Genomic DNA, 70,624 nt, shown 5'->3' with positions numbered 1-70,624 from the left:
TGCACTAGAATACAATCGGGGGCACTAGAATGCACTAGAATAGTCGGGGGCACTAGAACGCACTAGAATGTACTAGGATACAGTCAAGTTAGTGAACACCTAGACAGAAGTTGGCTGTAACTCCTGTGGGAAGTTGGGTTGTGCTGGGATATGTTATGGCCATTAAGACTTGTGGTGTGCTGTGCAGATCATTCAGGCTTTGAAATGCTGTTTTGTTTTTTTTCTGTCGTAAAGATTAGTGGATTTAAATGTTTAGTAATTTTCCCAAAAGAGACGGAAAGAGACGGAAAGTTTCATTTTTTTGTTTGTTTAGTTTTAATGTTAGTTTTGTCCATTTATGTGGAGCATGAAGAGACAGAGGCATATGGACAGTGCACACATGGACAGTGCTTACTAGTGTTACTACTGGTGATGTCTCAACCTGCTTGTAAAATAAAGGTTCAGAAACTATTCCTGTTGCCACACACACACATTTTGGAAATTCGTTGCCCCGTTCTGACCATCAGTTCAGGGGAACCCTTTCAGCAGCAGAGAGTTGGCACAGACTCCTCCCCTAGAAGGTACATTTGGGGGCAATAAGGTACATCCTCAATATCAGGAGGAACACTATAGCCTCAGGAACACAGCTAGGCTCGTAACGGTTTCCCATTCACTCATTTAGTAACAAACTGTGCTGCTGCCAAATGGTGTAATTAACATACTAACACCTTGCTAATAATGACAACGACACTATGCTGGTAATAACCAATCAAATCTGTCTTTCCTATTAGGAGACAAATCCTATGCAGGCCATTGCAGTAAGTCTTAATACACACCTGTACACCATGTTCATTTATGTCTGTCCATTTCTGTATGGTTCACATTCTGTTCTTTATAATCTTCCATGATTATGCAGTAATATTTCACAATATTAAATTTTGATATTTATTTCCTGTATTTTAGTTTCCAAAATACATATACGGAGCTAAATGTTTTAAGATTACATGCAAATATGTGTAGATCTAGTTCAGTGGACATACAGTCTTTGTATTTGCACTTTATATCTTGTAATATTTTAAGTACAGAGCAAAAACAACAAAAAATGTGTCAGTATCCAAATACTGCACAGACTGCAGTGTATATATTTGTGCTCTAGCCTGACAAAGCTACACTGAAAGTAAAGTTACTGTCTCTCCACTGCTAGATCTGAAATGTCCAAATCTGATGTACCTTATGAATACGCAAGCAATGTGCAAGGACTGTAATTTTAATCAAATAGGCCCTAATCCTTAGCTTTGTTGTACTGTTAGCACTTTAAATTGTACGTAGCTCTGGATGAGAGCGTCTGCCAAATGCCAATAATGTACTGTAATGTCATTTTACCTGTATCGGCATGGTGATGACTGGTAAAAAGGGCAGTGTTTGCTACCTGACGAAGATCTCTGTTGGATCGAGTGTCCTGTTTTTTCGTCACGTGTTCTTATGTATATAGCAGTGTGCTGACATTTTATTATGTGATTCATCCTCGGGCCAGCATCAGCAGAGATGGTGACACTTTCAGTGCCTCTCAGATACGGATAGGAAGTGGCCAAAGGCCAGTGAATGCTCAGTCCTTTCACGTGCCTCTTCAGGAATAAGCGTGAACTGCACTGTAGCGCAAGCAGAAGCATGCAGAACGTCCTGTAGGCAGAAGGCAGAGGGGATGAGTGTCTGGCCACCGAACAGAGTCTGTGTGAGCGCGTGCTGATCCGCACGCTCCTTCCTTGCTCTTGTTTTCCGGGAAGGACGCGGAGAACGCCCGGGTCTCCATCACTTTTTTCCGGCTCTTCCGTGTCATGAGGCTGGTGAAGCTGCTGAACCGCTCGGAGGGCATCCGGAACCTGCTGTGGACCTTCATCAAGTCCTTCCAGGTGAGAGTCTGTCCAGGGAGAGGAACAGCTGGGGAGAGCGTGTCCAATCAGAGGGACGATAGGGGAGAGCATGTCCAATCAGGGGGATGGTAGGGGAGAGCTTGTCCAATCAGAGAGACGGTAGGAGAGAATATGTCCAATCAGAGGGACGATAGGAGAGAACTTGTCCAATCAGAGGGACGTAGGGGAGCGAGCTTGTCCAATCAGACGGACGGTAGGGGAGCAAGCTTGTCCAATCAGAGGGACGGTAGGGGAGAGAGCTTGTCCAATCAGAGGGATGGTAGAAGAGAGCTTGTCCAATCAGAGCATGGAATGGTTTAGAATGAATGGAATGGAATGGAATTTCAGCTGATACAGCCCGGTATTAGACACGCTGGCACAGAGAGGCGATTAAAGTGTAACTTCAAAGATACACTGCAGATGAATGCATTGGAAATGGGGGTTCTTCACAATGTGATTTGAATACAAATGGTGTTGTAATTTGTCTAAATACAGCATTGCTATTCATTAAATACCACCCACATTGGGGCTCAGCGGAGTTGTACTACGTTTCACTCACAAGGTCTGATGGTGTGTCTATGTGTGTGTGTGTGTGTGTGTGTTTGTGTGTGTGTGTGCACTGCAGGCGTTGCCGTACGTGGCCCTCCTCATCGTCATGCTGTTCTTCATCTACGCTGTGATAGGGATGCAGGTAAGTGCTCCATCACACTTTGTAAAGGTGTACCTGCAGGGTAGCCAGGTGCACACAGACTCACTCTCAACCCCTGACTGACTTCCAGGTGTTTGGGAAGGTAGCTCTAGTGGACGGCACGCAGATCAACCGGAACAACAACTTCCAGACGTTCCCTCAGGCCGTCCTTCTGCTGTTCCGGTGAGAATCCTCTCCAGATTCTGACATAGATCATAGGTCAAAAAGAAAGTCACCATCAGCATGATTCTTGCTGGCTCAAAACTCCGCCATAGATGTGAGTTCAGGGTCCAGACATACATTTGTGTATTCATGTGTACAGTAATACACATTACCAGTGTCGTGCATACGTGCTAGTTTGTACTCCATAGCCAATTTTTACCCTATGTCCTATCCCATTCACCGTTAAAAAGTCAAAAACACTACAAATGACACAAAAAGCAACCAATGGTATTTAAATAAGCAATTTCTCAACTACACAGCTGGTGAAAAAATAGAATATGTGAAATGGAAAACGCATGCAGATACAGAACCAGGTACTACAAAGATGTAGGGGTGTCAGTGCAGATGTGGGGGTGTTTTCTGTGCGCAGATGTGCCACGGGGGAGGCGTGGCAGGAGATCATGCTGGCCAGCATGTCCGGGAAGCTCTGCGATCCCAAGTCAGACGTCCTGCCGGGGGAGGAGTACACCTGCGGAGCCAACTTCGCCGTGTTCTACTTCCTGAGCTTCTACATGCTCTGCGCTTTCCTGGTGAGCTCCAATTCGCCGCCACGCCCTGGGTTTGCCAGACTTCCATTCCGGGATGTGCCACAGATTTCCATTCCGGGATGTGCCACACTGTGCCAAAATAAGCACATCCTGCTATAGCCGGCATGAGGGAATGTGTGGGATAGGACCAGACTAGCTGGTGTACCATGAACCATAACGCAATGAGGACCAACAGCAATGGAAATTACAGTCAGAAATATCAGTCGCAGAAATAGGCGACTGATATATACGGAAACAAATTGAGATTTACTTGGAATAAGTGGGAATATGTGAACAGGGCATAAAAAACACTTCTGGTCACCCTACATATGAGCGAGGCATCAGTAAACCAATCAGCAGCCAGGATCTGGGCTTGCAGTTCACTGGGTACACATGAAATAGATGTTAAACACATCAGGTTTTTGGTGTGATTAAGCCAAATAATATAACCATGAAGCCGGGAGAATGTATGACTTTCTGGGGCCAGAGATGCAGACCCCAGGCTTAGTGCACTGAAACGGACCAGGGGTGAGGAGACAAACTGTGGGCTTAATTAAGGCTTAGTGCACTGAAACGGTCCAGGGGTGAGGAGACAAACTCTGGGCTTAATTGAGGCTGAAGGAAGAACGGACTGTGCTGTTTCTCTCCCACAGATCATCAACTTGTTTGTGGCGGTCATCATGGACAACTTTGACTACCTCACGCGTGATTGGTCAATCCTTGGTCCCCACCACCTGGATGAGTTTAAGAGGATCTGGGCGGAGTACGACCCCGAAGCCACGTGAGTCTGTCGGGGTCACGCAGTGGAGAGGGCACCCCTTTAACCGGTGACCCCTTGAACAGTGCCCTCAGTGGAATTTCAGAACAGAATTACAGGGCTGCTTTCCCTTCACTCCAAAGGCAAGCGGCTTATCTTTGGTGATTTACCGTACCAATGGAACAAGCACTCCCCTCTCACCATATTCCCATTTGCAAATCTAATTTTGTATGTAATCCTGGTTCTTGGTGCAGTTATTCCACATTACTGATTTCAGAATGTTTCAAAACACATTGGGCCTCATTTATCAATATTTTCTGAAATCCGTGTGCAAATGCATGTGTGATGGGAACCGAACTAACAGATTCCAGCAGATTTATCAAACGCACGTAGACACAGCTTTTTTGTGTATCCACGTGTGTATGTTGATAAATACCAAGGAATCGTACATCAGGGGCACGTTCACAAAATTAGCGATTAGCATAAATTGACTCCCCTAAAATACGCTATAAGGAGCTTGGAATTTCAGCTTTTTAAAGAGAAAAAAAGACTAAAGAAAAAATCTTCTCTGAAGCGGAAATAGAAGTTATGTTAATGGATATACAAACCAAAAGCATGTTTTATTCTGTAGTGTAAGCAGTGGATTGTCAGAGCTGGGGAAGACTAAAGCCTGCCGAGATATAGCCAAGCTGTAGTAAACATATATTGTTCATGCATCAGGTAAAAAGAAAATGGTTTGACATTAAACGAGAGGCAGAAAGGGTGGTACTTTCCTTTCCACAGCCTGCAAGGCAGCAGTTTCAGCTCCGCCAACCATAGATTATGTGTAGCTACAAATTATTACTTCGAAGGCAGCTTTTCTATAATGTATTTTCATGAAATCTATCTGTATGTATCTATGTTACTGAGCCATCATGTTCCATGATGTTTGCAGGTGTAAACTTGATCTTGAACTTGAACTCGCTGCTATTGTTCGATGTTTATTCTGTTCAAAAATGGACACGGAAAAGCTGATTGTCCCGGTGGAGAAACAAAAAGAGATGTGCCAAACTAATGTGCCAAACACACATATAAACATAGTTTGTTTATATAGGCTACATAAACTACGTATGCATATTTATATTTATGGTTTCATGGAATTTATATTCAACTCCACTTAAGCATTCATTAATCAGGATTACCAGACAGAAACATCACCCATTTTAATGTTGAATCCTTTTTTATATGATATGAATAATTACAATATTCAATTGACTCAAAAAATCAATTTTGGCACTCTAAATCAAAATAAATTATGATTAATGGAATAATAAAAGCACAAAACAAACTGTGTGTGTTTCATTTCCGCGCACAATACAAACAGCTGAGACCACACGTGAAATGCATTCCGATCCTATTAAAACACTGACATCCGAAAACTTTGATAAATCCCACGACTTCCGAAAGATTTATGGTCAATTTTGTTCGGCTCATGTTTGATAATTGAGGCCAATTGTCTCTGGCCCAAGAGTGCTGATGGCCTGGTGCAGTCCATATCACTGTTGCTATATAAATCATGGTGATATACTACATGGCAAGATGCTCAAGATAAGGGCATCAGCTTAATACGATCTGATGTAATATTTGAGATACCCTGTATCTCAAACAGGATGGAACAGGGTATGGAATCTGAATCAGAGAGTCTATCTCTATCAGATAAGTATCTCTAATCTCTATACATCAGAATGTTTCATTTTCTCATATTATTCATCTCGACTCCCACTGAGATAGTCTAATACTGAGTGCAGTGTGTCCTCCTGTCCTGTAGGGGGCGGATCAAGCACTTGGATGTGGTTACTCTGCTGCGGAGGATCCAGCCTCCACTGGGATTTGGAAAGTTCTGCCCTCACCGTTCTGCATGCAAGGTGTGTGAGGGAGGGAGACCGTCTGACCGGGAGGCTAAAACACAGCTTGATGTGTATTTAAAAACCGATATACTGGTTTGTAAGAATTCACAGTCCCTATAACGACTAGAAAACCACCTGGAACCAGTTACTATCATTGACTTATATCCATATACATTCTCCTATGTATTTCCATTTCTCTGATCTGGTATTATTGTATCTATGGCCTACCTTGCCTACGGCTTCTTGCCTACGGCTTCTACAGCTGCCCAACCCTGTTCCTAGAGGATCTACCATCCTGTAGGTTTTCATTTCAACCTAATTTGGCAGACCTCATTCTACTATTTAGCCGCTCAAAGAGATCTCGAGCTGTTGAATGAGGTGTGCTTTGTTAGGGTTGGAGTGAAAGCCTCCAGGATGATAGCTCTCTAAGAACAGGGTTCGGCAGTCCTATTGTAGAACATGTAAGGCTATATTTTTGACGTTTAGTCTAAGTAGTGGTCGGGAAATTAGAGGCATTTGACATATTGATCCAACGTTTTGAAACAATGACACTCTAGATCTTTGTGTAGATCTTTCCTGTAGATCTTTGTGAACTTTCTACTTCAAAGTGATGCTGAAAAATCTTGTGTGTGTGTGTGTGTGTGCGTCTGTGCACTCCAGCGGTTGATATCAATGAACATGCCCCTGAACAGCGACGGCACGGTCACCTTCAACGCCACCCTGTTTGCCCTGGTCAGGACCGCGCTCCATATCAAGACCGAGGGTGAGTAGGTCTCCGCATCTCCGTCACTCTTCTGTGGCCTGAAGCCGAACAGGAGCAGGACACTACATACTGGCATACATAAGGCCTGTAGTTTCAGTAAAGAGGTCGTCAGAAGTATTCGGCATGCTCTACATCGTAGCACACAGAAGTGACCACCACTCAGACCTGGGTCAATTACAGTACATAATTGTTTTGGATTCAAATACTTTTCTGTGCACGATTAATCCCGCCTAGTGGAATTGAGCCAACAAAGTGGATCAGAAGGTGGGGTCTGCACTTTTTGATATTTCCTTGGCTCCAATACACCAGCCAAGTTCAGTAAAGCATCGAGAAGTATTTGAATCCAAAACAATGATGTAAATGACCCAGGTCTGTTGACCTCATAGGGTACATAGGGTGTGAACCCCAATGCTGATATGAGTGTCCCCCTCACCTGTGCCTTCTGGGACAGGTAACTTTGAGCAATCCAATGAGGAGCTGCGGGCCATCATCAAGAAGATCTGGAAGCGCACGAGCATGAAGCTGCTGGACCAGGTCATTCCCCCGATCGGAGGTGAGCCGGCTGGGTCCTGGACAAACTTCAGGGGCACAGGGAAGCAATGCTAAAACCCCCTCTCTGGTTATGCTGTCCTAAAATGCTCAATCGAACAGGGTATGGAATCGGAAGTATAACATTAATACAAAATGATGACTGCAAAAAAACGCAAACGAGCGACACAATGAATTGAGAAAAAACTTGAAATAGTATAAAAATCAGAAAAGGGAGTGAGCTTGCTACAAGGAAAGTACCGATATCGACAGAGAAAATGACTAGTGCAGAATTTGCTGGATGTCGATTTGTTGGATGGAAGCGAGGCAAATCATTTTAAATCCAGCAAAGATCACGCCACACTGATGGCTACATTGGTGTTGATCCACATCCTCGTTGCTTTGCCAACATCACTAAACAGATGTTTCTGATTTGCCCATATAGGTTTACAACTTGAGCCTATTGTTGGTTATTTGATTGCACTCATGTCAGTATTGGTTTATTATGTCTCAGAATCTAAAGTTAGCAAAGCATATCAGAATCCAATGATGCTGACTTTGACAATGTCAGAGGACATAGTGGTGGGCAATAACTTGTTTTGATGATGTCAGAGGACAAAACGACTGTGTGGGTAAATGTCTCATTTTGATGACGGCAGAGGATGAGGTGACTGTGGGGAAGTTCTACGCCACCTTCCTCATACAGGACCACTTCCGCAAGTTCATGAAGCAGCAGGAAGAGTACTACGGCTACCGGCCCACCAAGAAGAACAAGGATGCCCCCGAGATACAGGTGGGCCTGAAGCCTCCCTCACGCGTGCTTCTGCAGTTACTCATGCTTCTACAGCCTCCATTTACCTCCACCCCCCATTTACCACCCCACCCTCTCTCTCTCTCTCCCTCTCTCTCTCTCTCTCTCTACCTCTCTCTCCCTCTCCCCCCTGCAGGCTGGTCTGCGCAGCATCGAGGAGGAGGCAGCTCCAGAGCTCCACAGGGCCATCTCTGGGGACCTGCTGCCAGAGGAGGAGCTGGAACATGAGGAGGGTGGCGAGGAGGGCATCTACAGGGTGAGGGACAAACCCACATCCCGTTAACAAAGGCTGCTGAACTGCACTCCAGTTATTCAATTATTATGAAAAGGATTTCAATACGGTTATGTGATATGTGTTATGTTCACAAGCCGACACTGCTCATTTTGGTGATATATTGAATGATTAAGCATGTGAGTAAGCATTGTACACTCATTAATGTATCATTTACTGGATGACTACCGTAGATCAGCTGACCTCTCCACAGGAGAGTTACAGTGTGCACCATTCTCTTCTCAGAGGACCGGGGGCCTGTTTGGGGACCACGTGGACCCCTTCAGTATCGAGCCCAGTAGCCCCCTGCCCACCCAGGTGACCAGCCAGCGGCCCCTGCAGTTTTCGGACAGCCGTCCCGAGGACATCGAGTCCCCCCCAGACTCTGTCTTCCTGCCCAACACAGAGTTCTTTCCCATGGTGCCCCCGAAAAGCAACACCAACAACAACAACTTGAACAACAACGCAATGCCCGGGTGAGTGCCCCAACGTTAACATAACCCTTTACACCAACAACAACAACTTACACAACAACACAATGCCCGGGTGAGTGCCCCAATGTTAATATATCTCTTTATACCAACAACAACAACTTACACAACAACACAATGCCTGGGTGAGTGCCGCAACGTTAACATAACTCTTAATACCAACAACAACAACTTACACAACAACACAATGCCCGGGTGAGTGCCCCAATGTTAATATATCTCTTTATACCAACAACAACAACGCCCGGGTGAGTGCCCCAATGTTAATATATCTCTTTATACCAACAACAACAACTTACACAACAACACAATGCCCGGGTGAGTGCCCCAATGTTAATATATCTCTTTATACCAACAACAACAACTTACACAACAACACAATGCCCGGGTGAGTGCCCCAATGTTAATATATCTCTTTATACCAACAACAACAACTTACACAACAACACAATGCCCGGGTGAGTGCCCCAATGTTAATATATCTCTTTATACCAACAACAACAACTTACACAACAACACAATGCCCGGGTGAGTGCCCCAATGTTAATATATCTCTTTATACCAACAACAACAACTTACACAACAACACAATGCCCGGGTGAGTGCCTGACTCAGGGTACCCGGCGACAAACATTTGTACCTTTTTAGACTATATTTCTGAGGCTGTGAATTGAAATATTTAGTTTTGTTGGTGTATTTAAACAATGTCTTCAGTTCTCTTGAGGTCCTGCTGTAGTTTGCACGGACTCCCATCCAGTGTATAATGTTAATTACAAATCCCCAAACTGTTATATACGTCCAGTTTCATATTTGTATATTTTGAATATACAGTACATTAAGTAATTTGGCTCTCCGATATTGTGCATGGCTTGCATAACTGGCCTGACCAGGGGAGTGAGCTGGTGGACTGGTTCTCAGTTCTGCATTCCTGGTTGCTGCAGGTTTACGTATGAAAGGGAAGGAAGCTCGGAGCTCTTCCCAGCTGACAGCAGCACCTGTTTCAGTGAGGACTTAGAGAGCTGCACAGGTGAGTGAAGCACACCTGAACGCTGAGGTCAATCTCACTGTCTTGTCACACCTGGTGCTCCATGTCATGCGCATGGACTTCCTTCTGTGGCCTGATGCATATTTAACTCAGCCAGTGCTGACATTACGTAGCCTCGAGGAAGATATGTGTGGACATGCATGTGGAAGATGCAATTCTTTTTCATTGCACTGGGCCAGTTCTGGTCCATTTATGTATTTATTTACAATACAGTGGAAGTGTCATGAGACGTTAAATTGTTCTTCAGTAGTTGTTTTTGCAGAAAGAAAGCTTCAGCTAAGCTGCACCTCATTTTTAAAGGAAAGTTGTGCATCATATTTATGGTGAACTCTATGCCCATAAATATACTCAGCAAAACACCAGAAGCAAGTATATCATCCTGGGATTTTAAGTACACTTTCTCATCTAGTGTATGCAACAAGCATACTCAACAGTAGGCAAGTGTGCTGATTTGGACATGGCCCATATGACTCTGTGCTGTGGTGTGTCTCCAGGCTACCCCCCATTGGCCCCCCGGCGTGGCTCCGCCCTCACGGACAGCAGCGATAGGCTCTTCTCAGAGGTGGTGAGGACCAACACCACCCAGGTGACTCTCAGAGATGGCTGGAGCACTCCAAGAAACACTACTCAACTGCTCAAACTCTTTCCCGCTCACTTACTGTGTTTTCTCTAACTGGACCCACGTCAAACAATTAGTGTTAGAAATACTTCAACCCCTTACTAAAATGACTGCCAATTTAAAGCAAACTTATAAGCTTTATTTAAAACAGCCTTAACATCTGGATTACCATTAGTGCTAGTACAATGAAACAGCACTTTCTGTATAGTCTCTGCTGCATAATTGTCCTTTAATCATGTTGTATGTTTCCCCTGTAGTACCCTTATGTCCCCAGCAGGCGCAGAGCTAGGAAATCATGTGACTCCCAGCAGCCAATGGGACAGGATCCTGTTCCTGCTACTGACCAGCTGATACAGGAGGTGAGCAGAGGTTGTCACAAGATGGCCGCTCTAAGTGCCACCCACACCCTGTCCACAGCCTCATCTCCTGTCAGGACAGGGATATATTACGCTTGGTCAAATCCTTTTTTCATCCGTTCCTTCGTTTGACCGGGCTGGCTCAATGCTGCACAGGGCCTTGTAGTGGCAGAGCAGAGAGGTGATGCATAACACAGGTCACACAGCCTGGCACCAGGGATGGGGGAATACCCGTTTGCTCTGAAATACCTTTGGATAGCCTATAATAACAATTGAAAACATTTCAATGACCATTTCCTGCTTTGATTCTCCAAATTTGCATTGGTAACAATGTGTCTAAGGGTGAGTTGTTTTGACTTCAGCATCACTGTAAAATATGTATTATTCTCTGTAGTACTTAAAAGTACTCTGTACAAACATGAAATTAGCATTTGAAATCACTTTTCATATACAGTATATGTTGACAGTCAAATACTAAGCATGTGTTGTTGTGTCCTTTCTCAAATTTCTCAAACGGAACATTATTCTGATACTTTTGTAGATGTTGGTGGAAGGAGGTCTGGGCAGCCTGGCGCAAAATCCTAAGTTTGTGTCGGAGACGAAGCAGGAAATGGCGGAAGCCCTCCTCATCGACGTGGTTGACATAGAGTCGGCAGCCAGAGCCCTCCTCAACGGCCGCGCGGGACGCGTGGTCCAGCGGAAGAGGCGCCCCATCCCGACACCTCCTGGCCCCACCCCGGCCCCTCCGCCCTCACAGCTCCCGGGGGCCAGAGGCAACCCATAGGCTCCGTTGTCATGTCGCTGCCTCTGTGACATCATAACTGACAAGGCTTTGTAGGTGACATCACAGGATAGTAAAGCCTGACTGGTTACCTTGGACAGGAAATGAGCCCTGATTGGCTGACTCGACCCTGTTTTAAGATGTTGACTGCAGTTGTATTTTAAGCAAACTTGAGACATAAACTCTTACGACTTCGTACCTCAGATTACAGAAAAAGACCCCCCTTACACCAGCAAAAACGTGTCTTTCCATGATCCCCTGCCCATAAGGCATAGATTTATTTAACAAAATAAAAAGGTAAATTAAGACAAGAAAACAGGTTCATGAATATCTTTATTTCATGTTTCTTCCAAGTGATATTAAAATGACACTTGCAGTCTGCTGAAGTCTCAGTTTCACTGCCACATGAACCTGGAGCTGGGGCTGGGCTTTCTGAGGGTCAGGGATGATCAGTTTGGGGCTAGCCGTCCACAGGAATCGGAGGACAGGCTGAGCACAGAGATTTTGGGTGCGGTTCTCAATGTTTGAGCACAGCACTCAACTTTTGACTGAATTTAGGCACATGGTCCCAGGGGTTGCCTGAGAGTCTTCCAGGTGATTAGGGATTTCTTTTTTTCAAAGGGAAAGGGTCTTGTGCATTCAAGTGAAAAATGCCAGTGTGCCTTTCGCCTTTTTTATTTGTACATTTTGTTATTTAAAACTACTGACAACACTATTTCCTTCATGGCCTCTCTCTTGTAACTAGAGATCTGAGACCTTTGTTTCTAAGAGGGTTTTTTAAAAAAGTGTTGGTCATTTTCTACATACTTTTTATTCTATTCTCAAACATAGTTTGACAGTCATTATGAATGTAGGTATGATGGAGTACAGTGAGATTTATTTGCCTTTCTTACACTCAGGCCACGTCTTTTTTTTTTTTTGATAGTGTGCCTGTTGTCTCGGTGGATGAATCTATTTTCTAAAAGGTGTTAAAAGTCTCCTTTTGTCTCGAATGACAAATGTGCAGGCTTGCATAAACACGGAAGGACTCTGTAGCCGAGTGATAATGAGCGAGGAGGTGTGCGGAGGCGAACGTCTGAAGCCTGTCTCCTTGGGATGCACGTGGTTGCCTTCATACCTGGAGTATGATGTTCAGGAGGGTGTGCTGTTACCGAGGTGCTGGTGGGGCTCCTCTGAAGAGCACCGCCTCCCTCCGGCAGTTCACACCGTACTGACCGAAGGACTCAGCATTTTGCACTTTCTGAAATTGTTTGGAGGTGATTTTGAGGGAAATGCTTTTCCGGGGAAGGCTTAGCCATACTGTAAAGCAGTGTCACGTCTCTCTAACAAGTCTTAAAGGAGTTATTTTAGTGTAAAGATGGTGTTAAGCAGTCTATTCTGCTTGTCGGTTTCCTGTGAGGTTTTCCTGAAGCTCCACTGCTCTTGCCTCTTAGTTGAGTGCTTTTATGCCTTTTTATGCCATTTGGAAAATTATTTTGCTCCCTCCCCTACCAATTTCCCTCTTTCCTTCCCTTTGCAGTCCAAATGTATGTTATGCATAGCTTTTACAGTATCGTAGTTATCACAAATTGCAAAAATAAAAATCTTTCAAACCAAGCAAACACAAAGTTCACTGTCTGTCTGAATAACTTGTCCATGCAGTTTGTGCCAACACAAGCAGTTGGAATAGATGGGTACAATTGGCAACCAAATTGGGAGAAAATGGAGAAGGAAAATCACAAGAAGAATCACAGCTGATCACCGCTAATCATAGCTAATCACAGCTAATCACAGCTAATTATAGCTGATCACTGCTAGTCACAGCTAATCATAGCTAATCACAGCTAATCATAGCTAATTATAGCTGATCATAGCTAACCACAGCTGATCATAGCTGATCATAGCTGATCACAGCTAATCACAGCTAATCACAGCTAATCATAGCTAATCACAGCTAATCATAGCTAATTATAGCTGATCATAGCTAACCACAGCTGATCATAGCTGATCACAGCTAATCACAGCTAATCACAGCTAATCATAGCTAATCACAGCTAATCATAGCTAATCACAGCTAATCATAGCTAATCACAGCTAATCCTAGCTAATCGGGACCCCTTACAGAAAGCATTACTTTGACTTTGTGACATTGGCACACTTAACATTGTGTGATGTGTGATGTAAAACTCAGTGAAAAAAACGATGTATTCACAATCATGTACTCTAAAATCAGATTTATGAATAAACAGCGTCAAATATAGGCCTACATCTCCCCACACCGATGCTGGTCAAAGTTCACGAACAGGATTATGAATGGCTCCCCATACATTAGGCGGGGGAAACGGAGCGGCCCTGCTCTGTAAATAGCCAGGCTGCCGCAGCCTGCCTCTTATGGAGCTGGCAGCAGCAGGGAGGAGCTGCAGGTGAGCCGCACTCCCGCATACCGACACAACGACCCAAACGTCTCGGATCACACGCAGAGCTACCGACAGGCCGCAGGACACCAGCACAGCCACGCTCACCCTCACGCCGACAACCTGAGAGACGCGCACAGCGCACTTCATCACAGCGCTCAGCAGCGCTCACAGCTCGTTCTGTATCTTAATACGAGCTCTGGAGTCATCTCAGAGCAAAGTGCTTTACCATTTTCTGGATTTTTCTGGTACTTTTTAAGATTCCGGAGTCAAATACTGGTGTTGTTTTTAATGAATGCGTGTGAGTCAGAGGTGTGTGCGTAATTATAAGTAACAGAGTTAAATCTGTTATTTCTCCTGGTGAGAGAGTACTCACAGGCTGTATACCGAACACCACAAGCAATGACCTACACTCACTGAGCACTTCATTAGGTAGACCTGTACACCAGCTCAATGCAAATATTTAATCAGCCAATCATGTGGCAGCAGCTAAATGCATAAAAGCATGCAGACACTGTCAAGAGGTTCAGCTGTTTTTTTAGACCAAATGTCAGAATGGGGACGAAATGTGATCTTAGTGACTTTGACTGTGGAATGATTGTTGGTGCCAGACAGGGTCGTTTCGATATCTCAGAAACTGCTGCTTTCCTGGGATTTTCACGCAGAACAGTCTCTAGGGTTTGCAGAGAATAGAGTGAAAAACAAAAACAGTAAGCAGCAGTACTGCAGGCAAAAACGCCTTGTTAATGAGAGAGGTCAGTGGAGCAGGGCCAGACTGGTCAAATCTGACAGTAATGTGACAGTAACGCAAATAAGCACACATTACAACAGTGGTATGCAGAAGAGCATCTATGAACACAAAACGCACCATAACTCTAAGTGGATAGGCTACAACAGCAGAAGATCAATAAGTCTAATAAATACCTAATAAAGTGCCCATTGAGTGTATATTGTATGCTCAAAAAGTAAATGTTTGTACTTTATACGGTTTTGTTTAACAAGTCATTTTACTTCCCAAAAAAAGCAATCAATGGCCATACCAGTCAGCAGAACTTTTAAATTACAAGGTCAGTCCACAAGTGCAGACCAAAGAACTAATAGTCTTTATGGAGCAATGGTCAAAGACCCCCAAATGAAACGGTACAGGAGATGACTCAGTTGTGCTGTATTTGTAGACTGAGGGTGCACCTGCGGATTGTGATTCATGTCGATTGCTCAGAGCTACTTTTAGTGCTCACAAACCTATTTGAAAACAAGTAAGAATATCAGGCAGGATTTAGGAGTTCTACAGGCTTATGTTCCCTCATATTTCCCGCAGGCATATTCTTTGTGTATTAAGATAAATAAAACAGAGTTTTAGACGTGAAATCATGCAGAGAGGAACAGATACAGAGGTCTGAAGAGGTTACAAAATGGCTGCCCTATTGGGGCGGTCCCTTTTATCCGATTGTGTGTAAGGATTTATTCATTCATTCATTATCCTAACCCGCTTATCCTGAACAGGGTCGCTGCGGCCTATCCCAGCATACATTGGGCGAAAGGCAGGAATACACCCTGGACAGGTCGCCAGTCCATCGCAGGGCACACACACCATTCACTCACACACTCATACCTATGGGCAATTTAGACTCTCCAATCAGCCTAACCTGCATGTCTTTGGACTGTGGGAGGAAACCAGAGTACCCGGAGGAAATCCACGCAAACATGGGGAGAACATGCAAACTCCACACAGAGAGGCCCCGGCCGACGGGGATTCAAACCCAGGACCATCCGTGCCACCCGTGTGTAAGGATGGGAAAGAAATACAAATCTGTTCATTTATACTATACTGAATACAAAGTTTTGTCCAAAACAAAACGTACAAAATTTGATAAACAAAAATCCTTAAGAATGAAAATGTATACATGGGCATAATCGTATCCTCATGCATAGTAACAAAGAAAGCATATTGGCATAATTTGGATGGGCACCAGGTCCTTATGCTTATGAAATTATGGCAACGGAGATTGCCATAAACTTATGTCCACAAAGCAATTAGCTAAGCGTATTGGTTTCTTTTCAAATAGGGCAGTTTGTAACAACGGTTGGAACACTGAACCAGAACAGCAAACTCTGCTGGGCAAAGAATGTATTATACCCCAAAAGACATAACAATATAGAAGTTCATGTTTCTAACTTATTTTGGTTACCCTCGTAATAGTATAACATAAAATAAGATATATAAATGAGATTCATATCCACATTCAGTAATGTGTATATTTAAAAGGTGACGCTCACTTACCTTTTCTCACTGTCGTTACAGTAATGTCAGTGGGTCTGCGATGGTCTATATCCTAGCCTAGCCAACTGCAGCAAGACATCTACGTGCATCTCATTTGGAAACCGCTCCACAAAATAAAAACTGAAGCAGTCGCTAGATGCCTAGGTTGAATGTGGCCACGTCTAGCTTAGTCTCTCACGATGATTACACTAACTTGTGGCCAAACAATGAGGGGACAATGTTTTCTGGATCCATACCTCCCTGTAACACAAAGCACCTTTAGCTAGCTTTAGCGCTAACGTTGCTACAGTCCGTATTGGTTATGACGCGTTTTCCATTATAATTAGTTACATAAAACTAGAACCATCACCGCGTGCAGATATGCCTAAACACCTCTCCACTCGACTAATAGAAAGTTTTCCCCGACTAATAGAAAGTTGTACCCGACTAATGAGCACTGCAAGCACTGGAATATCGAATGGTAGCCCATCAACTAGGCCAGGTTTCATTTGAATGTTTGCAGATAAAGGACTCTAGTTTGCTACAAAATTGGAAGCTGTAAAAAAGAAAAAAAGAAAAAAAGAAAAAAGAAAGAAAAAAAAAAAAACCTTCGAACGGTTACCATTCTGGTACCCAAGAGAGCACAAAAAGGTTTTTTTTAGGCGCATTTGAGCCTCTCTTCCGCCATGTTTGTGTTCACCACTTCCTTGTGCTGATGCATGACGTGAACAAAAATAACTTTGACACGCATCTTTTGGGAAATTAAATTATTGGGTTAAAAAAAACCTTCTCTTAACTGCAATAGCGTATAAAAAGAATTTGCCAATTTTTAGCATGCAAAATGGTTCCTCGTTTAGTTTTTTGGACATCTATTCTCAAAGGTTATTTTTGAGGTCTCTGCAGTATTAAAATGCATCAGAAATGTAAAGCATTCTTTATACATATGAACACTGAATATTCATCCTTCATGTTTGGAAGGCAAACTGCAAACAAACTCATTGCAGGAAATGAAAAAAAGAAAGGCATCAATTAGGGAAGAAAAATCAGTCTTGTAGTACAAAATCTTTATTTTCATAATTTAATTAATATTTACAAAATGATTTTTTTTAAACAACGACAACTTTACAAACAATTTTGAAGTTATGCATCAGGTACAGACAATTACACCAGTTAGTCACAGCAGTAGTAATTGGTAAAACAGTGGAAAGACTCTCGATCAGCCTACAGACCGGGCTCCTCCCCATTGGCCACCCGATTGATGACCTCAGCCCAGCGGTCCCTGAGCTCCTCTGATTCGGCCAGGAAGGTGAAGACCTGCTTTGATTGGCTGAGCTGAAAGGCACACTTGTTGTCCCCTACAGAGTGAGGCTTCACTCGATAGCCCAGCAAGGGGATGGTGATCTGAGCCTTTACATCCTGGAAGCAAAACAAGGTGAAGGACTCTGCATTCTCATTTCCCACCAATGGTGAACACATGTATAAGCTCCACACCAAGACACAAGGTCAACAGAGAATATCTGAAAAGCCTCCTGATGATTTGACATTTGTGCACTAGAAGGGGCACCGATTAGTGACAGCGAGCGAGGGAAACAGCGCCCCCTACCTGTGGCGCTGCGTACATGTACAGGATGAGGGGCTCGTCTCGGGCGATGACGAACCAGCCCCGGGTCCTGCTCGGCCGGTCCACCAGGGTCAGGAAGCTGCACATGAGACTCCTCTCCGACACCTCGCCAGCTTCTTTCTGAGCCAAGACACAAGTCAGCAAAATCCCAGCCTGAAAGAACAGCCCAGAGTGTGCCCAGAGGGCCCCGTCTCCCTCTCGTCACAGGCAGACGGGCTGTGAAAACTGTGACTGAGCAGAACTTCACAGGAGCTCTACAGCCAAATGACTCAATGCCCCACTATGAGGTCCATTCACATGTATCCAACTCAGATCCTGGTAATCCATCCAATCATATATGCAGGCTGCACAGGACCTACAGGAACATGGGCACATAGACGCCAAGCAGAAACACCCAATCCAGGCCATGCAGGCAGGCACTCAAATGCAGGTGTGCAAATACACATTTTAAAGTAATTTTACCCTTACATCATACCCCCAGCACCCCTCTCTCACATCATACCCCCAGCACCCCTCTCTCCTCTCTCACATCATACCTCCAGCACCCCTCTCTCACATCATACCTCCAGCACCCCTCTCTCCTCTCTCACATCATACCTCCAGCACCACTCTCTCCTCTCTCACATCATACCTCCAGCACCACTCTCTCCTCTCTCACATCATACCTCCAGCACCCCTCTCTCACATCATACCTCCAGCACCCCTCTCTCCTCTCTCACATCATACCTCCAGCACCCCTCTCTCACATCATACCTCCAGCACCCCTCTCTCCTCTCTCACATCATACCTCCAGCACCCCTCTCTCACGTCATACCTCCAGCACCCCTCTCTCACATCATACCTCCAGCACCCCTCTCTCCTCTCTCACATCATACCCCCAGCACCCCTCTCTCCTCTCTCACATCATACCTCCAGCACCCCTCTCTCACATCATACCCCCAGCACCCCTCTCTCCTCTCTCACATCATACCTCCAGCACCCCTCTCACATCATACCTCCAGCACCCCTCTCTCACATCATACACCCAGCACCCCTCTCTCCTCTCTCACATCATACCTCCAGTATCCCCTTCTTTCTCTCCTTCTCCTGTCCGTCCGCCTGTCCCACCAGGAGGTTGTAGCAGGCTCTGCAGACGCGGTTGACCTTGTTGTCGTCATACTGCAGCGGAGCCTTGAAATCAGAGCATTTCCAGCACACCACCTGCCAACAGAGGGAATTATGGGTAGAGTGCTTCTGTACTTTGAAATGCACATCTTTAAGTGGGAGAATGCACGAGTCAGTGGACAGAAAGCAGTGGGACACGCTGGTGTATGTAATGAGGGAGTGTGGGGCTCCGTGGCTGAGTGCTGGGCTGCGGTGCGCCCCTCCCCAGACCCCGCCCCCTCAACAGACCAGGCCCCTCCCATGATCCCGCCCCTCCCCAGACCCCGCCCCCTCAACAGACCAGGCCCCTCCTCAGATCCCGCCCCCTTCGCAGACCCCGCCCCCTCCCCAGACCCCGCCCCCCCGGGCAGGACTCACATGTCCGCAGGCGCGGCAGTGGTGTCTGCGGCGGATCAGCGCGTTGAAAGTGTCCCCGCAGCGCATGCACATGGACACCAGGCTGTCCCGGATCCACTGCGGGGCACGGGTCCCCAGCTCCTGGCTCTCCAGCACCTGCACGCGCACGCACACGCACGCACGCATACACGCACGCACATGCACACGCACATGCACACGCACATACAAATACACACACAAACACACAAGCATGCATCCGTACACGCGCACACACACAAACACACACACACACACACAAGCATGCATACAGACAGACACACATATACACCCACACACACACAAGCATACATACACATGCACACGCGTGTACACACGCAAGGCAGGCATGTGCACACACACATACGCACGTACACAGCAGGCATGCACACACAGTCTCAGTGGCAATAAACAGAACTGAAACAGAGCACTGTATTCAAGGTCTCAGAAAGTGTCTTGTGACCAAGATGGATTACAAGAGACTGCTCACAGTAAATATCAAGCGCAAACTGCCACCTTCAAAGCTAGAAGCATTTAATTTGACGTGTATATGCATTACACGTGACTCACAGACACCTGCTGCAGTTCCTGGTTCTGGCTGCTGGTGGCACTCTTGCTCTTGAAGCTCTCTGAATTCTTCTCATTCCGCTCAATGGCATTCCCACAAGCCTGGAGCAGAGACACAACACAGCAGGACACGTTCCCCACACAGCAATGAAATGTATAATGTTGAGTAAAATACAGGTGCAAGTGCGGTACAGGATGCACCATGCCCATGCAGGACGGTATTTCTGAAGGAACAAGAGGAGACCAGACAGCATTACCTTAATCCAGGCCTCCATGTCCGTCTGAGACCTGAGGGAGCACAGTCGCCCAATCACCACTTTGCTCTACTGAGACATGAGCTGACACCATGACCACTCACTACCAGACCTACAATTACCTTTCTACGCTTTACTGAACTTGTGTGGTGTATGTAAAAGCCTTGCCTTCTGGTCCTCTTGGTTGGCTCAATTGCACCGGGCAAGATCAAAACGAGCACAGAAAAGTGTTTGAATCCAGAATGCCAAATGCTCATAATGTCAAAGAATTTTGAATGCCATGAAAACATATAGCAAACTTATCCATGCAGGATTGTAGTAAGAGGCTCACAAATTTAATGAAAATTGCAAGCAATTACATGACAGTAACAGTCAGTAAACTGGTGTAGAGTAAAAAAATAAAATAAATAGTAATAATAATAATTTTATGGTGAGACATGAAAGGTAAGACCTGAGGGTTGCACTAGAGACCAGACTTTTTATTTTTATTTATTGTTTCTTGTTGATTTTCTAGAAGCCCTCAGTGGTAATCATTCCATGCCTGCCCCACTCCCCCCCACCACCCCACCCGCACGCCCCCCACCACCCCACCCGCACACCCCCCACCACCCCACCCGTACACCCCCCACCACCCCACCCGTACACCCCCCACCACCCCACCCGTACACCCCCCAAGCCCCCACCCACCCCCCTGCCCCCACCCACCCCCCTGCCCCCACCCACCTGGCCTGAAACTCTAGGGTGCGGGTCGTCCCGGAAACCAGGAAGCAGTGCGGAATCACGGCAGCGTTCAGCTCCTTCACCTGCAGATCCCACAGAACACGCATCAGCGCAGTGAACACAGCCTCAGATCCCACAGAACATGCATCAGCGCAGTGAACACAGCCTCAGATCCCACAGAACACGCATCAGCGCAGTGAACACAGCCTCAGATCCCACAGAACATGCATCAGCGCAGTGAACACAGCCCAGTGAACACAGCCTCAGATCCCACAGAACATGCATCAGCGCAGTGAACACAGCCCAGTGAACACAGCCTCAGATCCCACAGAACATGCGTGAGCACAGGGCAGCACACGGGCATGTACGCAGCACACCAAAATCACGTCCCATGTGCAGGGAGTAGAGGGGTAGAGGGGCTGTGTTGGGGAGTGTAGAGGGGCAGTGTTGGGGTGTGTAGAGGGGTAGAGGGGCAGTGTTGGGGTGGTGTTGGGGTGTGTAGAGGGGTGGTGTTGGGGTGTGTAGAGGGGCAGTATTGGGGTGGTGTTGGGGTGTGTAGAGGGGCAGTGTTGGGGTGGTGTTGGGGTGTGTAGAGGGGTAGAGGGGCAGTGTTGGGGTGGTGTTGGGGTGTGTAGAGGGGTAGAGGGGCAGTGTTGGGGTGTGTAGAGGGGTAGAGGGGCAGTGTAGAGGGGCAGTGTAGAGGGGCAGTGTTGGGGTGGTGTTGGGGTGTGTAGAGGGGTAGAGGGGCAGTGTTGGGGTGGTGTTGGGGTGTGTAGAGGGGTAGAGGGGCAGTGTTGGGGTGTGTAGAGGGGTAGAGGGGCAGTGTAGAGGGGCAGTGTTGGGGTGGTGTTGGGGTGTGTAGAGGGGTAGAGGGGCAGTGTTGGGGTGGTGTTGGGGTGTGTAGAGGGGCAGTGTTGGGGTGGTGTTGGGGTGTGTAGAGGGGCAGGCTGCTCCATTCTCGGTCACCTGCATGCCTTCTATGTCCAGTCGGTGCTTGATGAGGAACTTGGCTCCAGTCAGGCTGAATCTGGGCACGCAGTAGAGCAGCATGTTGCTGAACTGCAGGGAACAGGAGGACAGAAATGTGCATCATTTACTGCAATCCCATCCCATTTTGTTTCAGGCAATTATACCGGACTGTGATCAACACTAGCTGACAGAGCTGTAACATATCGCTAATGGGACAGTTGTAACTGAAATTCATAGGGAAACTCTGTGCCCGTAGAATGGCCATGATGCAGCCGAGGGGCCAAGGCCATACCGTCTCAACAAGGACTCAAAACTTTAACAACTTTGTGTGTCAACTGTATCGACATCATCCAAATTTTAATGGTCAGATGGTGCTAACCAGGATGTCACGTGTTCCTGTAATCAGTTCCAGGTTCTCAGTAAAGCACAGAAAAGTATTTGAATCCAAAACATTGAGGTCTGGTGTCAAGTCAGACAGCAGCTAAGCCCACACCGTATTAGAGAGCCTGATAAGGGTTACACTGGCAGAACAGTTGTATCCAGTGTAGTTGGGGACTGAGCTAGGTCCCGGCGGTGCAGTACAGCAGCGTGTCTCACCAGGAAGAGGTGGCTGTCTTTGCGGGTGTTGTGGCGGAAGGAGATCTTGATCAACGGCCCCTCCCTCAGGAGCCGGTTAGAGGGGTCCACCATCTCCCCCTCCAGCCCCAGAGTGGAGTACACCTCCCAGAGCTTCTCCAGCCGCTCCTAACGCAGGATACACACACACAAACACAAACACACACACACACACACACACACACACACACACACAAGAGAGAGCAGTTTGAAATTCAAGGGTTGAGTTTTAGTTTCAGCAGGCCTTTGTGTGAGCCATAGCTTGAATGTATTGGACACAAATTTGGCGGTGACCCCAGACTGCATTTTTGTGCATTCAGCTTGCTTCCTCTTTACTGTGAGCTGTGAGCATTTTCAGTCACTCATTCATTTCTATTTTTATCTTTGCGACTATCCCAGTGTACTCACGCAACAGAGCATCGGCAAAATACAGAACGGCTGCTGCAAGTTCATTTTTCCAGATTAGGAAACAAGAGGTTAACCTGGCCAAAAATAAGGCAAAATGAGATTGGTCAATCCAAAATGGAGAAGTGTTACTTGTGTGTTGACTGTACTAGCTCTCCTGCAGCCCAACGTGACTTTCACTCTCAGTCACAATGTAATCGAAAGGTGAGCACAATGAAGCCAATGTGACTCCCACAGAATTCATATGGACCAATCAAACTGCACTGCTGCCAATGAGAAGGAGCGGACAGCCAATGAGAAGGAGACATGGAATCAGGTGCATCTCCATATTACAGTCAAACCAGAATTGGGTGAATCTCCTGGTTACTGTACCATGTCTGCAATGGCCTCATTGGAATGCTTTGCTGCTTCAAAGATGATCTCCAAAGATTCTGAAAGTAACCCGTGAAGGAGAGACATATCAGGTAAAGAAACCTTTGGTGAGCTATGGATCACTAGTGTTCTGTGGGAATGAGTTTGTACATACTCTCCGCTCCCTCTCGGTCTGGAGAATCTTCCGGAAGTTTTCTCAGGTAGTCTTTGAGCAGCATTTCATAGCGTGGGACCCTCTGCACTGGCTCCAGCATGTGATGCTGCAATGTCAGATTCCCACTCTCCTCCCTCTTCTGCGGAGTAAAGTCAGTTTTACAATGCAGCTCACACACAGCGCTCACACACACCTCCCGCTTTCGCAGATTACAGCAAGTGCACCTTACACACAGTTTACCTGTACCCACAGCATACACTGTACACAGCTCAGACAAGGTTCCCATCACTGTACGGCCCTGCTCCCTCATCTGCAGTTTAAAGCCCATCACACAATCCAGTTTACACAAGGTTCACACAATCCAGTTTACACAAGGTTTACACAATCCAGTTTACACAAGGTTTACACATCGGTGATGCAGTTCAATCACTGAGCCCGCTGAATTTCTGTAAGACATACAGTACTGTGCAAAAGTCTTAGGCACCTGTATAACATTCTGTACAGATAAGATTCTTTCAAAAATAATTCAATGAAAGGTCCTAAATAAACATACTATACATTTTATATTACATTTTAGTAATTTGGCAGAATAGTTCAACTGAATCAAATCAATATTTTTTGTGACCACCCTTCTGCGTTAAAACTGCATCACTTCTCTGAGATATAGAACTGCAGGACAGGGTTGGCTAAGTCAATCAGCAGGGAGGTTGTTCCAAGCATGTTGGAGAACTTGCCACAGTTCTTCTGCAGAATTTGGTTGGCTCCTTGCTTCTGCTCTCAGCCTTGATCAAGTTTATGTAACTTTTTTTTAATACAAAAATGTCTCTGGAAAATTAAATATTTTGTAAAATGAATATGTGGAAATCTCAAATGTGTTTTTATACAAGCACACACAAAAAAATAATCATTTTTTCCCGTTGCTTCAGACCTGCTCCATGTTACTGACCTGGCGCAACATCCTCTCAGAGTGATGAAATGCCCCAGAGAAAATGAGATGTTATCTTATTCATTTCAAATTTTACATTCATAACAAGTGCCTTGCTTCATGTGATATTGCTCAACTAATTTGAAATCTGAACTGCTTGTAGGTAATACTTTGCAGAAGAAGAAATCACTTGCTCACAGTGTATGTGACCTTCATGGCACATGAATGGCTTTGCATAACATGAACGTGGGGAGGTAAGAGCAGTCGCCTGGCAGTCGGATGCTTGCCGGTGTGACCCTGCCCTGGGTTTGTTGAAGCGTCCCTGAGCAAGACACCTAACCCCAAAATACTCCTGATGAGCTGGTGGTGCCTTGCATGGCAGACAATCACCATTGGTATGCAAGTGTGTGTGCAAGTGGGTGAACACAAAGCATCAATTGCACAGCACTTTGGATAAAGGTGCTGTATAAATGCAGACCATTTACCTTAAAAAGAGAACATCTCACCAATTTTATAGCACCCTCATTCTCTAGGACAGATCTTACCTGCTGAGATCATGCAGACTAGGACAGATCATACCTGCCGAGATCTTGTCTACTGGGACAGATCTTACCAGCTGAGATCTTACCACTGGGACAGATCATACCTGGATTTCCAGCACCAGCTCCTCGAAGCGTGGGCTCTTCTCCATCCAGGTGTTGATGAGCTCAGTGGCGCGGTCAAAGGCTTTGACATATTCGCCGTACATCTTCAGGAAGGGAGCCACCTTCTGCAGGACGTCTCCGATGCCAGGGTTCTCCCCCCTGAAGGAGACATAATATCCACTCTTTCATCTACTGTGTCTACACAGAGTAGAGCTTCATAATATCCACTCTTTCATCTACTGTATCTACATACAGTAGAGCTTCAATGATATAAACCTCCACAGTACTGGCTACTGGTCAGAACAGGTGTGAAACTAGAAGTAGCATAAGCAATTAAACCATATCAAACTTTGCATCATTAAATAAAGAAAATAAAGTACTAAAGGTACAATAGGTAATACCGTTGTTTTAAAATATTGTGACAAGCCCATTGAAAATCCTCCCCTATCATCTGCCTATGTTTATAGTCCTTAAATTCGGGTTTCAAAATATACAGTTGACAGACCGACACTGCACCAAAACATTGTATAACTGTACAATAATTCAAGCTCATTGGTTGAAAATTGGTTCTAATCGCCACAGCCAATGGCGGTTCAACATCAGCATGTTCACAGAGAACGGGGTTGGATAAACAGTGTTGCTGTTTGAGGGTGTTTGTTGTTGCAATATCTCTCTTGACCGTTGGAAATCTGAAATGACCCATTGTACCTTTAAATGGAAAGAAGTTGCAGTTTCCACTGACATTAAGTTCTTATCAAGATTAGACAAATAGACTAATACTAAAAGGAGCATGTCTCTAATACTAAAGAGTACAGTTGGAAAAATCTGTGTTTAATATAAAGGAGGGCCCAGAACAAACCTAAACAGTTAACATAAGATGCCACAAATAGCAGGCCATTGAGGTGCATCGTTAGGAAAGCTGACATGGAGAGGGGGGAAGTGAGAGAATCCTAGTTAACTGCATGATGTCACTTTCAAGGCTCAGGACATTTCAGAGTCATAAACACCCCGCGTTCCCATCATGCTTTGCGTCTCGGAGGCTCACCACTCATCCATGCGCCTCTGCAGCTCTGGCAGGAGGAAGAGGCTGTGGAACTGGTGGATGGAGGAGATGTTGGAGAAGATCTGCCGCACCACGTCCTCGGGGAAGGCCCCGGAGGCACGCGCCTCCTTCAGGAGCTCAGAGAAGAAGACCTGCAGGGAGTCAACCGAGGCCACGCTCAGAACCGTGAGCCTGGGGTAGGGGATCAGCAACCTGCTGATCCTCATAGACCAGGGATCAGCACCCTGCTAGTCAGCCATCCATTTGCCTTGAGCTTTGGCTCAGAAGTAAATGCAATTAGTTTTCTTACTTCACAAGGCCTAGCAAATTGAGCAATCATCGAAAGCATTTAACCTTTAAAAAATGTCTTGCATTAAATGATTTCAGAGCAAATGCCCCAACAAGGAAGCCACAGTCCTGCTTCTTCCTCCACAGTAAAACCAGTGATAGTTGGCAGGTTGAAGACTCCACTAGTCTTAGCAAATTCTACCTGGTCCAACAGGTGCAGTCGACTGACGTACGCCTTCTCAGTCTCCAGCAGCTCGTTGGCAATCTTATACAGCTTCTCGTCATTTCTCACCTGGAGACAGAGAGACAGCATCATGAGTTCAGCCACATAGAGCTCACACACACACACACACACACACACACACACACACACACACACACACACACACACACACACACACACACACACACACACACACACACACAGCGCGCTCACACACACACACACACGCTCACACACACACACACACACACACACAGTTTGTGTCAGTTTAATGCAGATTGCAAACCCTATGGGCTTTCCCTATGGGTCCTTGTGTGAAGTGCTGCCCACTGCTGTTTACCAGATTTACAGCAATAACAGGGCTGTACCCAAATAAACCTTCTGACTACTGAGTCCTCAAAGAACACGCTGTCTACTAAGCATACTGTATACCATTTAGTCCATTTTTAGTATGCAGTGGGCAGTAGGTGAGGTGAGGTGGGGTGAGGTAGTCAAAAAATATCCTCAATACCATTTTCAAAAAAAACTGTTTAAGTGTCTCCCTGATGCAGTCATGCTCACATCTTACCGTTGTTATTGCTGAAAAAAGGGGAAGCAAAGCTGCACGTGTGAACAAGACACCTAAACCCCTAAATGCTCCTGACGAGCTGGTCGGTGCCTTGCATGGCAGCAAATCGCAGTTGGTGTGTGAATGGGTGAATGAGAAGCATCAATTGTACAGAGCTTTGGATAAAGGCACTTTACAAATGCCAATATTTACATTTACCATTTAGATAGGTATAACATCCTGGGATTTTAAGAGCATTATATTTTCTGAAAATTTAACTTTATTCTACGGTCTCATCCAGGGTGCACAACACGTACACTGAAGCGTGTGATTCGGACACGACCCGGCGTAGCAAAGCGCACACCTTGTGTAGCCCCTCCTCCTCCTCCATGAGTGGCTCAGGCAGAGTGGGTGGGGCCGCTCTCTGAATCAGCCTCTTGGTGCAGGACCGCCTCCTGAACGACTGCAGCCCTCTCCACTGACAGTTAGCGCCCCCTACTGGCCCGTAGTCCGTCAGCTCTCTGTAGCTCTCAGAGGCGGGGTCCGGGGCGCTTGATGGCTTCTGTTCTCCGAGCTGCACCTTCTGTAGCCATTCCTTTCCCTCCAAGCTGCAGAACCAGCAATTAACAATGTTGAGCGTCTCACGCCACACAATGTTGAGCTTCTCACGCCACACAATGTTGAGCGTCTCATGCCACACAATGTTGAGCTTCTCACGCCACACAATGTTGAGCGTCTCATGCCACACAATGTTGAGCATCTCACGGCACACAATGTTGAGCGTCTCACGCCACACAATGTTGAGCGTCTCACGGCACACAATGTTGAGCGTCTCACGGCACAGAATGCAACCAAGTGCTGCTGAGAAGAACCCTACATTACACCCATTTGGAAGCAGACCTGGGTCAAATACATATTTATTTTGGATTAAAATACTATGCTTTCTATGCCTTACTGCCCTGAGACTAGTGTATCGGAACCTATGGAATGCTATATATAAAATACAGAAAGAGCAACCGGTCATCTTGGTTGGCTCAATTGCACCAGGCAAGATCAATTGAGCACAGAAAGGTATTTGAATCCAAAACGAATACGTATTTGATCCAGTTCTGTTTGGCAGCCAATCTCATCCAGAGGAACTTAGAAAACAAACAGTGCATTCAACAGGTTTGTAAGAGTAGCACTATAGAAAAGGACAGAGAGCCAGTGTAAACAATACATTCAATAATCAGTTAAAACATAAGGAGAGCAAAGCAAACTATACTGATACACTTAATCCAGCCATCTAATCCAGTATTAAACAAAGTGCTTCAATTTGGAGGAAAGGTGAAAAAAAAAAAAGGTGGTTCAGGGAAACGTGGACAGGTGTGAGATGGTGTGAGGAGAGGTGAGGGGTCAGGTGGTTAGGTGTGAGGTGGGGTGAGGTAGTCAGGTGTGAGGAGAGGTGAGGGGTCAGGTGGTCAGGTGTGAGGTGGGGTGAGGTAGTCAGGTGTGAGGAGAGGTGAGGGGTCAGGTGGTCAGGTGTGAGGTGTTCTGGATGTAGTCTGAAGAACGAGGTCTAAAGTCAGAATCTAGAACTTCCATTAAAAAATGAATTCAGTCTAGACTCTGAGAAACCCTTGTGCATTGACTACAAGCCAGTGTGCCAGTGCACTCACAGACAGTGACAAATTAAATCCCGATGTGCATCACTGAGTCGCACTGATGACGAAAGAGGGCCGATTTACTGTCTCTATTCTGCAGACTCTCATCCACAGCAGCATGCTATTTTTGCTAAATGAAATGTTTTATAATATAGAGCCCTGATAACCTTCTATGAGACACTAAACACACCTTCCTGTAAAGAATCTACTCATAACAATATTATCCATTCACTATAATATGGTATCACTTCCTACATTGTGTCAGGAACATTCGCTATGTATTACTTCTGTGTAACTATTGAAAATGCAACCAAAAACTAAGGGTAATTCATTTGTGAGAACTTTTAGTTAATCTTTCTAATGAGCAATAGAAAAGAAGGTAGGTTCTAAATATAATGGTCATCGTTCAGAACCGGTGAACAATTGGGAGCTTGACAAGCGGCAACTCGACAAACAGCAGAACAGGTATTGGAATCTTAGAGCATGAAGAGAAAATGCCACAGAAAAAGTGCTTCGCAATTAAAGACCGTTATGCTTTCTCACTTTAATCTGCACCCAGCGGATGTAAATGAAGAGCATTGTTCAATTGAATTAAAACATGACCAAGCTGAACATGCACTGTAAACTCTAGTCCTTAGAATAGGCGACACGTTTCATGGAAACTTCCCTCGATTAGCAATAAATAAATAAATAAAATACCAACCTTCCACCTTCGAATTTTGATATCATATCGTGAACGCTCAGCCGACGGATCATGGATTCCTCCATTCCAAACAAACCAACGATGCGCAGCACGAAAACATACAAATGGAAAGATTAATTGTACACCTTGTAAACCTTTGTACAATGTACAGACTGAAATACACTGCGATTTACTTTCAACTCTAGCTAAATACCAAACCAAAATGAGGAAGGAACTGCTTGAGGAACCTCTAGAGAAGCAAATCTGAATGTAGCTACAGTAACACGATCTGTTTATGTTCAATTATCACACTGCACGAAATGCAGAACGTGCGGATTGTTTGGTGCTGTGCATGGAGTTATGACATAAGGAGTTTATGCTACTCACCGGCACTCTGAAGACCGTTTTAAAATTCATTCTGACGACATGCAGATAAAAATGACCAACGATAGTTATTGTTGACAAATCATCTTTGTTTATGACTGGTTAGTGATAAGAAACCCGTTATAGGTAGGACAGCTATGCAATTTAAAAACACACGCTTTACAAAGACAATATGATTGTAATGTCCCCACTACACGTTAGTACAACCATGTTCTGTTGTGTAGAGCCATCTACTGGCCATTAAACTTAATATAGCCTTTTACCTCGGCCGACACAGCACAGGTGCGATCAAATCGGACCCGCCCCTTATCGTGATCTTCGAGGGCCGTATCCGAAACAGCTTGCCAACTGTGGCATACATAAATTGAGTACACTGATGAGAAGGTAATTGAGTAAGCGAGAAGTTTCTCTAAATCTAGTGCACTTATAATTCTCGGATGATATAGACATTTCCATGGTTTCGCTGAGTGTGTGCGTGCCCGAAATGTGCACTGTCCAATGTGGCGGGAATAAGACTTGAACCCTTGTAATAAACATCACCAAAAAAATGTCTCTGCCTCTGTGGGACCTCGTAAAAGGAGTTATTTCTGAAAAGTATTTTCCTACTACACCCCGTAAATATGTATGCAGTATAATCCAGGATTTTAAGGACACTATATTGAGAGAAAATGTTGACTACTAAACAACTTCGTCATCCGAACACATACTATTGCCTATTAAATTAGAATTGACTAATTTACTACGTATGAATATAGTACACAGAACATTGTTTATATGTTATTCACAGTAGGCCTACAGCATACCAATTTCCATGATATTTTCTTTGGTCATGCTCATCCTTATGGATTTCATTGTAGCGAGACAAACATAGGAGCAGGGAGCCGAGTATCTGCCTCGGCTCCGTCGTCTGCACTGGTACCATAGATAGTGCAATTCCACTGAGTGAGGTCATCTATTGGCGCTTCGCCTGCAGCTGTAGCCGTAAATCGTCACTGCGGCACTATAGCCACCAGGGGGCACCACATTGCTTCAGTCCTGCCACAGACCTGCCGCATGTAGAACGTCTGTTACCCGGTCCACTCCACTGTCGCGCTTTCTCTTTTTTCACTTCTGTACAAACCCTGCGTACAGTGTGTGAATATCAGTTCACAAGTTTAAACTGTTCCCTTCAAACAGCAAGAAACAACTGGAATGCATTTAATTTTGGACAACCAATATTACAATTTATATGTTCCTGGAAATAGTTCTGTTGAATAGTGCTGTCATTATGTACTATGGCAGGGGTTCACATACACTCACAGAGCACTTTATTAGGTATTTATTAGACTTCTTTTTTAAACTTCTACTGTTGTAGACAATCCATTTAGAGTTATGATGTGTTGTGTATTCAGAGATGCTCTTCTGCATACCACTGTTGTAATGTGTGGTTATTTGCAATACGATCACCTTTCTGTCAGCTTTGGCCAGTCTGGGCAGTCTGCTCTGACATTAACTTTTCATTAACAAGACGTTTCTGTCTGCAGAACTGCTGCTCACAGGAGCAGCAGTTTCTGAGATACTCAAACCACCCTGTCTGCCACCAACAATCATTCCATGGTAAAAGTGACTTAGATCACATTGTTTTCCCATTCTGATGGCTGATGTGAAAATTAACTGAAGCTCCTGACCCATATCTACATGATTGTATGCACTGCACTGCTGCCACACAATTTGCTGGTTAGATAATCACATGACTAAGTAGATGTACTAAAGTAAAAATGTTCCTAATAAAGTGCTTGGTGAGCGTATAGTCACTTTTCCTTGTAGATTTGTCGCCTTAGGCCAGGGGTGGAGGGCAGGTTTTCATTATAACCAACTACCTTAGTTTGTTTTCTGACAATTCTATAAACTTTGCTGGTTCACTCCTTTAGTGGAGCACAGTAACATGTTTAGGATACACTTCTGTAGCTGGTGCTCATACAGATCAGATATGATTGAGCTAATTAAGTCGGCACAAGATCCTGGAATGGATCGGCCCTTGCTGTGCACCCCTGTCTCAGACTTATCATCCACAACCCTAACAGATTTAGATGAACAGTGTCTTTATTAAAATGGTCATTTTAATTTGTTTTCAAAAAAACCCTCTATGATTAATAGGTTGTAGCATATATGCAACATTTTTCCTCATGGATTTCATGTATACTTTATAATATGAAAGTGACCATGAACATGATATGAATAACATGAGAAAGTTTTTAGTCCTTTTTTCATTTTTAATAGTTAAGCACAGATAAATAAATAAAAAAAGACAACAAACAAGTTTTAGCCTGACAAACATAAATATGTGACTGTAATTAGGGAAATATCCAAAATACATATTGGAAATGTTCTCCCATATTGTGTCATACAGTTCTCTGTTCTTCTGTCTTCCTCCGTTTGAAAGACTCTGCCATTGCAGTGTGTAAAGTAGTTTTGTATTTATTGGGACATTGGCATTTTGGATCCCTTGACTGTCATTCACGTTATATGTTTGACTTGAAGCATTTCAAATCAAGTTTTATTTTATCTGGGCTGGGTGCAATGTGCGTGAAATGTAGTAGTGTTACGTAATGTGTTGAGTTAGCGGGAGGCTGAATGCACGGGTATGGTTTTTGTTAAGTAAACCAGCTCAGGGAAGAGGAGGGCGGACATGCAGCATGCTCTTTAAACACACAGGGTCAACTGTTCTGCGGCTCCAGTTTCTCCTTCCGCTGAGTTCCCATAGCAACAATGGCTTTGACCGCGGAGCGACCCCAACGCTGTTCTTCCTGAAACCCGCCACTCCAAAGAAATGAAAACCAAAACAATCTGACCTCAGGTTCACTGTGCGGCGTGCCCCGGTTCACTGTCCCGTCAACCCGGGGCAGGAGCAGCTTCACCCGGATTCTGGATGAACACGGTGTTCTTCCCTGGTGTTTACTTTGAGTAGTATGTGTTCTCATGTCCCACTATGTGTGTAAATGTACACTTTTCAGACATGAGATATATCCCATTCTCCTCAGCATGGCTATTGATTTGCTCTTTGTCTCAGTCCATCTGACCCCTGGAAGTCTTCCCTGCTGAGCTGCCACCTATTCTGTATCAAAATCAAAATTAAACTACAAATGAGCAGTTGCATTCCAAACTAATTCCTCTTGTGTGTGTGTGTGTGTGTCTGTCTGTCTGTCTGTCTGTCTGTCTGTGTCTGTGTCTGTGTCTGTGTCTGTGTCTGTGTGTGTGTGTGTGTGTGATCAGATTAAAGTGATATAAGTGGTGGGGCATATTTATCCCAAATATGTTTTTCAATTCGTGTCTCGTCTTATTTATAGAAGTAATACTGCCTACGGTATCAATTATAAAAATATGTCTGATGAATTGAATTATGTTCAGACCCTTGAGAAGGCCAAGGGCTGAATGTCAGGTGGCAGCTAAATTGAAATAAGAGAAGATACAAAGTAAAATATATGTGTAGAAATTATTCCAATAAAATAATACCTTCACTCCTCTTCTTCAATATAATATTCAAGAATACATTATTCTGAGTATATTTTGTGTGTGTTTAGATAATATTTGAAATCCCACTGATTATACAGCAATATACAGCAATAACACAAGTTGTGGAAAGATAATGCATGCTGAGACATTGAAATTCATGAGATTTGAATAACTTCAAGCTTGCTCTGTAATCTGGTTTTTATAAAACTCTGTGGCCTCATCTACGTAAGAAGTACCGGAGAATCCTCAGGAATTCAATAGCAAAACATCACATTAGACTGCAGCACAAACAAATATGCACACACATACTGTACATAAACACACCCACAAACAAACACCCATACATAGACGCACAGAAACACAATGCAAACACAAGCACCCACACTCTCATACAGAAACACATACACAGAAACACACAGACACCCCCCGTGCACATAAACACACATCATAAACGTGTTTTGTTTTCATCGCTATTAATCATTCGCCAGCTTCTCATGAATCGCTCTGTAATGTTTCCCATTTCCTCCTGCCTTTGACAGCATGACTCGCAAGGGACTTTTCATTTCCTGTGTGCCAGTTCTGGACAAAGAAAACTTTCTTCTTGTTACCCAGAAGGCCTAGCGGGGTGGGGCACATTGTCCGACCCCCCCGTGTGTCCCTGGCTGTGAGCCAGCAGCCCATCCAAACCCCCCAGGGTGCCAGGGTGTGGGGGGGGGCAGGGCGTACGGGCCGTGAGGTCACATCACTGCACCGACACTCAGTCAGCGCAGAAAGAGAACCTCATTTCACAGAGCTCTGTGCTCTCTGCTAATGTGTGGACTCCAGACCTTCATACTGTTTTGTGATCTCGTCTAATGCAATTGAGCCAACCAAGAGGACCAGAAGGTGGGGTTTTGCGCTTTTTGGGAGTAACTCATAGGTTCCAGTACACCGGACAGCAAAGCTTAGAAAATAATTTGAATTCAAAACCATCACGTCTTTGACCCACGTCCGGTGGATTCCTCTGCATATTAAACCCAGTGGGAAGGCATGGACATGGGTATTTGTTTTTAATCTGGCTTTTTAAAAGAGGCGTGAGGAGGGCCGCACACTGGGGAAGGCTTCACAGGGGGTCTTGCTTAATTGTGTCTCATGCTGCGCTGGGTAAGAGGTACCCAGAGGTACACAGAGTCCCAGACTGCACTTCAGGCCCACGGTGTGATCATCCATCACTCCTGCTATGGGGGTAAGCCTCCACTGGGGCTCTGCGGAGGGGCACAGATCTTAATCTTAATTTTAGTTAAAACTTTTTCTACCTGAGTAACTATTAACTGGGTACATTTCCAGTCACTCCACCTTCAGCCACACCGATCTCACGTCAGCTTCCGGGAAGTTTGGGCAGAGTGTCAAACCAAAACAACTTTGGTTTGGGGACGCTTACCTGTAGCTGTATGCCAGTCTGATTTGATCCTCTGAAGACTTGGCCAGTGTTTCTGGCCAGGGGTTAACCCGCATTTACATTTACAATGGAGTCCTAAAGTCCGAGACCACGAGTGAAAATGCTTCCTAGTTCCTAGCATTTCCTAGTATAGTCCCCCTTTTGATTTAATGGCATCGTGCACTCAAGCTGGCATGGACTGGCATGTCATCCAAGCATTATTTGACAATGTTCCAAAGAGTATCTTGTGATGTTACTGAATGCTTGGCTTTTGTCAGTCTTCAATTCCCACAAAAATGTTCAATGGGGTCAAGGTCAGGCGCTTGTGGATTGCGCAACACTCCTTGCACAGACACACATCACACTGCACAGATCAGACAGCTGAGTGCACAGACACACATCACACTGCACAGCTCAGACAGCTGAGTGCACAGACACACATCACACATCACACTGTACAGCTCAGACAGCTGAGTGCACAGACACACATCACACTGCACAGCTCAGACAGCTGAGTGCACAGACACATCACACATCACACTGTACAGCTCAGACAGCTGAGTGCACAGATACACATCACAGTGCACAGATCAGACAGCTGAGTGCACTGACACACATCACACATCACACTGTACAGCTCAGACAGCTGAGTGCACAGACACACATCACACTGCACAGCTCAGACAGCTGAGTGCACAGACACATCACACTGCACAGCTCAGACAGCTGAGTGCACAGACACACATCACACTGCACAGATCAGACAGCTGAGTGCACAGACACATCACACATCACACTGTACAGCTCAGACAGCTGAGTGCACAGACACACATCACACTGTACAGATCAGACAGCTGAGTGCACAGACACACATCACACTGCACAGATCAGACAGCTGAGTGCACAGACACACATCACATCACACTGCACAGCTCAGACAGCTGAGTGCACAGACACACATCACACTGCACAGCTCAGACAGCTGAGTGCACAGACACACATCACACTGCACAGCTCAGACAGCTGAGTGCACAGACACACATCACACTGCACAGCTCAGACAGCTGAGTGCACAGACACACATCACACTGCACAGATCAGACAGCTGAGTGCACAGACACACATCACACTGCACAGCTCAGACAGCTGAGTGCACAGACACATCACACATCACACTGTACAGCTCAGACAGCTGAGTGCACAGACACACATCACACTGCACAGATCAGACAGCTGAGTGCACAGACACACATCACATCACACTGCACAGCTCAGACAGCTGAGTGCACAGACACACATCACACTGCACAGCTCAGACAGCTGAGTGCACAGACACACATCACACTGCACAGCTCAGACAGCTGAGTGCACAGACACACATCACACTGCACAGCTCAGACAGCTGAGTGCACAGACACACATCACACTGCACAGATCAGACAGCTGAGTGCACAGACACATCACACTGTACAGCTCAGACAGCTGAGTGCACAGACACACATCACACATCACACTGCACAGCTCAGACAGCTGAGTGCACAGACACACATCACACTGCACAGATCAGACAGCTGAGTGCACTGAGAGAAGTGGCAGCTGGCAGGACATGCTTAGGAGGAGCGCTCGGAACACTCCAGAATCAACAGAGAACAATTCAAGTTACACCAGAAGCCTATAAATATGAGTGGGACAAAAGGTAGAATAAGGGATGGAAATGTTACTCTTTTAGTTAGTATTACTTCAAAAAAAAAAACAGCTTGAAATAGCTGGCTGGTCATTTCAAACACGTGTGAGCGCAGTGTCTTACAGCAGGGGTGTTGTCCCAAATGCAGAAGCCCCTAACTGTTTTTATTGGTTGAATAGGCTGATGTCAGAGGAGACCTGTACCCTTTTCTGGACCCTGGAATAGTGTTCAGTATTTAGATTTATGTGGCGTGACTGGTCCACATAGCCTTCCTGGCCCTGGGGGTGCCATTTTGAGTTACCTGTGGGACTGGCCTGAGTAATGACCTAACTGAGACTCTCTACTGGTGCCCTTACCCACAGCCTCTCTAAATCCATAGGGGTGCATATGGGGGCAATGTTTTCTTCTCTGGGTAATTCTGGTATGATGTAGTTCAATTTCATTAAATTTAGTATATCTTATACTATTTTAAACTTCATAGCCATCCTAATCCATCTTATAGTAACATATTTGATGCCAATACTCCGTACTCTTAACGATCTAAAAGGATGAACTAATCTGAGACTTTTCATCAAAGACTAATAGCAGTGACGTAGAATTTTGGTTATTTGGTTTTTGGATTATTTGAGCAGGCACTTTGAGCAGGCACACACAATTGTCCTTTTGTCCTTAAAGGTACAATAGGTAAGATTGTTGCGTTAAAACATTGTTACAAGACAATTGTAAATCCCTTCCTGTCATTGAAAATCACTCACTGATTCACCCTAGGTTTGTGTTTATAATCCTTACATTCGGGTTTCAAAATATGCAGTAGTGGGCACTCTGTACCAAAACATCGTATAGCTGTACAAGCATTTAAGCTCATTGGTTGAAAATTGGTTCTAATGGCGTTTCAACGTCAGCGCGTTCACAGAGAAGGGGGTGGGATAAACAGTGTTATGGTTTGAGCGTGTTTGTTGCTGCAATTCCTCTCTTGACAGTTAGAAGTCTTAAATTACCTATTGTAACTTTAAGTCAACAAAAATATTTTATCATTTTGTTCACACCTCATGCCTATTGATGAAGCATTCAGATTACAGTCAGGTCCATAAATATTGGGACATCGACACAATTCTCCTCTTTTTGGCTCTATACACCACCACAATGGATTTGAAATGAAACAAACAATATATGCTTTAACTGCAGACTTTCAGCTTTAATTTGAGGGTATTTACATCCAAATCAGGTGAACGGTGTAGGAATTACAACAGTTTCTATATGTGCCTCCCACTTTTTAAGGGACCAAAAGTAATGGGACAATTGGCTGCTCAGCTGTTCTATGGCCAGGTGTGTGTTATTCCCTCATTATCTCATTTACAAGGAGCAGATAAAAGATCTAGGGTTCATTTCAAGTGTGCTATTTGCATTTGGAATCTGTTGCAGTCAACCCTCAACATGAGATCCAAAGAGCTGTCACTATCAGTGAAGCAAGCCATCATTAGGCTGAAAAATCAAAACAAACCCATCAGAGAGATAGCAAAAACATTAGGTGTGGCCAAATCAACTGTTTGGAACATTCTTAAAAAGAAAGAACGCTCAGCAACACCAAAAGACCACGGAAAACAACTGTGGTGCATGACAGAAGAATTCTTTCCCTGGTGAAGAAAAACCCCTTCACAACAGTTGGCCAGATCAAGAACACTCTCCAGGAGGTAGGTGTATGTGTGTCAAAGTCAACAATCAAGAGAAGACTTCACCAGAGTGAATACAGAGGGTTCACCACAAGATGTAAACCATTGGTGAGCCTCAAAAACAGGAAGACCAGATTAAAGTTTTCCAAACAACATCTAAAAAAGCCTTTACAGTTTTGGAACAACATCCTATGGACAGATGAGACAAAGATCAACTTGTACCAGAATGATGGGAAGAGAAGAGTATGGAGAAGGAAAGGAACTGCTCATGATCCAAAACATACCACCTCATCAGTGAAGCATGGTGGTGGTAGTGTCATGGCGTGTATGGCTGCCAATGGAACTGGTTCCCTTGTATTTATTGATGATGTGACTGCTGACAAAAGCAGCAGGATGAATTCTGAAGTGTTTCAGGCAATATTACCTGCTCATATTCAGGCAAATGCTCCAGAACTCATCGGACGGCGCTTCACAGTGCAGATGGACAATGACCCGAAGCATACTGCGAAAGCAACCAAAGAGTTTTTTAAGGCAAAGAAGTGGAATGTTAGGCAATGGCCAAGTCAATCACCTGACCTGAATCCGATTGAACATGCATTTCACTTTCTGAAGACAAAACTGAAGGGAAAATGCCCCAAGAACAAGCAGGAACTGAAGACAGTTGCAGTAGAGGCCTGGCAGAGCATCACCAGGGATGAAACCCAGCAAAGTTAAGTCTATGCTTTCCAGACTTCAGGCTGTAATTGACTGCAAAGGATTTGCAACCAAGTATTAAAAAGTGAAAGTTTGATTTATGATTGTTAGTTTGTCCCATTACTTTTGGTCCCTTAAAAAGTGGGAGGCACATATACAAACTGTTGTAATTCCTACACCGTTCACCTGATTTGGATGTAAATACCCTCAAAATAAAGCTGAAAGTCTGCAGTTAAAGCACATCTTGTTTGTTTCATTTCAAATCCATTGTGGTGGTGTATAGAGCCAGAAAGATGAGAATTGTGTCGATGTCCCAATATTTATGGACCCGACTGTATATCTGACACATAGCAAAAATATAATCTGATCAACTGTCCAACTTTGGCCAAAAGAAAGTTTGTGGTGAATCACTGGAAAATAAATTGATTGACATTTGACTATTTTCATGTTCCTCTGTATATCTCACATGGTTAACTTGATGTAAAGTTTCCCTATATTCGCTAAAAGAACACTGATCTGAGTAGACTCCAGTGTCTGCGCTTTCACCAAACACCCGCTACACTTCATCGAATATAGACTAAACCCAGCCCTTTCAGCCATGCCATTCACATATTTAATCATGTGTCGCCGTTTTCCATTCTATTGAAATAATAACGTAGCAAAGGGTACCAAACATTATCCACACAAATAGGATCATAGAAATGTTAAGTCTGGAACCCCTGTACTGTGCAGTCTTTTCTATTCCCTCTGTGGCCTAGCTAGATTCATCTGGCCTGTCCTGACGTTCTGACTCTGCCTCTCCATCCTGCATGAGGTGTGGTGTGCTATAGTAACGTGAAAAGGAAAAATAAACAATGACGTTTAAAAAACCGACAGCTGCTGCTTTAAACGTTATACAGTAATGGCACTTTATGGTTTATTTCTGGCTGTACGTGTATATTATCAACAATGACACACACAGCATTACAGGCATTGAAAGAGTCTAACAATAACTCCTGTAATGAACACCTTCATTGTTGTTTCAGGAATGAGACCGAGGGACTATTTCCATCAGTGCATACTGCACCCAAACTGAGCATTATAGGCTAAGAGTTTCCTCAAAGCCTGAGGTAGATGATTTCACTGAACAGAACAATGGCACTGTTGGTCAAGCCCATCATGCTTGCTGTTATAGAACTTGACTTTTTTTGCGCAGGAGGACAATTTTAGGGATTCGGGAGGATTAGATTTAGGTTTTATGCAAGAAAATGAATGGAAAAGGACAGAATTTACAAACCTATTGCAGGATGGACAGGCGTTTAGTCCTGAAAATACTTTATTTATCACCCGTATAGGTGGGAGACGCTATTAGCTTCATCATTACAAAGCATTTAAAATAAAATGACCAAGATGGGTAATGGATAGCCAGATTAGTATCAACAAAATAAACTGAAATCCCTCATTGTGTAATTTTCAAAAAATAACTCAATCGTATGATGTTCAAATTCCTTTCCATACAGTTGTTTGGCTAATAGGCAGCCTATCCATGCACCAGCTGGGTGCTGCATATGTTTGTGGCGAGACTGCGGTAGGGAGACCTGGAGATCTGTTAAAGACTTTTATTTTGGCAGGCGCCGCGGTAGTATGCGCTTGAGGGCAGGGGAGGAGAGACGAGACAGGGAGCACACGGGAGCAACGGCAATGTAATTCAAATTTCCCGAGACCTCAATGAGCTGGCAGTTTCCAAATTGTGAATCTGACAGAGCCGAGAAGCCCCTCAGTCATGCTGTGAACGACACGGAGGGCATGAAACGAACGTAAGTTTAGCAGTGTTGTCTCCCCCCCTGACAGTTGCTGAGATTGCATGCGTGCAACATGTAGGGGCTAGCTGGGTTTTCAAAACGGCTGTACATTTAGAAGCTTGTACGTTGACAAATACCGACAGCTAACTTATGTTAATAGCGACCAAATGATAGCAAATGACCATTTACGTTAGTTCAGTGATTTCAGCTCTGTATCTGCATGAAATGATATTCGTACTAATCCAATTCGAATAAACGTTCAAATTGGCCATACATGTTCTGTGACAGTAACATAACTTTGATAGCGATCTTTTTGACTGGCCAGCTAATATTAGCTTGCTAACTAATTGGCAGACACGCCAGAACACGGATCGTGTATGTAGCTAACGTAGTTGATCAATGGTATTGCTAAGTACAGATATCTACAGACGACGAATACATACAGGATTTCACTAGGCATTCGCCGACGTTAAACTATATAACGTTCGCTAAGTTACAGTAAGCCGTATGGACTGTTAGCTATAACTATTAGCTAGCTAGCCATCATAAGGCTGAACTAAGGTTACCTTTCTGAGTGAATCAGAACAAAGAAATGTGGATTGTCTGGCAGTAAGGGGGGAACATTTTGTTAATATGCTTCGCAGTTGTGTTAGCTTTCCACAAACAATGTAACGTTAACTTCGATGACGCGTAACGTTAGAATAGAAGGAACTGGAATTTTAGTTTGACACTTGTAAATGCGTGTAACTTCATATTTTGCGAGTACGTTGCTTTGGCATTATTTACGTTTTAAGTTGGAACTGGCAATATATAGCTTTATATCATATATATATATATATATATATATATATATATATATATATATATATATATATATATATATATATATATATATACCAGACAGTATGTTGCAACTTGCCAGTTTCCTGACTATTTCAACTAGTTAATTCTTACTTGGATAGTGTGGTAATACAACGAAGCACACGGAAAAAAAATTTCCACGAGATTTTAGTGTTGGGATAGTCGGCTGTTACCATTATGAACAAATACATGTTTTGGCAAAATTCTGTTATATTGCAGTATTTTGGCAAACATGTTATGTTTACTTTTAAAAGGTAACGTTGCAGCTGTCATGTTCAGAAAGTATTTTCTTGTATTGGATCCTCCTGAATGTAAGGCGAATATTATGACTGATGTGTGACATTGATTATCATATGAGTGATGGCTAACTAAACCATTTTGGACCTTTATCTCTGAGAAATGCTCGGGGATATTTGCTGTGGGCAGGGAAACCCCACTGGGTGTTTTAGACAGCAGCGGGACACTACGGGAACCTTAAGTTGTTCGCCTGCAATGTGGAGACACACTGAGCCCCCCTCTGCGCGTCGGCATTCATATGTGCAGAGCGGATTGTCCGTAACATCTACTGCCACCTATTGGTACCTAGATGTAACGGCACAACCTGCGGTCAGCCTTCCTCTAATTTACGGTGGTGCTACCGGGAACGGGGGGGGGGGGGCACCCAACTAGGAATTCGCGCATACTGTGCTTCTCCCTCTCATGCCACTTACTGATTGAAGGCGGTTGTTGACAGCATTATGGTTGGGTGTTAGTATTGGGCTTCCTCCAGAAACCTGCCTCTTCTTCTCTAGCCAGCCCCGTGCGTGAGCAGCATCTTCACTGCCACCCCTGCAGTGCTGTGAGCCTCATGCTCAGGCGCACACAGGTAGTTTGTAGGTTCCTGAGCGTGGGCCCTGGGGGTGTGTAAATCTCCAGCACAGCGAGCGCAGGAGCACGGGGGGGGGGGGGGGGGGGATGAGAACGTGGCGGTGACCGATGAGTCTAAAGAATGCAGTCGGCTAGCTCTCGCATAGCGGGAATTTAATGAAGCGAGGTACACAGTGCCCCCCCCCCCCCCCCCCTCCCCTAACACCTCCTTACCACTCTCTCTGGTCATCTGGCCTTCCACGCTCTCTGAATCCCAGCGGGACACGCAAGGAGCTACGGCGGTGAGACGGCCTGGCGGTGTGGTCCCGGGGTCCCGTGGGGGCACCGTGGGGGCGCTGTGAGGGCGCCGTGGGGGCGCTGTGAGGGCGCCGTGGGGGCGCTGTGAGGGCGCCGTGGGGGCGCTGTGAGGGCGCCGTGGGGGCGCTGTGGGGGCGCTGTGGGGGCGCTGTGGGGGCACTGTGGGGGCGCTGTGGGGGCGCTGTGGGGGCACTGTGGGGGCGCTGTGGGGGCGCTGTGGGGGCGCTGTGGGCGCGCTGTGGGGGCACTGTGGGGGCGCTGTGGGGGCACTGTGGGGGCACTGTGGGCGCGCTGTGGGGGCACTGTGGGGGCACTGTGGGGGCGCTGTGGGGGCACTGTGGGGGCACCGTGGGGGCGCTGTGAGGGCGCCGTGGGGGCGCTGTGAGGGCGCCGTGGGGGCGCTGTGAGGGCGCTGTGGGGGCGCTGTGGGGGCACTGTGGGCGCGCTGTGGGGGCACTGTGGGGGCACCGTGGGGGCGCTGTGAGGGCGCCGTGGGGGCGCTGTGAGGGCGCCGTGGGGGCGCTGTGAGGGCGCTGTGGGGGCGCTGTGGGGGCGCTGTGAGCGCGCTGTGGGAGCACCGTGGGGGCGCTGTGAGGGCGCCGTGGGGGCGCTGTGGGGGCGCTGTGGGGGCGCTGTGGGGGCACTGTGGGGGCGCTGTGGGGGCGCTGTGGGGGCACTGTGGGGGCGCTGTGGGGGCGCTGTGGGCGCGCTGTGGGGGCACTGTGGGGGCACCGTGGGGGCGCTGTGAGGGCGCCGTGGGGGCGCTGTGAGGGCGCCGTGGGGGCGCTGTGAGGGCGCTGTGGGGGCGCTGTGGGGGCGCTGTGGGGGCACCGTGGGGGCACTGTGGGCGCGCTGTGGGGGCACTGTGGGGGCACCGTGGGGGCGCTGTGAGGGCGCCGTGGGGGCGCTGTGAGGGCGCCGTGGGGGCGCTGTGAGGGCGCTGTGGGGGCGCTGTGGGGGCGCTGTGAGCGCGCTGTGGGAGCACCGTGGGGGCGCTGTGAGGGCGCCGTGGGGGCGCTGTGGGGGCGCTGTGGGGGCGCTGTGGGGGCACTGTGGGGGCGCTGTGGGGGCGCTGTGGGGGCACTGTGGGGGCGCTGTGGGGGCGCTGTGGGGGCGCTGTGGGCGCGCTGTGGGGGCACTGTGGGGGCACTGTGGGGGCGCTGTGGGGGCACTGTGGGGGCACTGTGGGCGCGCTGTGGGGGCACTGTGGGGGCACTGTGGGGGCGCTGTGGGGGCACTGTGGGGGCGCTGTGAGCGCGCTGTGGGGGCACTGTGGGGGCGCTGTGAGCGCGCTGTGGGGGCGCTGTGGGGGCACTGTGGGGGCGCCGTGGGGGCGCCGTGGGGGCGCTGTGGGGGCACTGTGGGGGCGCTGTGGGGGCGCTGTGAGCGTGCTGTGGGGGCGCTGTGGGGGCGCTGTGGGGCACTGTGAGCGCACCGTGGGGGCGCCGTGGGGGCGCTGTGGGGAGCCCGCTAGGCCACGGTTCACGCTCCCCCGGCGAGCCGAGCGGCTCTCAGGCTGGAGGCAGCTGCTCCTCAGGCACCGCTTCGCTGGCGCCCCATTGGCTGGGGGCTCTGTCCCGACTGAACACTTCCTCTCTGCTGCCATGCAGTTCCTGTCTCAGGTTCTCTTGGGTCTTAGGTGATTTGTATCAAAGTGGTCACTGCCCTCTCTCTCTCTCTCTCTCTCTCTCACACTCTCTCACTAACTCACTCACTAACTCACACTCTCTCACACTCTCTCACACTCTCTCACACTCTCTCACACTCTCTCACACTCACTAACTCTCTCACTAGCTGTCTCTCTCACTAACAAACAAACTCACTCACTCACCCTCCCCCCCCCTTCCTCGTAAGGTGAGCTCCACTCCCTCGGGAGCTGTACAGGAGGCCTGTTCCCATGCCCTGAGCTCGGCGGAACAGCTTGTTCCCGTGAACACTTTGAGAGCTCTGCGGGGCTCCCGCGGATCAACAGCCAGATGCTGTCTCATTGCTCCTCCGGAGAAATCGGCAGAGCGGGTTTCAGTGTGTCACGGCACAGCGTAGAAAAGCCAGGAGCGAGGGACGGGCAGGACGTTATGCCGACGGCGTTACGAAGCATCTCGCGTATTTCACCCTCAGAGGATGTGAGTCATCGAGCGACCTCTCTTTCCAGTGCGGTGGGGATTAATTATTAACACCGGCGGGGAGGCCAAGGCCCGCCTGACCCGCGACGTCATCCACACTCTTGTCTGCGATCCGGGAATATCTTGCGGGTTTACTCGGCGCACACAGTGAGTGTCAGGGCACCCTGGCTGCTCTGGAGGGGCGGGGTCGACAGGAGGACTGACCTCTGAGTCAACGGTCGGCTCGCTCCTGTGAGTCACTCCGAGTCAGAGCAGCTGCTCAGTGACTCATGCAGTGCAATGCTCTGGTGCAGGGATCAGGTAGGCTGAGTCACGGTCCTCCAGGGCAGGGAACTGCTGGTCCCTCCCCTCTCCCTTTACCCGGGAGTCAGGTGTGAAGACAGTGTGGTAGCACTAAATGTTCAGTTAATTACCCGGGAGAAAAGAAAACCAGGGCTGGATTTTGATTAGAGGGCCGGAGCTGATGATCCCTGCTCTCGTGTCACCCAGGTATGGGGGAACATCTGCAGCTCACCTGTGACCCCAGGTTTTTGAGCCTCAAGTCCGTCTGTCAAGCCGCGTGTGAAGAGTCTTCCTCTGACTCATGCCTGTGTGAGCCCGATGTGCAAAATGGCGCAAAAAAAAAAAAAAGGTACTGGCCTCTGGACCAGACAATTTTGGGTTAAAATCCTGGGTGAGTCACTCTTCAAACAGGTTGTTGCAGTTTAGAGGCTCTCTCTCTCTCTGTCTGTCTCTCTCTCTCACTCTCTCTCTGTCTCTCTCTCTCTGTCTGTCTCTCTCACTCTCTCTCTGTCTCTCTCTCTCTCTCTCTCTCTCTCTGTCTGCTGAGCACCTGAGCTTGGCCTCGGGAAACGGTGACTTCTCAGCCTATCGTGTGCGCTCTCAGCCTATCGTGTGCGCTCTCAGCCTATCGTGTGCGCTCTCAGCCTATCCTGTGCGCTCTCAGCCTATCCTGTGCGCTCTCAGCCTATCCTGTGCGCTCTCAGCCTATCCTGTGCGCTCTCAGCCTATCCTGTGCGCTCTCAGCCTATCGTGTGCGCTCTCAGCCTATCGTGTGCGCTCTCAGCCTATCCTGTGCGCTCTCAGCCTATCGTGTGCGCTCTCAGCCTATCCTGTGCGCTCTCAGCCTATCCTGTGCGCTCTCAGCCTATCCTGTGCGCTCTCAGCCTATCGTGTGCGCTCTCAGCCTATCGTGTGCGCTCTCAGCCTATCCTGTGTGCTCTCAGCCTATCGTGTGCGCTCTCAGCCTATCGCGTGCGCTCTCAGCCTATCCTGTGCGCTCTCAGCCTATCGCGTGCGCTCTCAGCCTATCGCGTGCGCTCTCAGCCTATCGTGTGTGCTCTCAGCCTATCGTGTGTGCTCTCAGCCTATCGTGTGTGCTCTCAGCCTATCGTGTGCTCTCTCAGCCTATCGTGTGCTCTCTCAGCCTATCGTGTGCTCTCTCAGCCTATCGTGTGCGCTCTCAGCCTATCGTGTGCTCTCTCAGCCTATCGTGTGCTCTCTCAGCCTATCGTGTGCTCTCTCAGCCTATCGTGTGCGCTCTATTGAGGATGGAAGCCTTAATGACAGCCAAGACTCCAGTTCTGGGCTGGCACTGGCAGTACCTGCTGTGGGTGTGCTAAAAGAAGTCTGAATTTGTTTGTGTTGCATATTGTTTCCTCCCCTGAGGAGGGAGGAAGTTTTCGCTTTGTGGGGGTTATGGTGGTGAAAGGCTGTGCGTGTTCTTGGTGGGGGGAACTCCACAGGAAGCCCGAATGGGATGGATGCAGCCAGGAGTCACAAGTTTTCCAGGCCGAGGTCACCCCCGCAGCTGCTACTGCACATTCCATTATCGCCATTTCCTACCCCATGCACATGCGCACACACACACACACACACACACACACACACACACACACACACTTGTAAACAAGTACACACCAGCACACGCACTCATTGTTGGTGCAGTGAGTCAGTGACCCTGTGTTTGGTGTTGTGTAGTCCTGGGGAGCGCTAAGCTTCTACAGCTAGCTTCTGGCTCATCCTCTCCACGGGACCCAAAAGAGGAGAAATTTGGGCTGCAGAGGGTGGTAAGGTGACCTGTCCCCATGGTAACAGGTCCTTTCTCTCACTCTTTATGACGTGCTGTTGGCATGGTGAGTAGATGTGCAGGTTGGGGACAGCCTGTAGCCCCAGTGGCTAAGGTGTATGACTGGGACAGCCTGTAGCCCTAGTGGCTAAGGTGTATGACTGGGACTGGGTTGGTGGTGCAAGCCCTGGTGTAGCCATGATACAATCTGCACAGCCCTTGAGCAAGGCCCTTAACCCCACATTGCTCCAGGGGGGTCTGTCCCCTCCTTTGTCTAATCAAACACAACGTCACTTTGGATAAAAGAGTCAGCTAGATACATGTTAGGTGGCTTTGAGCCAGTCACAGTGCTGTGCAGTGATGGATGTTCAATGTTGTTAGTGATTGATTTCCTCAAATCGTTCTGGAATGTTGTTGAATTCGGGTTTCAGTTAAGGACACGGTACAGGTGGAAAATAACTGGGTGTGTAGAAGTGTTGTTCCAGAAGAGGCTGTGCTGTTTGTCCTTTGCATTTGACTGGCAAACAAGGAAGAGAATAACCTGGAGAGTTTTCAGCAGGTCTGAATGTGCCTTTATGAATCAAAGTTCAGAGAGATGCCAATAATAATTTATTACACATTGATGATTTCTACATTATTTATTTATTTTATTGACTTTAGGTCACCTTCTATTGTAAATTACAAATAATAATTTGTAATTGCACCTAGATTGGCAACATGGCATCACATGTTGCCCTTATTCTGTTAAGATAGAAACCATTTGCACATTTTCTAGACCTGGGTTAATTCTATGCTCAGTTTAATTAGGACTTTTTTTAAACGTAGGAAACATTTTTCTTGGATAGTTTTATGTAGAAATATCACAGTACGTGTCTTGCAAACATTCTCAAGTCAGATGACAGCATTTGTATGGTGTGTGAGCGATTAACTTTCTTTTTGTGATGGTTAAACCTGCTTGTATTGGTGGAAAGGGCTGAAGTGGGTCCAGCCCATTCGCTGGCACACAGCAGTACTTATGCCTACAGGTACTCTCACCTGTGTGGCAGCCACCCACCTGTCACTAAGGCTGACTCCAACCGCTGCCTGACCTGAGAGACTCAGACTACCTGACCTGAGAGACTCAGACTACCTGACCTGAGAGACTCAGACTACCTGACCTGAGAGACTCAGACTACCTGACCTGGGAGACTCAGACTACCTGACCTGAGAGACTCAGACTACCTGACCTGAGAGACTCAGACTACCTGACCTGAGAGACTCAGACTACCTGACCTGAGAGACTCAGACTACCTGACCTGGGAGACTCAGACTACCTGACCTGAGAGACTCAGACTACCTGACCTGAGAGACTCAGACTACCTGACCTGAGAGACTCAGACTACCTGACCTGAGAGACTCAGACTACCTGACCTGAGAGACTCAGACTACCTGACCTGGGAGACTCAGACTACCTGACCTGAGAGACTCAGACTACCTGATCTGAGAGACTCAGACTACCTGACCTGAGAGACTCAGACTACCTGACCTGAGAGACTCAGACTACCTGACCTGAGAGACTCAGACTACCTGACCTGAGAGACTCAGACTACCTGACCTGAGAGACTCAGACTACCTGACCTGAGAGACTCAGACTACCTGATCTGTGCGAGTCATCATCTGTTGGCAAGGGAAGTATTGCCGAGAATAAAGTCCCCATGAAGAATGCCTGGCAGGGAGCCTGACTCTGTATTTGTCAGGTTAATGAGTTAGGAAAACGTGTCCGTGTACACGGCGTACCCGTCCAACCTGTTACTCTCCGGTGTGCTGCGTGCCCCGGGCCAGCCGCTTCACCTACGCTCTCCTGACTCGCTGCCTGCCCCGGGCCCCGCAGTGCCTTCCTCCAGCTGCTCCTGCCTCTGGAGCGCTGTCTGATACAGCACTGCTGAGGTATCGCTCCCCCGGCCTTTAGCCGTGTGGATGTCCCCAAATTCACTTTGTGTCAAAACTAGTAATAATAATAGTAGTAACAACTATACACTCATCGAGCGCTTTATTAGGAACTTTTATTTTATTACACCTAGTTATTTGTGCGATTATCTAATCGGCCAAATGTGGGGCAGCAGTGCAATGCATACAATCATGTAGATACAGGTCAGGAGCTTCAGTTAATGTCCACATCACCCATCAGAACGGGGGATAGAAATGTAAGTGACTTTGACTATGGAATGATTGTTGGTGGCAGACACGGTGGTTGGAGTGTCTCAGAAACTGCTGATCTCCTGGGATTTTCACACACTAGTCTCTAGAGTTTGCAAAAAATGGTGCAAAAACCTAATTAAAATCCAGTGAGCAGCAGTTCTGCAGACAGAAACGCCTTGCTAATGAGAGACATCAGTGGAGAACGGCCAGACTGGTCAAAGCTGACAGGAAGGTGACAGTAATGCAAATAACCACGCATTACAACAGTGATATGCAGAAGAGCATCTCTGACCACACAACGCATCATAACTCCAAGTGGATAGGCTACAGCAGTAGAAGTCTAAGAAATAAGTCTAATAAATACCTAATAAAGTGCTCAGTGAGTGTATATAGTACCTTTCATACAATTTATTTGTTGCCCAAAGCGCTTAAGTTTGTGACTCGGTTTACAGAGTAAAGCCGTACCTTCCCTGTTTGGGAAGGAATTTGGCACCATTAGATAAACTGAGTCTACAGTGCTTTGGAGAAGAAAAGAAAGAAAAAAAACATTTTTTTTGAATGAGAGCCAGCACAGTATGGGTGTGATGGAGAGTAAAGTCAAAGTGTGATACAGTGCGAGATATGATATGATATATGATATATGATATGATGTCCAATAGTACCTAACAGAATGAGGCTCAGGTGAACGCTTCTCATGGTGAACTCCCTCCATCTTCAGGTCCCAGGTCAGCAGTCCTAGTGGTGAAATCGAGCGGACGCACTCTGTGGCTGAGAAGGCACTGAAGACAGAAGAAGAGAGGAGGCCTGGTAGGTCACACACCGCACGATGCGTTCTCTTCTGTTCAGCAATAACACCTGCAACCGGCTTGAACCTTGTTTTATTGTGGGGCGACATGGCTCAGGCAGTAAGAGCAGTCGTCTGGCAGTCGGAGGGTTGCCGGTTCGATCCCCCGCCCGGGCTGTGTCGAAGTGTCCCTGAGCAAGACACCTAACCCCCAAATGCTCCTGACGAGCTGGTCGGCGCCTTGCATGGCAGCCAATCGCTGTTGGTGTGTGAGTGTGTGTATGAATGGGTGAATGAGAAGCATCAATTGTACAGCGCTTTGGATAAAGGCTATATGAATGCCATTTACCATTTACCATTATTGTCATCAGCACTTGTGTAGAGACGGCCCATAGGCCGCAGTGGGCAGACATTGGGCAGCTTCCTTTATGTACGTGTTGAAATGAAGGTTAAGGAGCGACACAGGGCTGTAGTTTGCTCTGTTCTTGCAGCACGGAGCAGGTGTCGAGGCTCGGACATGAGTGGGCAGGTGGACGGGGGGAAGGACCCGGTGCCCGGGGTCCATGAGAGAGTCACTCTGCTGGTGGATGGCACACATTTCGTGGTGGATCCTGCAGCCTTCACTGCTCATCCTGATACCATGCTGGGCAGGTAAGGCTTGGCCAATAGTAGGAATAAGAATCCGATATAAATATCACGTTTGGCAAAATTGGTTAAAAAGGGAATCGTGTTTCATAATAAACTTACAGTAATAATCTTTTTAAATAATATTCAAATAATAACAATAAAAAAAATAATCAGCTTTTTGTTTTGCATGAAATACAATTTATAAAATCTTTTAAATCCAAGGTTGTATTAGTTATAATGCGTTATTCAAGCCTTACCGGAGGAACTGTGTTTACTAAATTTTAATTCTTCCTGAAGCAGATTGCGAGCAGTTCGTTCCTTTTCTGAGATTTCTAGAATTCCGGAAATGTCTTTGGCCGCACAACCTGCGCTCACGCTCACACCAGTAAATGCGTTTGAGATTTCCTTATCTGTTGCCCACAGACCTTTACTTTGCATAGAACTTGAATCATTTGGAAGTCAGCCATTAAAAACGCCAAACAACACTGAGGACATAACTTTGAGTCAGCTCTGCAACTCTGAGACAGCCCTACAGAGCAGACCTGGGTGAAATACGTAATTGTTTTGGATTGAAATACTCGATACTGAGCTCAGAGACGGCAAACCCCGTCTTCCGGTCTTCTTGCTTGGCTCAATCGCACCAGGCAAGATCAGTCGAGCACAGAGAAGTATTTGAATCCAGAGCGTCGTGTCTGACCCGGTTGTTGCCGATGCAGGATGTTTGGTCCGGCCCGGCAGCACAACTTCACCCGGCCCAACGGGAAGGGCGAGTACGAGCTGGCGGAGGGCATCAGCGCCGGAATCTTCCGAGTCATCCTGGTGAGGGAGGCCCGGATCCACCCGACACGCGCACGTTCTTCAGATTCAGATTAAGACCCGGAGCTGTTGTGACCAGAGCCACAATTTAGAATGTTTCAATGATACTCGCCGTGGATGTTAAGCATGCGGGCGATAAAGGAGTCTTGTTTTGTCAGGATTTTTACCGGACGGGAGTCCTGCGTTGCCCGGACGGCATATCGGTCGCTGAGCTGCGAGAGGCCTGCGATTACCTCTGCATCAACTTTGACTACAGCACCGTCAAGTGCAGGGACCTGAGTGAGTACGGCCAAACTCAGCACCGCCATCTCAGGGGCCTTCAGGTCAAAGGGCTATGAAGCCCTGCCCCAACTCCCTCACAGTTTGGTATCCCCAAAGTAGTAACGGCAGACCTGGGTCAAATACGTAATTCTACAAATACAATGTTGAAATACAAATTTATACACTTTAGTGAGCTTGTCTGATGTAATGGAACCTATGAAATAAAATGGAAGCCCCACCTTCTGGTCATCTTGGTTGGCTCAATTGCACCAGGCAATATCAATCGAGCACAGAAAAGTATTTGAATCCAAACCAATTACGTGTTTGACCCAAGTCTGAGTGACAGTACCTTAGCTTTTCTACTAGTTGGCAAAAACCGTAGCATAGTGTAGTTATAGCAGCATGCTCTTTTGAACACAGTCTGTTCTGGTTCTTGGTGGACTTTAATACAATGTAGGCACCATAAAATGGAGTCTTTTCACCGTCCCATTTCATGTTGATTCATGGTGGTATGTTCAGCCCCGAAGGGCTTCCGTTCATAAAAGCAGCAGCTTTGTTAGTTAAATACAGCTGAACAGGTGTTTGTATAAATGACACATTACACACAATATTGACCTTGTGCCAGGACATGAGCGTTTCTTTGTTCACTCTGAGCTTGTGGAAAATTCCTTCTATGTATATTTGGCACCATTCTTGGCAACCTCTTGAGACTGTTGTGCGTGAAAATACCAGGAGATCAGCCTTTTCTGAGATACTCAAACCACCCTGTCTGCCACCAACAATCATTCCATGGTCAAAGTCCCCTTTTTTCCCCATTCTGATGGTTGATGTGAACATTAACTGAAGACCTGTATCTACATGTGCATTGCACTGCTGCCACACAATTGGCTGATTAGTCAATAAGTTAAAAAGTATGTGTAATAAAGTAAAAATGTTCCTAATAAAGTACTTGGTGAGTGTATAATAGTGATATTCCATGCCATTTTTCAAAACTGAATCTTAAGTTTTGAATAAATGATTTAAATGTATCAGCATGATTTAAATGTATTGTAAATGTACATTTTGTATTGACATTTTTTACTTATTTGTTCAATGCTGCTTACTTACAGGGTCCCCGGGTCTTTCTTGCTCCTTTAATTTCATGTCGTTGAATTAAACTAACCTTCTGTTGCAATGGCTGCTTATCAGGAAAAGCACCCCTGGTGCGCGTAACACCCTGCCCGCCCCTAGCCTGCCTTCCTTCCGCAAGGCGGCCATTTCAGAACGGCCCCTGCACAGAGCAGCTGCCTCTGCAGCCCAGACGCACTGCAGGCTGAGCCCACAGGCAGCAGGCTGAGCTCACAGGCAGCAGGCTGAGCTCACAGACAGCAGGCTGAGCCCACAGGCAGCAGGCTGAGCTCACAGACAGCAGGCTGAGCTCACAGGCAGCAGGCTGAGCTCACAGGCAGCAGGCAGCAGGCTGAGCTCACAGGCAGCAGGCAGCAGGCTGAGCCCACAGACAGCAGGCTGAGCTCACAGACAGCAGGCTGAGCTCACAGACAGCAGGCTGAGCTCACAGGCAGCAGGCTGAGCTCACAGGCAGCAGGCAGCAGGCTGAGCTCACAGGCAGCAGGCAGCAGGCTGAGCTCACAGGCAGCAGGCTGAGCTCACAGGCAGCAGGCTGAGCTCACAGACAGCAGGCAGCAGGCTGAGCTCACAGGCAGCAGGCTGAGCTCACAGACAGCAGGCAGCAGGCTGAGCTCACAGGCAGCAGGCTGAGCTCACAGGCAGCAGGCTGAGCTCACAGGCAGCAGGCTGAGCTCACAGACAGCAGGCTGAGCTCACAGGCAGCAGGCTGAGCTCACAGGCAGCAGGCTGAGCTCACAGGCAGCAGGCTGAGCCCGCAGGCAGCAGGCTGAGCTCACAGGCAGCAGGCTGAGCTCACAGGCAGCAGGCTGAGCTCACAGGCAGCAGGCTGAGCCCGCAGGCAGCAGGCTGAGCTCACAGGCAGCAGGCTGAGCTCACAGGCAGCAGGCTGAGCTCACAGGCAGCAGGCTGAGCCCACAGGCAGCAGGCTGAGCTCACAGGCAGCAGGCTGAGCTCACAGGCAGCAGGCAGCAGGCTGAGCTCACAGACAGCAGGCAGCAGGCTGAGCTCACAGGCAGCAGGCTGAGCTCACAGGCAGCAGGCTGAGCTCACAGACAGCAGGCAGCAGGCTGAGCTCACAGGCAGCAGGCTGAGCTCACAGGCAGCAGGCTGAGCTCACAGGCAGCAGGCTGAGCTCACAGACAGCAGGCAGCAGGCTGAGCTCACAGGCAGCAGGCAGCAGGCTGAGCTCACAGGCAGCAGGCTGAGCTCACAGGCAGCAGGCTGAGCCCACAGACAGCAGGCTGAGCTCACAGGCAGCAGGCAGCAGGCTGAGCTCACAGGCAGCAGGCTGAGCTCACAGGCAGCAGGCTGAGCTCACAGGCAGCAGGCTGAGCTCACAGGCAGCAGGCAGCAGGCTGAGCTCACAGGCAGCAGGCTGAGCTCACAGGCAGCAGGCTGAGCTCACAGACAGCAGGCTGAGCTCACAGGCAGCAGGCTGAGCTCACAGACAGCAGGCTGAGCTCACAGACAGCAGGCTGAGCTCACAGGCAGCAGGCTGAGCTCACAGGCAGCAGGCAGCAGGCTGAGCTCACAGGCAGCAGGCTGAGCTCACAGGCAGCAGGCTGAGCTCACAGGCAGCAGGCTGAGCTCACAGGCAGCAGGCAGCAGGCTGAGCCCACAGGCAGCAGGCAGCAGGAAGTAAAGCAGTCAGACTTTAATGGACGTGATTTAGCTGTGTCTGCAGCGGCAGGCCGCTTGCGGGATGCGGTTTTACACACGCTTGCATTTCATTTGCCAGACCTCCGCCGCGTTAGAATCCATCCTCAGCTAAACGCTTGAGCAGCCTAAGGATTTTAATACTGCACTAAATTAGATTCCTTTTTTTCCCTTTTTTAATCTCCCTTTTTCTTGCCAGTTTGGAATGGCCAATCGTGTTTTTATCAGAGTGCATTTCTGCAACCTGTGCTATCGATTCAGGAGGGGGCGAACAAGCGCACGCTGTCCTCGGAAACCTGTGACATCAGCGCCCGTTTCTTATCAACCAGACCAGGGTCAAATACGTCATTGTTTTGCCTTCAAGTAATTTTGTACGTTTACTTGGAAACCCCACCTTCTGGTCCTCGAGGTTTGATTTCAATTGATCAGTAGGTTAAAATTGCACCAGCCAAGATCAACTGAGCACAGGAAAGTAGTTGAATCCAAACCAATCACATATTTGACCAAGGTCTGAGTGACCTTTTCCACTAGTTGGCAAAAAAAATAACAATGTGGGAATATGCTTGTGGGGTCATAGCAGCGTGCTCTTTTGAACACTGCGTGTTCTGATTCTTGGTATACTTTAATACAATGTAACAATGTGGTTAGGTCTGACACGATGGTAATTGTGGATTGTGGTTCAGCGTGTGACACAGCAGTAATGGTGGATTGTGGTTCAGCGTGTGACACAGCAGTAATGGTGGATTGTGGTTTGGTGTGTGACACAGCAGTAATGGTGGATTGTGGTTCAGCGTGTGACAGGACGGTAATGGTGGATTGTGGTTTGGTGTGTGACACGGTGGTAATGGTGGATTGTGGTTTGGTGTGTGACACAGCAGTAATGGTGGATTGTGGTTCAGCGTGTGACAGGACGGTAATGGTGGATTGTGGTTCAGCGTGTGACAGGACGGTAATGGTGGATTGTGGTTTGGTGTGTGACACGGTGGTAATGGTGGATTGTGGTTTGGTGTGACACGGTGGTAATGGTGGATTGTGGTTTGGAGTGATACGGTGGTAATTGTGGATTGTGGTTCGGTGTGTGACATGGTGGATTGTGGTTTGATCTGACACGATGTTAATGGTGGATTGTGGTTTGGTGTGTGACACGATGTTAATGGTGGATTGTGGTTTGGTGTGACACAGCAGTAATGGTGGATTGTGGTTTGGTGTGACACAGCAGTAATGGTGGATTGTGGTTTGGTGTGTGACACGATGGTAATGGTGGATTGTGGTTCAGCGTGTGACACAGCAGTAATGGTGGATTGTGGTTCAGCGTGTGACACAGTGGTAACTGAATCTGCAGGAAGCTTAAAGTTCCCAGCAGGCCCCACCTGTAGGGGAGGGATTTCTGGGACTTTTCACCTAGACTGTTTGCGCTGTATCAGGTAGCAACACCTGTGTGAGACGGGAACACCCCAGCGGGTAGTGGTGCCCTGGGGCCTCCATACCCTGTGTCACCAGCCTCATTATGCACACCCACGCTTCTAAATCCAGCTCGCTCAGGGACCAGGGCCGCTTTCATTAGTTCTCTTCATTAGTATCGGTTAATATATTCCACTCATGCTAGTATAAACTCTTTTATATTGTAGTAAAACCTAAGTAGCCTAGCTGTATGCCTACATGGGCTTTACCACTGTTCTTTACCACATCCTCTTAAACTGTCTAATTTATGTATTTTGGGGGTAGACATCCTTTACATCTTTTACAGCGTTTGTTCTGCTCAAATGCTCATTCTATTCTATCTCTTTTCAAGGTCTTGTTTTGAGTTGTTTTTTTTATTATTATTCTGTGACTGTCTTTATCATTTCTGTTGTTTTTTTCGGGTGATTGTCTGTTTATCAGTCAGGTTGGCAGTTGAGCATTACGCTCATGTACCTAAATGACCTGCATGGTCCAAACACTTTTTAGTGACCCACTAAAAGCTTAACACAGCCTGCTCCACGTAATAATTTATGTATGATTTATGTTTGAGGGGTTTATAGCTGTATTTATCTGCACTCCATTATGAAGGGTGTCATGGACCCACAGAGACCCATATGTTTACTGAGAAGGTGTTAGTCCTGCATTTGCTCATTGAGTCATGAAGGCCATAGCTTATTTGAGTATTACATGACCCTGTGTGAGAACACCAGAGAGTGAGAGAACCTGCCGGAGTTTCTCCAAAACCTCACGGATATGAGATGGCGTCAGTCTGTTTTCACAGCCAGGTTTGGAAGGCCCCGTATCACGCTAAACATTTGCTCAGTCAAATATTTAACCGTGTTGCAGTCCTAAACGAGGAAGCTGGCTGAAAACCCCGACACATGGTAATAAGCAGAATACCCATTAATATTCACTGAGGAGTTCAGAAACCCTGAATAAAAAGTCAGATAGTTGAGTCACAGCGCTGGCCTAGTTTTCCCCGCCTGGAGTAGTTGTGGGTTTAGCGGAATGATCCGGAGCTTGTGGAACCAGGTGCACTGGGGAGGAACAGCGGGGTTATATTATTTAAATATTAGTCTCTTTGGGAGTGTGAGAATATTTAAATGTGAGGGAAGGGGAACATGCAGCTCTCGTTAGACTCACGACTGGCCTGTCTCTCAAGTGAATATTAAAGGTACAATAGGTAACTTCTCTGTGATCGCGCGGACGTTGAAACGCCATTGGCTGTGGCAATTAGAGCCAATTTTCAACCAATGAGCTTGAATTATTGTACAGTTATACAATGTTTTGGTACAGAATGTCAGGTAGTCAACTATATATTAGTTACTATTTATTTATTACTATAAACACAGGCAGAGGGTGAGTCAACATGTCAGTGAGCCTTTTTCAATGGCATTTACAATGGTCTTGTAACAACATTTAAATACAAAAATCTTACCTATTGTACCTTTAAATGTAAGGTTAGATGGCCTTCATTAGACTGACGTCCCTCGTGGGTCTGTCTCTCAGGAGGATATTTGAGTGTGGGGTAAGGGGAACGCAGGGCCCCCGTGAGGCTGACGCCCTGCCCTGTCTCTCAGGAGGATATTTGAGTGTGGGGTAAGGGGAACGTAGGGCCCCTGTGAGGCTGACGCCCTGCCCTGTCTCTCAGGAGGATATTTGAGTGTGGGGTAAGGGGAACGCAGGGCCCCCGTGAGGCTGACGCCCTGCCCTGTCTCTCAGGCGCCCTGCTGCACGAGCTCTCCAACGACGGGGCGAGACGGCAGTTCGAGGGCTTCCTGGAGGAGCTGGTGGTGCCGGCCATGGTGTGCAGCGCCCAGGGCGGGGAGAGGGAGTGTCACATCGTGGTGCTGACAGACGACGACACCGTGGACTGGGACGAGGAGCACCCCCCGCCCATGGGAGAGGAGTACTCTCAGAGTAAGAGCTCCCTCTGCTGGCCTGGAGCAGGAGCCCCGCGTCGGTCTACAGGGGTGCACAACAAGGGCCGATCCATTTCAGGATTTGGTGCCAACTTCTGATCTTAAGATATGATTGATTCAATTCAATAATTATCTGGCGTGTGTATGAGCACCAGCTACAGCTGCAGACTGCAAGTGTATCCTAATGATTTTACTGTGTTCAAGTACAGGCTTGAACCAGGGTAATTTATAGAGCTGTCAGCAAATTGAAAGCAAGGCAGTTGGTTGGAACAAAAACCAATACGCAGACCAGCCCTCAAGGACTGGCGTTGTGCACCCCTGGTCTACGAGTTTGCTCCCCTTAATGATCTTTTTGGGGTCCTCGCATATCTCTGTTGTGTAATGATGCATTGTGACGTGTAATTTTTTATTTTTATTGTTTAGGCAACAGTCGGAGCACAGTTCTGAATGTGTGCTTTAGAAGTTCTACGTATATCAAAATGCGACACATCACGATACTTCACTACGCAGCAGAAATTGTATTAATTATTTAATTAGCCCAATCATTTACATGATATGTAATTTACAGCCAGATTCATTACATTACATTACATTACATTACGTGGCATTTAGCAGACGCTCTTATCCAGAGCGACGTGCAACAAAGTGGAAATCAAACACAAGTATGAGTGCTAAGAGGACCTGAGAGGACAGTACAGTTCCGAGTCCTAGTGTAAACACAGATAAATTCAGTGGTATAAACAGCAGCAAATGTTCTTATCTTCTAGTGTTTTATTGTCTAATTTACGAGTGATTTGGTCATAGTGCATATGGCTGATCAGCTGATTGAGCTCGGGTAACCGCAAATGTGGAACAAGGACTGAAGTAAAAACCAGTTCCGGGTTTTACTCGGTGAGGTTATCCAGCCAACTCCGTAATCCTGCTTTGTGAAAACACCCCCGTCTGCTTTAAATCCTGCTGGTTTTCCACCCTCGCTTTACCTGGGAGTCAGGTGTGAAGACCTGGGAGAAAAGGAATCCAGTGCTGGATTTGGAGAAGCTGTCAACCCATTGTGAGAGAAATTGAATTTTGCACAATATGGAGTTTAAGAGCCCTCTGAGTGTAAGCCAAGCCAGTGATCAAGGGGCAGACTGATCTACTGACGTATACGTCAATGAAGGGAAACAGACACTACCACTGCGGCATATTAAAGTGATAAAGTCCAATACAGCTACAGTTCTGTTCAATAAAATAGCAGTACAACATCAAGTGTAGATGTTGTAGTGTTATAGAAAAACAGCAGACCCGGCTGTCATGACATGCACGCTGCTTGTTCTGAGTAATTGACATTGAAAGAGGCGTGTTCAAAATAATAGCAGTGTGGAGTTTAATTAGAGAACTCATTCATTCTGTGAAAAAACAGGTGTCATTAATTGTCCTTTATTAAGGAGGAAGGGAAGCAAATGTCATAAAATATATTTCCTTCTGAATTGCTAACTAAAATGGGCTGTTCCAAACATTGTTCGGAGGAACAACTTCATTTGATTTAAAACGTTGATTGGAGAGGGGAAAAAGTATAAAGAAGTACAGCAAATTATAGGATGCTCAGTTAAAATGATCTCAAATGCTTTAAAATGGCAACAAAAACATGAAACAAGCTGAAGAAAACGAGCAACTACTGTTAAAACGGATGGAAGAATAGTCAGAATAGCAAAGATTCAGCCATTCATCAGCTCCAGAAAGATCAAAGATGATCTACAATTACCTGTAAGTGCTGTTACAGTCAGAAGACGTTTGATCGGAGCTAAGCTATCAGCAAGAAGCCCCCATGAAGCACCATTGTTGAAAAAAGGGCATGTGCAGAATCTGTTAAAATTGGCCAAGGAGCACATCGATTGGCTCAAAGAGAAATGTCGTAACATTCTGTGGACTGATGAGAGTAAAATTGTTCTTTTCGGGCCTAGTGGTCGTCGACAGTATGTCAGACGACCCCCGGGTACTGAATTCAAGCCACAGTACAGTGTGAAGACAGTGATGCATGGTGGTGTAAAGTCATGGTATGGGGATGTTTTTCATACTGCGGTGTTGGGTTCATATACCAGGGATCGTGGATCAGTTTGAATACATCAAAATACTTGAAGAGATTATGTTGCCATATGCCGAACAGGAAATCAAGACAACAAGACAACGGCCGCAAACACAGGAGTAAGCGAGCAACATCTTGGTTCCAGACAAAAAGGATTGAGGAGGAAATGACTCCTATCAGTCTCCATTATGTAGCCGTGTCGGGCTTTACCGCCCAAATATCCAGCAGCTGTTGAGTGATCTGGTGCTGTAGAAGTGGTGATCTGATGCTGCCGTTTACTTTGCTGTCCTCCCTCCCTCCCTCCCGTCCGTCTGTAGTCCTGTACAGCACCAAGCTCTACCGCTTCTTCAAGTACATCGAGAACCGAGCCGTAGCCAAGGCTCTCCTGAAGGAGAGGGGTCTGAAGAACATCCGCATCGGGATCGAGGGTGAGACCTCTCACTGCTTCACACAGCCAACCCCACATCATTACACTGGGACATCAATACACTTACACTGGGACATCAATACACTTACACTGGGACATCAATACACTAGGGCATCAATACACTTACACTGGGACATCAATACACTGGGACATCAATACACTTACACTGGGGCATCAATACACTGGGACATCAATACACTTACACTGGGACATCAATACACTAGGGCATCAATACACTTACACTGGGACATCAATACACTAGGGCATCAATACACTTACACTGGGGCATCAATACACTTACACTGGGGCATCAATACACTAGGGCATCAATACACTTACACTGGGGCATCAATACACTGGGACATCAATACACTTACACTGGGGCATCAATACACTTACACTGGGACATCAATACACTTACACTGGGACATCAATACACTTACACTGGGGCATCAATACACTGGGACATCAATATACTGGGACATCAATACACAGGGGCATCAATACACTTACACTGAGGCATCAATACACTGGGGCATCAATACACTTACACTGGGGCATCATTACACTGGGGCATCAATACACTGGGGCATCATTACACTGGGACAGCATCTCCCTCATGCGCTTCACAGATAACCAGAGAATACTGCTGCAGGTTTACCCCATGGACATAGGAGGCTTAAAACGGAATTTGATGTCTTTTTATTTAATTATGTGGTGTTTTTTGTCAGGCTCAGAGTTGGGGTTATTTCAGGCAATTCGTTGAAATTTAATTAACAAGTGGGATTAAAAAAAAATAAATGAATGCCATTAGGATTTTCCAAGGAATTAATCGAATTTGAACTAACTACCTGAGCTAGGGTGAAATGGAATTGAACGCCAGCTGGCGAGCTGGATGCAAATGCGGTCAGCCTGCCAATCCCAGCCTGTTTTATCATGGTCCAGCGTGTTATATCATGGTCCAGCGTGTTTTATCATGGTCCAGCTTGTGTTATATCATGGTCCAGCTTGTGTTATATCATGGTCCAACTTGTTTTATCATGGTCCAGCGTGTTTTATCATGGTCCGGCATGTGTTATATCACGGTCCAGCCTGTTTTATCACGGTCCAGCATGTGTTATATCATGGTCCAGCGTGTTTTATCATGGTCCAGCATGTTATATCACGGTCCAGCATGTTATATCACATACTCTGTTCCCCAGGGTACCCCACCTGCAAGGAGAAGGTGAAGCGGAGGCCGGGCGGGAGGTCGGAGGTCATCTACAACTACGTGCAGCGTCCGTTCATCCAGCTGTCCTGGGAGAAGGAGGAGGGGAAGAGCCGGCACGTGGACTTCCAGTGCGTGCGCAGCAAGAGCGTGCCCAACCTGGCCTCCGCCCCCACCACCCCCACCCCGCAGGTGGACGAGCTGGACCGGCTCAACGGGCCCATGTCCTCGGACCCGCCCAACGACAGCTGAGCCCTCCTCCCCCACAGTCCCAGTTAGAGCTGAGGCCCTGCCCCCCTCTTGTAGTTCTCTCACGAGTCTGGACTACAACTCCCATGACTCCCGGCAGCAGTGCATCCGCCTGTCTGAATGCTTTTCGTTGTCGTGGCGAGATGGGTCTCTGCCATGCAGGTGTGACCGAGAGAGTTCCTTTTCTGGGAAAGAGGCGGAGCTGAAGGTTTGTCTGCTGACACAGCTCTGTGACATTCTGATTGGATAATTCTTTTGGAAGTTTTTTTGTGGGGGTGGTGGTGTAGATAATGGCATCCCCCTCACTGGTGGAGTGTCAAACCGAACAGAGGTGTCACATCTTAAAATATAGCAGATCTTTAGTGGAGAATTAACAGGGGGAGTACCAGATATGTGGCTGCTCTAAAGGAGTAAGGCTACAGTTTAAAAACCTCTGGAAGATTGCTCCTGTGTGGAAAAAAAGGTGAAAGGTAGCTTTAACCCAAATTTCCCTTGACCCTACAAGCAAGGTTAAAAAAAAAAAGAAAAAAAAGTGAGATTGATTCTGAGATGGGATCCTGTGAACCTTCAGCATGAATTAGATGTCATGTGACGTGAATACACGCGGCTGTCGCGAGCTTCTGCCCAACACCGCTGAGAGCCGTTTCCCGCTGTTCCGCAGGGCCGTTCACCCACCATCCGCTGGCATGAGGACTGTGCAGCCGACGGCCACAGGGACTCGCGTGCGTGCGTGCGTGTGTGTGTGTGTGTGTGCATGAGTGTACAGACGTGTTTCAGGGATGCTGCGTGTTCATGTGTCCAGACGTGTGCATGCCGTTTGTGTTTGTTAGCTGCAGGGACGCTAGCTGCTCGTTAGCTCCGGTTTCCAGCTCGTTCAGCTGCCTTGGTGCCGCCGGCCTCTGATTGGCTATCTGCTGCACCCTGCTTTTCAAAGCCAATGTTGTTTTAGTTCAGTCCTGCTGGTTTGCGTTTTAATACATGACCAAATGCATCTGCCCAACTGTCAGGTTCGTTGTTTGAACCACTTTCTTTAATCACTTTAAAAATGTGTGGATGAAAACTGTGGAGAACATTTCTATACATATTGTCGATATATTATTTCTACAAAGGGTATGTCTACTGTATGTTACTGATCTGAAAACAGTGTGATTTATATTTATTATAAAATAAAGGGTTTGTTCAGAGCTGGTTATGGTCAAATTTCTTCACTGATCAATCATTCTAATGCATTTGAACTGATTTGCACAACTCTTTTTTAAGTTATGTTCACACCAAAATGTTTCAGTATTTTCATAATTCCACTCTTGGAACTTGCAGAGACGCGGGGCCTCCGTGTGATGGAGACATTGTTCAATGTCATTAACTCAAGGGGCTCATTCCAATCCCTTATTTTTCTCCTCTTTTTCTTGCCCTGAGCTCTACCTATCAGGAGAGGCTAGGAGAAGATAAGCAAAGACGGGCAAATCAAGAACGTGAATTCGGCGAAAGGAACTTCAGTTAGAAGCCACTTCAGTTCGGCATGCGTGGCAGATGGCGAGAGATGGACCCACAAGTCGATCATTTATATGTCAGACCTTCTGAAAAAAATACTTCTGCAAAGGATGCGCTGATGTTTTCTCTCAAAGGAAAGATTGGGAGTTCCTAACTTCTACTTCTAGCTCCTAGGAGGAACATTTAAGGGGTTGGAATGTCCTTTAAGATGGCGGACCTTGATTGATTTCTGCGTCAGGAGCAAGTGAAAGATAAGAGGAGAAGAATAAGTGATGGGAATGAGCCCCTAGGCCTTGCTGCAGATACTCTGTTCTCCTGTGATCGGCCCAAATGGGGTGCAATGCATGATGGGAGGTTTGTCCCAGCCACTAAAACACACCATGTTCTTCTAATTCCGGTGAAATTAGGCCTTTTAGAAGATACGTGTGGCCTAAAGAACATTAATTTGGAATAATGTGGAATGGAGTTAATATACACTGTGTATTTCTGTGGAGCACACAACCTCCACTCTTCCCTTAAGGGACAAAGACCACAAAGTTATCCAAAACTGCATTTTTATATTCTGATGAATACGGAAAGTCTTCTTTTTAAAATTTCAAGTGCAAGCAGGCAGCAGGCCTGACTGAAATAGGCTACTCATCGTTTGGTGGTTGTGTATATTATATATATATGTATATTAGTTCCAGAGTCCAGCATGGTTTCTTCATTGCATCAGTCTGAAAAACATCACCTATTTCTAGTCTTCGAATAGAACAATTTGTTCAATACTGAATTACTTTTCTGTGCTCGATTTATCTTACCTGGTGCTACTGAGGGCGTGCACTTTTTGACCGAATGTCATTTCAGGATCCAGTGCACCAGACCAGCTCAGTAAAGCAGAGAAAAATATTTGAATCCAAAACCATTACGTATTTGACCCTGATATATACACGGTGACATGGAATACATGTGAAAGCTGCAGGACTGCAGTGTACAGTGACACTGGCCTTCAAACGGAATAAGCACAGGGCAAATGGGACTGCTTCTATGTACAAGGGTGCTTTATTGAATGCTTCTGAAGATCCACCAGCATTTGGCCAGCATTAATGCTTCTTTCACACAAACAAGATATGCTCTATACTGCTGCCTGGTGGGCAGACAGAATTAACATTCAACCATTCAGGAGAAAGAAAGAAAAAATTAAATTAAACATGCACACGTGTATATACATTTTGGGTATTTAAGGCGGAAACCATTTTAAGATGGAAGGAAGGAAAATTACTCCAGGGGTCAACCCTAGCTTTAGCTGCATTCATGGCACCTCTCTCTCACAACCAGTTATCACTCTACTCCTCCCAGAGGACTGGAGTTCAGGAACCCCCCCCCCACCCCCCTTTAAACTCAGTTTCCCATCAGCCCTTGTGCTGAACCCCTCTTTACATCTACCTGCATAACAGTTGTTTTCAAAAGGAAAAGCAAAACGGTCCCTTTAGGGAAGTGGCCCATCTTGCCCTGGTCCAGAGAGAGACCGGCCCGCCCTCGCAGCTCCTGTGCGCGCACACTGTAATGCGTGTGAACATTACTGATATAGCGCGTATCATGATGTATGACCTACATCATAACATGCACACGATACGCTGTAATGTACACGCATCACAAAGCACCAACACACCTCCAAAACCACACTGTGTTCCCCGCACGCGACAGCTTTTTTTTAAAGGAGAACATACTTGTGAACACAGCGACCGTTCTGATAACCCTTCGTTCGGTTCAATTCGGGAAAAGAAGACCCAAACCATATCGTGTACGCGCACCTAGTGATATGAGCAGGCCTCGTACCGTAAGACGGGTGCACGTGAACACCGGCGAATACCGGCCAGGGCGGTGGAATGCTAGAGAAACACACTGGTGTGTGTGTTTGTCGTCCTCGCTATTCACCGCCTCACACGGTCGTGAGATTTCAGCATCAGAAATTTAGAGCAAAGCCCCGTATAACCCAGTAGACCCTGAGAACAGAATAACCTAGCTTACTGCACTAGCCCTCATATAAAACGCATCAGAAATAATTTTAGCCAGCAAATTAATCATATATTTACAAAGATTGCCAACCCCTTCACAGCGCGCACACAGTCAATCCCCAGCATACACCCGTTAAAAAATTAAAACCATTATTCCAAATCAGCATTCACGCGTAACAAGCGCACCCCTTCGAAAGCAAAAATACGGGTGTGGTTCTCCCGCCTGTCCCTACAACACAAGACCAGTCTTAGAGGCTTCTTCTGTATATATATATCGTTTAAAAATACTCTCAGTATGCTTAAATATCCTTAGCGATCCGTAACAACAGCTGCGTTCAAAAACTCTACTGGAATGTAGCCTGCCTCACGGGGAGCGGACATTAAAGCATAAGACATTCAGATGGACTGACGCTCTCCTTGAGGAACACACACGTGCACACCCACCCACACACGAACATAAATACTATTGTGCACATCAAACAGGTACGTGACACACTGGCAAGCGCACACACGGAGCGCACAGACACACACAACACACCCGCAGGAGCGCGCAGAGACACGCGTGCTTAGCAGACTGGGCCTGTTGCGCGGCCTCGCCGAAGGAACGAACAGAACAGCAGTTCTCATTTCCGCTCTCGTTTCTCACGCTGAGCGAGTGAGTGGAGCTGGCGGAGCGAAATCTCAATCAGCCTGCCAATCACGCGCAAGATCAGAGAGAGGAAACAGAGGAAACATCCACTCTGACTGTAAAACAGTGCGCTTACACCCGGAGAGCACAGCAGTGATCCAACAGGCTGGAGACAGAAACAGCTCTGCCTTCTGCCTATGAAACGCTCACACAGGCCCTGTCTGATAAACCAGTGTGTATGTGTGCGCATCTGACTTTTTTTGCAGTGCAGTTCAGCGTACAGTGATGACATTACAGGGATAGGTGGAACAGTCTGGCTCTCATTCACACACCCTACTGTAGGCCAGCGAAGGAAGACAAAGCAGTCTGAGCATGCTCAGAACGGACTCCCCCAGACCGCCCAAACCCAAAATGGCCGGACTTAATTTCCTCCCACGGTCTCTCCCGCGCTCTCTCCCACGCTCAAAACGCTTCTGGTGCCGCTTCCTGCGGCTGCTGGTGTTGGTGTTGGTAAAGTATGGATCTGGCATATCAGTCCACCAATGAGAGAGAAGACGGAACGCTAACCACCAATGAAGTGTCCTGAATGGCCGCTGTGGGCTGGGGGGGGGTGGGGGGGGGGGGTGGGGGTGGTAAAGATTAGTGAGTCTAATGGAACGCAGAACATCATCATAACAAAAGTGGTGTCAAACACAAGTCCATCCATAACTTGGTGAGCGCAGGTGAGAATAAAACTCCAAAGATCCAGTGTCCCAGTGTAAAATTATTGCCTGCTTTCTAATGTCAAGCTTTTGGCATGATCATGCAAGACCCCACCCGCTCACCCAGTGAGAACAAAATCACCGATCAGGTCGAAGCAAAGACGCAGCAGTGACCAATCACATCAGGACCTGCCGGCCTGCCTCCTGCATCAGCTGGCATACAGCATTTGGGACTAAAGGCATACCCCCCCCCCCCCCCTCCCCCGACGCCCCGCAAACAGTGACCCCCATACCCGTAAGACCTGCCAGCCAATGGGAAGCAGGAACAAAGTGCTGATAGGCCAACCTGAAAAACAGCTTAAGTGCTTAGACCCTGGAGCAGCAGCGGTATACGAGAGTGCTAAAATAAAGTACAGTGTGAGCCGTTATGAGTTGAACACTGAAATGAATGTTTTTCTTGTAGGCAGAGAAAAGGGGACAAATGCTGGAGGCTCCCCTTTGAGCTCGGAATGGCGCAAGTGACCTGTTCTTATGAACAGAGCGAATCAATTCAGCACTGAGCACAATGACTCAACAGAGCGAATCAACTCAACACTGAGCACAGTGACATCAGAGTGAATCAATTCAGCACTGAGCACAATGACTCAACAGAGCGAATCAACTCAACACTGAGCACAGTGACATCAGAGTGAATCAATTCAGCACTGAGCACAATGACTCAACAGAGCGAATCAACTCAACACTGAGCACAGTGACATCAGAGCGAATCAATTCAGCACTGAGCACAATGACTCAACAGAGCGAATCAACTCAACACTGAGCACAGTGACAACAGAGTGAATCAACTCAGCACTGAGCCCAGTGACAACAGTGAATCAACTCAGCACTGAGCACAGCCCCTCAACACTGAAAGAGTCTTTGGTTAATGAGTTACTCGTTTAGCACAGGTGGTGGATATGTGGGGACTCAGCGGGTCATTCCAGAGGAAGGCAGATTTACATTATTTTTTAAATACACTGACAAAAACATTGAAGATATAGAAAAATCCCAGCTGTCCCTACCCATAAAGCCCAGAAAGAGAAGTAGCCCTTGACTGAAAGAGGCAGCGTGTGTCAGTGTGTACCCAGGTCAGTCCTGCTGCATAGTTTTCACAAGCTGGTGTGTGTGGGTAAAGTTGGGGCTGGTGTGTGTGCGTGGAGTTGTGGCTGGTGTGTGTGTGTGTGGAGTTGTGGCTGGTGTGTGTGTGGAGTTGGGGCTGGTGTGTGTGTGTGGAGTTGTGGCTGGTGTGTGTGTGTGGAGTTGGGGCTGGTGTGTGTGTGTGGAGTTGTGGCTGGTGTGTGTGTGTGGAGGGGGGGCTGGTGTGTGTGTGTGGAGGGGGGGCTGGTGTGTGTGTGCGGAGGGGGGGCTGGTGTGTGTGGGTGGAGGGGGGGCTGGTGTGTGTGGGTGGAGGGGGGGCTGGTGTGTGTGGGTGGAGTTGGGATGGGTTCCGGGGCCCTACACCCACACCTCTCCACCGGCTCTTTGGTGGTCTGCAGAAAGAATACAAATATAGATATATATACAATAAATTAAACTGCAGTCGTAGCGTCCTGGTCCTTGTGTGAGAAGACAGCAGAACCCTGCGGACTGGGGTCGGGGTGGAACGTTCCAGAAATCTGGAACTGGGGACCGGAAAGTTCTGAGTCACTCGGGTGTGGCTTTCCGAGTGAAGACATCTGGGTGCAGAAATTAGGCTTTCAGGGGAGGAGGGGAAAAGTCTGGGAGAAGGGGAGGAGCTGGGGTGGAAGGGGAGGGGCCCGGGTGAGAGGGGAGGGGCCCGGGACAGGAGGAGAGGAGCCTGGGGCGCTTCATGCTGCAGGGGAACAGCAGCACTTTGAGCCCCGAGCAGGACGAGGAGGATGAGGAGGATGAGGAGGATGAGGAGGATCAGGAGGATGAGGAGGACGAGGAGGCCAGAGCGATGTTCTCCACAGCCCTGCAGAGCCCTGGCTCTACCTCTTCCCGCTCTTCATGTAGGAGGGGATGGCCCCTCGGGCCGTCAGGCCCTCGAAGCGCTTGTAGGTGTAGTTGATGAAGACCCAGTCCTTGTTCTTCAGGTCTGCCTCAGAGTGGTTGGTGACCACAGAGGCTGCAGGAGGGAGGGAGGGAGAGAGAGGGGTAAACATTCACTGACCTTTGATTTATGAGGTTCTATCTGCGCTCTGAGTAGTTGAGACGTTGAGCTCCAAAGCTTTCAAATCCTCACACAGTGAAACTGAAGTGTAGTCCCTCATAGACACCGTAAAATCCTATCAAATCGTTTCTGTCAAAAATGTCAGTTAGAGCCTCATAATTCTAAGGTCTGGATTTAATGTACTTATTCACACAGTCAAGATCACTTCTATCAGTGCTCAGCAGAAGAAAGACAAGATCCCGCTAACGCAAGCGGCATCTCAGTGCTGATTTTCGGGTTTGACTGTGATGAGGTGGGGCTGGTATCGAGCTGTATCAGTGGGGGTATGGGTCAGTATGGGGGTGTCCCGTGTACCTGTGGGTTGGAGAATATCCGACTCTGGGAACTCGTCGAAGTTGGACGTGTCGTCGATGCTCTTGATCTCGATGGGGATGGCGGCTGGCCTTTCCCTGCAGAACACAAGTGAGGAATGAGTAAACCTGGGAACAGAGTGCAGTTACCTATCCAACTCCGCAATCCTGCTTCGTAACATGGCCCTGACCTGCTTGGGTTCAGACAGGGAGGGACAGTGCTTTTTGGGCGATGGTCTGTACCTGATGTGGTTGTAGTCCACCCCGTGGAAGAAGAGGTTAGTCTTGATCTCCTCCACGCTTGAAGCCCCGATACGGTGATCCGACTCGCAGCAGAACCTGGCACCCAAACACAAAGACACACATCGCATGTGTGGCACAGAAACGCACACAGGGAGGTGCAGCACCCCACTCCCCTACCCCACTGTGTGAGGAACATCGTGTCCAGTGTCACCTGCATGTTGTTGGTGTTCTACCTATTTGCCTTAACCGTTTACATTTTCATAACCAATGAAAAGCAGTTTTATATTTCACATCTTTTTACTGCAGTAACGGAAATGAAGGCCACACGTTTGCGACACGCCTCGTAACACACCGCGTGTTCATCACACAGATGGAAATAGATCGCACACGCCCATCACATGTAACCTACACGCATCATCTTGACCACATCCTCAAAACCTTCAAACACAAGCCCTAGACCAGAGCTGTCTAATCACAAGCCCTAGACCAGAGCTGTCTAATCACAAGCGCTACACCAGAGCTGTCCAATCACAAGCCCTAGACCAGAGCTGTCCAATCACAAGCCCTAGACCAGAGCTGTCCAATCACAAGCCCTACACCAGAGCTGTCCAATCACAAGCCCTACACCAGAGCTGTCCAATCACAAGCCCTACACCAGAGCTGTCCAATCACAAGCCCTACACCAGAGCTGTCCAATCACAAGCCCTAGACCAGAGCTGTCCAATCAGCAGGCGCGGGATTGCAACACAAGATTACCCTTTTGACATGACCATCTGCCCCCTGGATGCTGCAGAGGGCAGAAACATGGCTAACCGTAAAAGCGCAGGGTCTCACCTGAGGATGAGGTCTTTGGCTCGTTCGGAGATGGGCACCTCGGGCGGGAAGATCAGCGTCTCCCTCCAGTTCATCACCTTCCTGTAGGTCTCCTGGGGCGTCTCCGAGCAGAACGGGGGGTAGCCTATCAGCACACACGCACGCACGTCACATGACCATCGCTGCAGTAACACGGCTGCCCACATGAACACGCCCCAAGGTTCTTTCCCTCAGTGACACCTGGAAGGCAGCAGGTTCAGCTCTGCCAACCACAGATGATGTGTTCATAGTTCTGTACGCACAGTTTATTTAATGTATTTGTATCAAATCTATCTGTTACTGAGCTAGCGAGTTTGCTAATCTATTGTTATTAGTTTTGTAGTTCTAAAAGCTGCTGCCCTCCACACTTCACTGAGGGAAGGAAAGTACCTTGGGCCATGAACACGCACCGGGCGAGAGAACTCTACGCTCTCGACACTACGACACTCAGCAGACAGACCCTCGCCTTAATTAACTCTCCTCACGGTGGCCTTTGGGCAGAGGGCTCCATTGTTTGTGAATGAAGCGGTGCTAAAGGTTAACCTGCTACGGCTCAGTCTCCAGAATCTCATCAGCT

At 47.2% G+C, this 70,624-nt stretch overlaps 4 protein-coding genes across 8 annotated transcripts in view; 2 read left to right on the top strand and 2 right to left on the bottom strand.

Annotated features, from left to right (window-relative positions):
• Nucleotides 1–11,950, top strand: part of LOC133138363 (dihydropyridine-sensitive L-type skeletal muscle calcium channel subunit alpha-1-like) — a 41,141-nt gene extending 29,191 nt beyond the window's left edge. The window contains exons 30-45 of the mRNA XM_061257018.1: nt 771–797; nt 1,764–1,889; nt 2,515–2,580; nt 2,669–2,760; nt 3,170–3,329; nt 3,980–4,107; nt 5,891–5,987; nt 6,630–6,732; nt 7,184–7,285; nt 7,920–8,053; nt 8,208–8,327; nt 8,589–8,818; nt 9,775–9,860; nt 10,373–10,464; nt 10,755–10,856; nt 11,395–11,950. Coding sequence (XP_061113002.1) covers nt 771–797; nt 1,764–1,889; nt 2,515–2,580; nt 2,669–2,760; nt 3,170–3,329; nt 3,980–4,107; nt 5,891–5,987; nt 6,630–6,732; nt 7,184–7,285; nt 7,920–8,053; nt 8,208–8,327; nt 8,589–8,818; nt 9,775–9,860; nt 10,373–10,464; nt 10,755–10,856; nt 11,395–11,637 — 1,908 coding nt within the window. The 3' untranslated portion in view covers nt 11,638–11,950. The remainder of the gene's footprint in view (nt 1–770; nt 798–1,763; nt 1,890–2,514; nt 2,581–2,668; nt 2,761–3,169; nt 3,330–3,979; nt 4,108–5,890; nt 5,988–6,629; nt 6,733–7,183; nt 7,286–7,919; nt 8,054–8,207; nt 8,328–8,588; nt 8,819–9,774; nt 9,861–10,372; nt 10,465–10,754; nt 10,857–11,394) is intronic.
• Nucleotides 11,951–17,336: 5,386 nt separating this feature from the next.
• Nucleotides 17,337–30,098, bottom strand: LOC133138594 (FYVE, RhoGEF and PH domain-containing protein 2-like). Of its 2 annotated transcripts, none has more exons than XM_061257490.1 (17): nt 29,882–30,098; nt 29,516–29,574; nt 27,534–27,777; nt 26,602–26,691; nt 26,115–26,263; nt 25,072–25,228; nt 23,501–23,639; nt 23,347–23,405; nt 22,552–22,698; nt 21,952–22,044; nt 20,989–21,068; nt 20,269–20,299; nt 20,015–20,113; nt 19,430–19,564; nt 18,965–19,108; nt 17,891–18,028; nt 17,337–17,703 (listed from the first exon to the last, which is right to left on the bottom strand). In XM_061257490.1, the coding sequence occupies exons 1-17, from the start codon at nt 29,909–29,911 to the stop codon at nt 17,509–17,511; spliced, it is 1,989 nt and encodes a 662-aa protein (XP_061113474.1). In that variant the 5' UTR covers nt 29,912–30,098; the 3' UTR covers nt 17,337–17,508. The 2 variants fall into 2 exon arrangements, 1 of the variants encoding a protein (XP_061113474.1); XR_009709754.1 differs by having other exon boundaries at nt 17,575–17,703; nt 17,891–18,024.
• A 10,325-nt stretch (nt 30,099–40,423) lies between these two features.
• LOC133139184 (BTB/POZ domain-containing protein KCTD20-like) lies at nt 40,424–62,796 on the top strand. 2 transcript variants are annotated; one of them, XM_061258566.1, is made up of 8 exons: nt 40,424–40,630; nt 49,728–49,816; nt 50,285–50,444; nt 51,137–51,239; nt 51,395–51,515; nt 57,465–57,662; nt 60,047–60,157; nt 61,359–62,796. In XM_061258566.1, exons 1-8 carry the CDS (start codon nt 40,542–40,544, stop codon nt 61,613–61,615), a joined length of 1,128 nt encoding a protein of 375 aa, XP_061114550.1. In that variant the 5' UTR covers nt 40,424–40,541; the 3' UTR covers nt 61,616–62,796. The 2 variants fall into 2 exon arrangements, with proteins under 2 accessions (XP_061114550.1, XP_061114549.1); XM_061258565.1 differs by having other exon boundaries at nt 50,267–50,444.
• A 5,009-nt stretch (nt 62,797–67,805) lies between these two features.
• The window catches only part of stk38a (serine/threonine kinase 38a), a 26,982-nt gene continuing 24,163 nt past the window's right edge, over nt 67,806–70,624 (bottom strand). For 2 of the 3 annotated variants that reach the window (XM_061257020.1, XM_061257021.1), the window contains exons 11-14: nt 70,030–70,153; nt 69,196–69,291; nt 68,957–69,051; nt 67,807–68,557 (exon numbers count right to left, since the gene is read on the bottom strand). In XM_061257020.1, the coding sequence (XP_061113004.1) occupies nt 68,421–68,557; nt 68,957–69,051; nt 69,196–69,291; nt 70,030–70,153 (452 nt within the window). In that variant the 3' untranslated portion in view covers nt 67,807–68,420. Of the gene's footprint in view, nt 68,558–68,956; nt 69,052–69,195; nt 69,292–70,029; nt 70,154–70,624 lie in introns of all 3 variants that reach the window. The other variant, XM_061257019.1, reaches the window with a different exon arrangement.

The sequence above is a fragment of the Conger conger genome, chromosome 10 (assembly GCF_963514075.1).
Source record: "Conger conger chromosome 10, fConCon1.1, whole genome shotgun sequence".
NCBI lineage: Eukaryota > Metazoa > Chordata > Actinopteri > Anguilliformes > Congridae > Conger > Conger conger.
The sequence above is the reverse complement of the archived record's forward strand: the minus strand, read 5'-3'. Positions and strand labels throughout refer to the sequence as shown.

Coding starts and splice junctions, on each gene's coding strand:
- LOC133138594 (XM_061257490.1), bottom strand. CDS start 29,911: ATGAATTTTAAAACGGTCTTCAGAGTGCCG. Junction 19,109..19,429: donor ACTGCCGCGCCTGCGGACAT/GTGAGTCCTGCC, acceptor CTCTGTTGGCAG/GTGGTGTGCTGGAAATGCTC. Junction 17,704..17,890: donor ACATGTACGCAGCGCCACAG/GTAGGGGGCGCT, acceptor TTTTGCTTCCAG/GATGTAAAGGCTCAGATCAC.
- LOC133139184 (XM_061258565.1), top strand. CDS start 40,542: ATGAGCTGGCAGTTTCCAAATTGTGAATCTGACAGAGCCGAGAAGCCC. Junction 49,817..50,266: donor AGAAGAAGAGAGGAGGCCTG/GTAGGTCACACA, acceptor ACAGGGCTGTAG/TTTGCTCTGTTCTTGCAGCA. Junction 50,445..51,136: donor CCTGATACCATGCTGGGCAG/GTAAGGCTTGGC, acceptor TTGCCGATGCAG/GATGTTTGGTCCGGCCCGGC.